A 66,065-nucleotide genomic window follows, 5' to 3' on the forward strand; every position below is an offset into this window, starting at 1 on the left:
ATTCTGTTCCGTCCTTACATTATAAAGTGGAAGAATAGGTACATTCATGAAGAATAATGAAAATCTATTTTCAGTCAGAAAATCCCCCACGGTCTTTCCATAGGCAGATGGATGGCATGATTTTCTTCTGTCCTGACTGTTAAGATGCTCTGTTACTGCATTAGAAAATAGTGCCACTTGCAAGTGTTGGGAAGACATTTGTCAGGCTCCAAAAGCATGAGCTTGGTTTGACTGAGAACGTGTTGCATGTGACAAAAGAAATTACTTCTTTTCCTCTCCACAAACACATGATATTAAAAAATGTAAGTGATTGAGATGCCATATATGTACATGTGTATCACTGCTGAAATTCACCCTAGATACTTAGGAACAATTCTAAGAATGGAGTGTAGAGCACTGATTGCATTGCTTCTTCACACTAGTGTAAACAGCGGAGATGGCAGTGGCATCCTGAATGGCTGTGACACACGGGGCACTATCAGTGGCTGTTGCTTCAATGGTAAAGTGGATTGAGAATGGGTTTTCAGTTCTGTTTTCACCCCTTATGGGAGAGAAAGTTGCCCAAAAAGAACAAAACCATTTGATACACTGATGGCATTCCCCAATAGGCTGTTACCAAGTGCCAAGCTAAAGTAATGAAAGGTTACTGGGCTACCTTGAAATACCACTGTTCAGTTGAACCAAAATGTTTATAGTAAAACCATGACAGCCCTTTAGCATGCACAGGTAATTATATGGTTGGGGCAATTGCCAGAGTAATGAGAAAATAATTCTTGTCATGGGTACACAATCCACAACTGTACAGCACCCAAAGCTGAAGGAAAGGAAGAAGGGTTGGTGAATGAGACTTGTAGCCAAAGGGGACAAGGGTCTTAAAATTAATTTTGATTCTTTTAATTTGGGATTAAACATAACCCTAAAACTATGAAGCAGAAATGTTCTCTCACGAGACAGAGCCTCTGGGCCTCTGGAAAATTAACCAGTGGGGACTTGTCTCTTATCTCAAGAGGTTCTGAACATATCCTCATGGTCGTAGATAGTTTCTTCTCCTGGGTTGAAGCCTTTCCCAAAACATATCTCAGAAAACAACTCAGTAACTAATAAGTGTACTTGGTAGATGGGGAATTCTGAAGGTTACAGACTCGGACAGAGGTGGCCATTTCACTGGAGATGTGGTGAAGGTGGTCTGTAGACTAGGAATTAACTAGCAATTATTGTAACATAAAGACACCTAACCTAGACATATTACCAACAGGAACATAGTTTATCACAGAAGCACATTACTGGAGTTAATGCACTAGGAACCACCTGGGATGGGAGTGTTCCCTCAGGTTTCTTGTGTGTGTGCGCAAGGGAGAGCCACTTAACCAGTTTGCCCAGATAAGATACTTTGCCTGGCTGCACAGCATCCTTTCAGATTCAAAGTTCAGTCTCTAAAAATCATTTGCGCTATTATTGCCAATCCTGTAAGTCTGACAGACCTACAACTTAGGCAACTGAAGATGTTCTATGGAGATTTAATTCAATATTTGAATCCACATCATGCCCAAAAAGAGATCATTAGAATCATTTCAACATTAATTCAGAATAAAACAAGCTTTCATGATACTTTTTTCTTAGATCTGATATTACCATAATGTGTAAAATTTATTCTTTTATTTCTTTAAACACTTAAAATGCTATTACCCTTTGTTTTTCTAATTTCTACCTATTTATATTTTCACTGACATCCTGTCACACTTTTAGCTTCTCTCATTCCTGTTTGCCTGACCTCCAACTCTTTCTTTTATAACAGACAGCCTCTTTTCTACCTTGTTTTCTATCATTTAATGTCTCCCTTTCACCATTTTTCCCACCTGCCTTTCCCTCCCCCTGCTTTACCTTCTGTCTTTCTAATTTCTACCTACTGTATTTACATTCGCACTGACATCCTGCCACACTTTTACCTTCTCTCTGTCCTTGAAGTCTTAGACCAGCAGAGACTGAAGAAGGGCGACTGTGCCTGAAACCTTGCCAAGAACTTTTTTCCAACTACTCAGTTGGTCTAATAAAAGATATCACATCTACTCGAAGAACCTTGCTTGCCATGACATAATTATATTTCTTTTATTGCCTAGAATTACGTATCTATCTTGACATTTTTGTGTACTTAATAAATGTCACATTTTATAAGCATTATTTAACCTTATATTTCATATTAACCTGGCTAAAATGTTTGCAGCTAAGAAACAGACTTCAGAAAGTAGAAACTGAAGGATGAGTAACCTTGCATTTATCGGCGTTGAACACCATCAGATTCTCATCCGCCCACTTGCTGAGCTTGTCCAGGTCAGCCTGGATCACCCGCCTGTCTTCTGGCGTGGATGCTTTGCCCCAAAGTTTGGTGTCATCGGCGAACTTGGCCAGTCCGCTTCTGACTCCAGTGTCCACATCGTTAATGAAGATGTTGAACAGTATGGGTCCAAGGACAGAGCCCTGGGGGACCCCACTGGTCACAGGACACCACGATGAGTGACTTCCATCAATTACTACCCTCTGGGTCCGACCCCGGAGCCAATTTTCCAGCCAGTGGATCGTGGGGGACCCAAGGCGACAATTGGCCAGTTTCTCCAAGAGACGATGATGGGACACCAGATCAAAGGCTTTTTTGAAGTCAAGATATATGACATCAATCTCATCTCCCTTGTCCAGGTGATAGGTCACCTGGTCGTAGAAGGAAATGAGATTGGTCAAGCAAGACCTACCCGCAACAAACCCGTGCTGGCTATCCCTTAAGATGTTGGCGTCGGCCAGTCCATTAAGGATGGCCTCCTTAATAAACTTTTCTAAGATCTTCCCCGGGATAGAAGTCAGGCTGATGGGCCTATAGTTAGCCGGATCCACTTTCCTCCCTTTCTTGAAGATAGGCACCACATTGGCCTTCTTCCAGTCTTCGGGCACTACACCAGAGCGCCAAGAGTTTTCAAAGATCCTCGCTAGAGGCTGGGCTATGATGCTCGCCAGCTCCTTGAGTACCCTGGGGTGAAGATTGTCAGGGCCGGCTGACTTGAAGGTATCCAGCTTCTCAAGATGTTCCTTCACAAAGTCAGCATTAATGGAGGGCAGGGGATCACCCTCACCCGGACTTCCCGGCCCTGTAGCAGGCACGGGCGTCCCATGGGGCTGATGAAAGACCGACGCAAAGTACCTATTTAATAGGTTGGGTTTTTCCTGGGCGTCAGTTGTCAGTTGCCCCATCTGGTTCAGCAGGGGTCCAACGTTGCCCCTGCTTTTCCTCCGGCTCCCCACATATCTGAAAAAAGGACTTTTTATTGTCCTTGATGCTCAAAGCTAGCTGGAGTTCAGTTGCAGCCTTGGCTTTCCTGGTCTGCTCCCTACAGGACCGGACCAGTGCAGAATAATCCTCCTTGGAGGTGACTCCCATCCTCCATCCTTTGTAGGACTTTCTTTTTAGCCTCAGGAGGTCTGCTAGGTCCCTGGAGAGCCAGGGGGGCTGCTGTGCCCTCTTGCTGCCTTTCTTCCGAGATGGAATAGACTTAGTTTGTGCATTGAGGATCGCTCCCTTGAGGAGCAACCACTCTTCTTGAACTCCCCTCTCCCTGCGGTCACAGTCCCTTAGGGCCTCACTGACAAGCCTCCTGAGCTTGTCAAAGTCGGCTTTCCTGAAGTCAAGGACTTGCGTGTTGCTGACCGACTTGCCAGCTTTTTGGCGGATGGTGAAGGTGATCAGCTCGTGGTCGCTGTCACCCAGCTTCCCATCGATCACTAGGTCACCGACTAGGTCCTCCCCAGTAGCCAGCACCAGGTCGAGCAGCGCTTTGCCTCTCGTTGGCCCATAGACTTCTTGAGTCAGGTAGAGGTCATCCACGCACGAGAGGAAGCTCTGCGACCGCTCAGATTTTGCTAAGCGATCCTCCCACGAGATGTCCGGGTAATTGAAGTCACCCATGACAACCATGGTCCTGGAGCAAGCTGCCTCAGCCAGTTCCCGGGCAAACTCCTGGTCTAGCTCTGGACTTTGGGTGGGAGGTCTGTAATAGACTCCCACCATTGTGTCCCCTGTGCCGTGTGCCCCATGGATTTTAACCCAGAGGGTCTCCAGCCGTCCACCCTGGTCGCCAATATCGGCTTGCAGGGACGCGTAGCTTTCCTTAACATAGAGAGCTACACCCCCGCCCCTTTTCTCTACACGATCCCTCCTGTACAGGGTATAGCCATCTATCCCCGTGGTCCAGTCATGGGTGGAGTCCCACCAGGTCTCCGTGATCCCTATGACATCGTAATTGTTTGCACTGAGCAGGAGGATGAGCTCCTCCTGCATATTCCCCAAGCTCCTGGCATTTGTGTACAGGCAGGCAAGTGCCCCCTGGGGGGCTCCTTCCTTGCCCACAGATTTTACCAGGGCTGGGGCTGGGGTGGGCTCCCTTGAGTGCCATGATCCGCTGGCTTTGCAAGGATTGTTCAGCGGGCCAGCAGTGGCGGTCGTCCCCCCGTCCCCCAGCGGGCTTAGTTTAAAGCCCGGTGGAGCAGGTAAGCCAGTCTGGCTGAGAAGAGCCTCCTCCCTAGGGGAGAGAGGTGGAGACCATCTCTTCCCAGCAGCTCGCTGCCTCTCTCGCCAAAGAACGGGCTGTGGTCATGAAAGCCAAAGCCTTCCTGACGACACCAGCGCCGCAGTCTTTGGTTGACCACATAGATCCTCCTGTCCCTTCTCAGCTCATAGCCTGAGACTGGGAGGATCGACGAGAACACCACCTGTGCCCCCAGACCCTTAAGCCCCGCTCCCAAATCCCTGTAGCGCCTCATGACCTGGCAGGGAGTGCTCCGAGCCGTGTCATTGGTGCCCACATGAATAAGGAGTGTGGGATAGCGGTCTGTGGGTTTGAGGAGCTTGGGGATCCTCTCTGCAATGTCCCGGATGCGGGCCCCTGGGAAGCAGCAGACTTGCCGGGCTAAGGGGTCAGGGTGGCAGATTGGCCCCTCCGTCCCCCTCAGGAGGGAGTCTCCCACAACAAACACCTTATGTTTTGTCTTGGGGAGAGCAGGGGCGGGAGCTGCAGTTAGGCCCATGTTGCCTGTGGGGGCCGGCAACTCAGCAGGCTCTGCTGGGGCAGCAAGAGGTGCGTACCTGTTGCTCAGTTGTGGCGGGGGTGGGGCCTTGGTGCGGCGGGCCTTAGGGCCCTTGACCACCTTGGTCCATGCCCCTGGCTGGACACAGCAGGAGGTCCCAGAGTCCTCCTCTGGCCTGGAGGGAGACTGTGATCTACCCTCTGCCTCCCGGGGGAGAAGGGCCTGGCAGTAGGAGTCTATCTCCTGCTTGCAGTTCCTGATGGCATGCAGTCTCTGGCCTGTGGCCTGGAGCTCCTCCAGCTGGCGCACCAGAGACCCCAAAAGGGAGCAGACCCCGCAAGGGGAGGTCGCCATGCTCCCAGGCCCCAGAGCCTGAAAAAGGGACAGGCAGCCCCCGCAGCCGAGAGCCAGGGGCTCCGTCTGCGTGGAGCCCGGGACCAGGGGCTCCGTCTGGGTGGCCGTCTCTGAGGTGCCAGAGGGGGGGGCCGCGGAGCCCGAGGGGACCCTCGGGGTGCGGCACGTGCCCATCCGTGTCATGCCTCTGGTAAGCTGGCTACAGCTGGGACTGTCTACCCTGGGGGGTGTGCAGGCAGGGTCTGGCGCCCTCCCGCACGAACTCCGCGCTAACTCACGCGCCGGCAGGGAAGCGCGCCTGTTTGTGTAGCCTGTTCACGCGGCTCCGGTCGCGTGGCTCCCTGGGGGGCTGGGCGAAGTAGGGGCCTGGGCGGGGCTTGACCCGGCCCGGCTCCACTCAGCCGCCGCCTCCCACACACACAATAAGGGGTTAGCCCCTTCTCTCCACGGGCCCCGCTTACCCCGGCTGCGCTGGGAGTCAGCGGGGGGCTCTGCGGCTGCTGGAGGGTTTCTGGGGGGCTTCGGGGGAGCGGGGGCGTAGCGAGCTTTCACCCGCGCGCCTCTCGCTGCTCCCGCGTCTAACTGGGCTTATTCCCGGTCGGCGGGCCCTTTTAAACTGCGCGCATGCGCAGTGGGCCTGCCATCGAGGAAGCTGCTCTTAAGGCAAATACGGGGGCCCTGCCCGGGATTTGGGGGACCCTGCCTTACTGGAGGGGGGCTGGTGAGTACCCCCCCTTCTCTCTCTCTCTCTCTCTCTCTGGGGGGCTGGGCCAAGTAGGGGCCTGGGCGGGGCTTGACCCGGCCCAGCTCCACTCAGCTGCCGCCTCCCACACACACACTAAGGGGTTAGCCCCTTCTCTCCACGGCCCCGCTTACCCCAGCTGGTTTTTTTACCACCTTGGGAAAAAAAACCCGCAGCATCCTTATAGGCTCGGCAGTGCTATGTTGGTTAGCACTATGGAAGAAAGAGACTTGGGGGTCATCATTGACCACAGGATGAACATGAGCCTGCAATGCGATGCTGCGGCTAGTAAAGAGACCAAAACGCTGGCTTGCATCCATAGATGCTTCTCAAGCAAATCCCGGGACGTCATTCTCCCCCTGTACTCGGCCTTAGTGAGGCTGCAGCTGGAGTACTGCGTCCAGTTTTGGGCTCCACAATTCAAAAAGGATGTGGAGAAGCTTGAGAGAGTCCAGAGAAGAGCCACGCGCATGATCAGGGGTCAGGGAAGCAGACCCTACGATGACAGGCTGAGAGCCCTGGGGCTCTTTAGCCTGGAAAAGCGCAGGCTCAGGGGTGATCTGATGGCCACCTACAAGTTTATCAGGGGTGATCACCAGTATCTGGGGGAACGTTTGTTCACCAGAGCGCCCCAAGGGATGACGAGGACGAATGGTCACAAACTACTACAAGATCGTTTCAGGCTGGACATAAGGAAGAATTTCTTTACTGTCCGAGCCCCCAAGGTCTGGAACAGCCTGCCGCCGGAGGTTGTTCAAGCGCCTTCATTGAACACCTTCAAGATGAAACTGGATGCTTATCTTGCTGGGAACCTATGACCCCAGCTGACGTCCTGCCCTTTGGGCGGGGGGCTGGACTCGATCTTCCGAGATCCCTTCCAGCCCTAATGTCTATGAAATCTATGAAATCTATGAGTACGTCCATGTAGACAGAAAATGTCTGTGTTTTTTGTATGTACAACTCTATATTAATATTGAAATATTCAGGTTATTTCATTTATTCATCTTCTCTGAGTTTTGGAATAAGGGCCAGATTGGAAAAAAAATCTTTATCTGTTCAAATAAATAATGTGTATAAACATGTCTGAATACCTATGTTATATTTCAATATTGATTATATTTTGGTATATCAAAACATAACACAATGCAGCTCTAGCACAAAGAGCTACTCAGAATGAGGAGGAACAGGTTGATTATAGTATTTCCATTCACAACTGGACAAATTAGTTATGTTTTTCTATCTTTCCATCTATTTACCTACTTCCTCACCAATTCGACCTTAATCTGTAACTAGGTTGCACACTAAAACAATAATTTCATGAGTTAATTCTAAAATAAATGTAAGTAAAGCAAAGTCATAAAACAAAGATGTGCATATTGTTTTTGGAGAGGATCAGCCTGTGGAGCAGCTGCTTGAGGGCAGCTTGGATCTCCCTGTTCCTCATGCTTTAGATGACTGGATTAACCAACGGAGGCACCACAGAATACAGAAGAGCTGCCAGGAGATCCAGAGGTGATGGGGAGTCAGAGACGGGCTTCGTGTAGGCAATGCTGGTAGTGGAGAGAAACAGGGAGACCACGATAAGGTGAGGAATGCAGGTGGAGAAGGCTTTCTGCCGGCCCTGCTCCGAGGGAATGCTCCACACTGCGGTGAAGATCTGAACATACGACACAATGATGAAAACAAAACAACCTAAAGCTAGAAACACACTGAAGGCAACAGCTGCCAGCTCCCTGCGGTATGTGCCAGGACTGGAGAGCTTGAGCAGCTGGGGCACTTCACAGAAGAACTGGTTGATGATATTTGAGTGGCAGAAGGGGAGACTAAAGGTGCTCCCAGTGTGCACTGCAGAGTTGATGGCACCAGCAGCCCAAGCACCTGCAGCCATCTGGATGCAAGCTCTCCTGTTCATTATCATCTCATAATGCACTGGTTTGCAGATGGCAATGTACCGGTCATATGCCAAGATAGTTAGGAGTGCAACATCAGCTGAATGAAAAAGGAAGAAGAAAAAGACCTGGAACACACATCCAGCATAGGAAATTGTCCTGGTATTTAAGAGGGAATTGGCCATGGACTTAGGGCCAATGACAGAGATGGAGCCAAGGTCAAGAATGGACAAATCTGCCAAAAGGTAGTACATGGGGCTGTGGAGGTGTTGGTCCGTAGTAACAACAGTGATGACAAGGAGGTTCCCCACCAGAGCTGCCAGGTACGCTACGAGAAAGATGACAAAGTGTAAGATCTGCAGCTCCCGAGTGTCCGAGAAGCCCAGGAGGAGGAACTCGGTTACAGTGGTCCAGTTGGACATCTTCCTTCCCAGGGCACCCTGCAAGTCCTGGGTATAATAGAAGAAGGACAGTGGTAAGGAGGAGAGTAACAAACTCAGTAGCTTTGATATTCCCATCAATAATGTCCCCAGATTTCATGCTAAGAATGTAGAACTTCCATGTATTGCCCTATGGATAATTTGATTTTAATAAATTACTTCTCCCTGACAAGACCTTACATAAAAGAAAATATTTTGATATTCCATTTAAAAAGAGAATAAAACATTAGCCCAGCATAAACTCAGGATTTTTATTTTTTTATTTTTTTTTTTAGTATAAATCTGAAAGTCTATAAATTATCCATCTCACCTAGAAAATGTATGCAGGAAACAAATGCATGTGAATAAATATATTATATAACATTTGATTGCCTTAGAGGTTCTATTCCCACCCCACCCACTACACCACTCCCTGTAAACTGTTTAACTTTATCTGAATTAATAGCGAAAACATTGAAAATGTCTTTATCCACTCTTGTAGCTTTGAATCTATTATACATAAGATGCAGTATGATTTCCGTAGCCAGGTTTTCCAACTTTAATGTTTTTAATTGTCCTCTGCATCTTACTAAGACAGGACACTTCACTGATGCAGAAAACTTACTGGAATTGTTTTTGTGGAAATGTCCTGATCTTCTGTCACATTCAGGCTTCCCCTGCCGAGATCCTTTGCTCATGTCCAGTTGATCTCTCAGCTCTCCTCTGCACCAACCACTAGTCTAGGTCCCCAGAAGCACAGCTAACTCAGAGGTCTTTCTCTGCTCCCTCTGTCACTGAACGACTGGAGTGAATCCGACCAGGTGTCTGAATGTGCAGCTGACTTCAACCCTGCCTTGTAGAAAAGGACTGAAGCAAGATGGCAATTTTGCAGTTGTTTTCTTCCAAAGGTTCATGGGACTCGTTCCCTGGAGTCCTGCACAGCTCAGAAGGAAAAGCCCAGATGTAAACAGTCTGAGCTGTACAGATGTTAGCAGAACAGAAGCACCCACACCCCAGAAGTGAGCAGGTACTGTGGTCTGGGATCATGTTGAGCTGGCACATGATCCCACGTACGCTATCTGCCTGCACTGCCAACCCAAAACCAGCTAGGGCAAGGGAACAAAACACACAAGCACCACAGGGATGCTCATGCATCTCTGCAGAAACCACCCCCTTGCCCTTGCTCCTCCTCAGCCTGGCACTAGCAAGACTGTGCCCAAAGGGAAGTCCACCACTCGCTCAAAAGCCCCCGTCCCCACAAAGCAGAGGCATGCCACCCTGGGACAGTGGGGGAAAGACAGACAGAGGGGGGGGGGGCACAGTCCAAAGGCAAGCGGGCTCACTGAGAGCATTGGGGAGATGCTTGCTGTCAATGGCCAGCTATTCTCCCTAGTTGAGCGGCCAGGGTTCAGGTGGCTCATGGTGCTTGTGGTCCCATCATACCAAGTGCCCGTGTGTACCACCTTCAGTAGGATGGTGTTGCCATCCCTGTGTGAGGCATGCACAGAGTACTTGAGGGAGGACCTGTGTGAGGCATGTCCATAGGTGACCTCACACTTCACCTCAGACATCTGGAGCAGCCGGGGTGGAGATCATGCCTACCTCTCCCTCACGGGGCACTGGTGTGACCAGTCAGGCTGTCGGTGGGTTCTCCTTCAAGCCAAGGTAATGGATGAGTCCCACATGGCAACAGAGACCATGCGGGCCATGAACCACTTCCTGCAGGCATGGCTTGCTGGGAAGGGCGAGCTCATCCACGGGTTCATGGTCACTGACCATGGGGCCAATCTGGTCAAGGGGGTCCATGATGCCAACTTTGTTGGGATCCGCTGTGTGGCACACAAGTTGCACCTTGTTGTCAGGGATGCCTTGGAGGGGGACAGGGCTGCCGGCAATGGCACTGCCACTACCAGCAAGCTCATTTCAAAATGCAGGAAGGTGGCTGGCTACATGCCCTGGGGGATCAAGGGGGGCAAGATGCTGCGGGATAAACATAAAGAGCTGAACATCCCACAGCACAAAATCATGCAGGATGTGGAGACTCAGTGGAACGCCACATACCTGAGGTTTGAGAGGCTGGTGGAGCAACAGACGCCACCCATGAGATGGTTTTCCACTCAGCTGTGTTCAGGGGGCCACTGATCCCAATATCCCTGATCAAGGCCACCTCCCAGATCTTGGTGGTCCTAAAGCCCTTCCCCAAGGTCACCAAGAGCCTCAGCACTGCTGCTGCCCTCTTCAGTCGGGTGATCACCATAGTGAGGGGATTTGAGAGCCAAAAGGAGAGCTTCCAGATCCATGTTCCTGGCTGGGGCAGGCCACTGTCACCAGACATGCAGGCACTGGTAAGGCAGCTGTAGGAAGGCATCAGGAAGTGGCTTGATCCCTTGTGGTCCAGTACAGTCCATGCGCTGGCCGCCATGTATGACCCAAGGGTGAAGGGCACCATACGCAGCAGCCAAGCATTGAATCAGTGGACAGAGGTGCTGGTAAAGAAAGTCAGGGAGGCAGAATGGCGGAGGCAGGGGGACATGGAACAGGGGGATCCACTAACTCATGCTAGCACACCATCCGTGAACCAGTCTTGTCCTCCAGGGGCACGACAAGTCTCTAGGGGCACGACAAGTCTCTCACTGGGGTTGTAGAGAGGCAGCAGCAAGGTGCCAGACTTCCATGCGTAGATCTTGAGTTGGTGCAGAGTCACTTGGAAGAACTGGATGCCTTTAAGTCGGCAGCCCCGGATGGGCTCCATCCGAGGGTGCTGAAGGCACTGGCCGACGTCATTGCAGAGCCACTGGCGGGAATATTCGAATGCTCGTGGCGCACAGGCCAAGTCCCGGAGGACTGGAAAAGGGCTAACGTGGTACTCATTTTCAAAAAGGGGAGGAAGGAGGACCCGGGCAACTATAGGCCGGTCAGTCTCACCTCCATCCTTGGTAAAGTCTTTGAAAAAATTATCAAGGCTCACATTTGTGAGAGCCCGGCAGGACAAATTATGCTGAGGGGAAACCAGCATGGGTTTGTGGCGGGCAGATCGTGCCTGACCAACCTAGTCTCTTTCTATGACCAGGTTACGAAACGCCTGGACACAGGAGGAGGGGTGGATGTCGTATACTTGGACGTCAGGAAGGCCTTTGATACGGTATCCCACCCCATACTGGTGAACAAATTAAGAGGCTGTGATGTGGATGACTACACAGTCCGGTGGGTGTCGAATTGGCTAGAGGGTCGCACCCAAAGAGTCGTGGTAGATGGGTCGGTCTCGACCTGGAAGGGTGTGGGCAGTGGGGTCCCGCAGGTTTCGGTCCTTGGACCGATACTCTTTAATGTCTTCATCAGCGACTTGGGCGTGGGAGTGAAATGTACTCTGTCCAAGTTTGCAGATGACACAAAGCTATGAGGAGAAGTGGACACGCCGGAGGGCAGGGAACAGCTGCAGGCAGACCGGGATAGGCTGGACAAGTGGGCAGAAAACAACAGGATGCAGTTCAACAAGGAGAAATGCAAAGTGCTGCATCTAGGGAGGAAAAATGTCCAGCACACCTACAGCCTAGGGAATGACCTGCTGGGTGGCACAGAGGTGGAAAGGGATCTTGGAGTCCTAGTGGACTCCAAGTTGAACATGAGCCGGCAGTGTGACGAAGCCATCAAAAAAGCCAATGGCACTTTATCGTGCATCAGCAGATGCATGACGAATAGGTCCAGGGAGGTGATACTTCCCCTCTATAGGGCGTTGGTCAGACCGCAGTTGGAGTACTGCGTGCAATTCTGGGCGCCACACTTCAAGAAGGATGCGGATAACCTGGAGAGGGTACAGCGAAGGGCAACTCGTATGGTCAAGGGCCTGCAGACCAAGCCCTACGAGGAGAGACTAGAGAAACTGGACCTTTTCAGCCTCCGCAAGAGAAGGTTGAGAGGCGACCTTGTGGCTGCCTATAAGTTCATCACGGGGGCACAGAAGGGAATTGGTGAGGATTTATTCACCAAGGCGCCCCCGGGGGTTACAAGAAACAATGGCCACAAGCTAGTAGAGAGCAGATTTAGATTGGACATTAGGAAGAACTTGTTCACAGTTCGAGTGGCCAAGGTCTGGAACGGGCTCCCAAGGGAGGTGGTGCTCTCCCCTACCCTGGGGGTCTTCAAGAGGAGGTTAGACGAGTATCTAGCTGGGGTCATCTAGACCCAGCACTCTTTCCTGCTTATGCAGGGGGTCGGACTCGATGATCTATTGAGGTCCCTTCCGACCCTAGCATCTATGAATCTATGAATCTATGAATCCACTACAGGTGCTGCCAATATGGGCTAAGGGCCTGGCTTCTATGGTGGGGTCCAGAGTCACTGGACCCAGCATCAGGCAGGTGGTGCTCACTCCTTGGTGGTGGCATATCTTGCCAAGGATGTGAAGCCATTGCTGTGTGACCCCTTGTCCTACTGGGCAAGCTGCAGCCAGGTGGTGCTGGATCTCCCACAGTTGCCTGGCAACACCTGTTCTGTCCACCGACCAGTGTTCCCAGTCAGAGGGTGAACTTGGAGGTATGGGATGGGGCTATGGGGAAGGAGGAGGCCCCATGTCCTGGGCATGACCACTAAAACTGACCCCTACCAGGGTAGGGAGCCCTGGTGGGTCTCCTGGTGGGATGGCAGCCCCATAAATGCCATGCCCAATGATCCCCTGGTGAAAGGCAGGTAGGAGATGCCATAACCTCCAGCTAACGCACACACATACACAGTCCTGGCTGGGGAACGGCCAGACCTGTCACATCTTTGACAGGCCTGATGCTTGCTAGCGGCAGTGCAGTTGTGAGGCTCCCAGCGTGCTTCGTTTAGCTGCCCAGGATGCCAACTTTCAGGTTGAAAAACCCTTTGTCAGGCTGAGGAAATACCTGCAATTGATGTGTCTCCTGGTCCTTGATGGAGGGAATAGTAAAAAAAGCCAGAGGCCGGCCTGGCATGCAATGCAGGCACGAAAGCCAGACAGTGAAAATGGAAATGGAGGTGTCAGGGGGTGAGGGACAGGCTGGGGTGGAGGGTGTGGGGGTAAGGGGATGTAGCAGCACAGGTAACAGTGCAGAGGTACCTGGGCAGTCAGATGTCCGGCAGGTCGCAGTGTGCCAGAACCCCACTGACTAATCTACATTGAGTCCATGAGTTTCTGTACCTGGGAGACTGATGAAGTGCAGTTCATAGGCCCGGCTGTGAAAAGTGGTTTGTAATTTGTTCCCTCTCACAATCAGGCCTGAGAGACTGGAGGCAGAGTGGGTTTTTGGTGAGGCATGCACCCCTGTAGGTAGCTGGTTCGTGTTGTCTTGCATAGATGCTGGTGTGCAGTTTGTGGGATACTTACTGGAGATAGTTGGCAGGTGTTGTGTTTGGAGCTGTAGGAAGTTGACGTCGGTGCTGGTGATGAGGTTAGGTGCCTGTTTGAATGTGCAAACCACTTCTCAGAGCTGGGTCTATGAACTGCACTTCATGAGTCCCCTAGGTACAGAAACTCATGGATTCAATATACACAGTCGAATTTGGGCACATTGCAACCTGCCGAACACCTGACTGCCCAGGTCCCTCTGCACTGTTTCCTGAGCTGCTACATCCCCTTTTCCCCCCTACCCCCCACCCCAGCCTATCCCTCCCCAACGGACGCCTCCATTTCCATTTTCACTGCCTGGCTTTCTTGTCTGCGTTGTGTGCCAAGCCAGTCTCCACCTCTGTTTTTAATATGTAGGATTCATACAATACTATGAAAAAACCTCATTTTTTTTCTTTTATTTCATGCATAAATTATAAGTAAAGCAAAGTCATGAAAGAAAGATAGACATGTTGTTCTTGGAGAGGATCTGCTTTGCGGCAGTTTCCTCAGGGCAGCTTGGATCTCCTTGTTCCTCATGCTGTAGATGACCGGATTCATCAATGGAGGCACCACTGAATACAGAACAGCTGCCAGGAGATCCAGAGGGGACGGGGAGTCAGAGATGGGTTTAAAGTAGGCAATGATGGCAGTGGAAAGAAACAGGGAGACCACGATAAGGTGAGGAATGCAGGTGGAAAAGGCTTTCTGATGGCCCTGCTCCGAGGGGATGCTCCACACTGCGGTGAAAATCTGAACATACGACACAACGATGAAAACAAAACAGCCTAGACATAAACACACACTGAAGGCAAGAGCTGCCAGCTCCCTGCGGTATGCGTCAGAGCTGGAGAGCTTGAGCAGCTGGGGCACTTCACAGAAGAACTGGTTGATGATATTTGAGTGGCAGAAGCGGAGACTAAAGGTGTTCCCAGTGTGCAGTGCAGAGTTGATGGCACCAGCAGCCCAAGCACCGGCAGCCATCTGGATGCAAGCTCTTCTGTTCATTATTATCCCATAATGCAGTGGCTTGCAGATGGCAACGTATCGATCGTATGCCATAACCGTGAGAAGGGATAAATTTGCTCCCAAGAAGCAGATGAGACAAAACACTTGGACAACACATCCAGAATAGGAGATGGACCTGGTGTTCAATAGGGAATTAGACATGGATTTGGGCACGGTCACTGAGATGGAGCCAAGGTCCACAATGGACAAATTAATCAAGAAAAAGAACATGGGAGAATGAAGTTCATAGTTAAGCATTACAGTTGTGATGATGAGGAGATTCCCCATCAGGGCTGCCAAGTATACTGCTAGAAAGATAACAAAGTGTAAGATCTGGAGCTCCCAAATATCAGAAAAGCCCAGGAGAAGGAACTCAGTCACAACGGTTTGGTTGGACATTTCCCTCTTCAGTGCATTGTGCACGGCCTGTGAAGGAAGGACAAGAAAGTGGCCAGGATCAGAGTTACAAATATAACAGGAGGGAATCTTATCTCAGAAACAGCTCATGAACTAACTGCCAGTACTGTCTGTCTTTAAGTGCTGTAAAATTGTCAGTGGAAAGTGTTATTGCTGGGAATACATTTTTTTGAGTAAAAAGAAATTCCACAAAAGTCCTTATCTGTGAGCATGTGTGTATATATATAAAACCAAACAACCTAAAAGAGACTATTTCAGAACAAAACAATGTTTATAATGATGAATCTAGGTAATGCAGTATCTCAGAGGGTTTGCCTTTTAATTGCTTCATGCTTTCATTCACCTCATTTCAGATCTTACTATGAACCCATCTCCCTTCATCAAGTTGGCAGACCAGATTGTGGCATTTTGTATTTGATTTTTAATAGCAACAAGAGGAAAAGCAAGAAGCTGAGCAAACATCAAGATGAGGCACGCTGAACACAGCACTTGTGACTATGACAAGATGCTGGTCAATAAACTGCTAGCTCACCCCACTTTCCCCTTCCCTGGTATATACAGTATACGCACAGACAGCATCCTAAGTGTCACCTTGTCTGAAATGAATCTATACGATGGTTATAAGCTAATTTATATGGTCCCCATCCTGACCTGGACGGTCATCTCTATGCCATGGTAGGCCAGTACCTTCCTTCTGTTATCTCCACATTGGGTCAGTGATGTGTGTCATTTGGGTACAAGAACTAGAAGCTCTTTTGGGCAAGGGATGCCCCTCACTGTGCATTTGCTCATCACACTTTGTTGGGTCCCCTGACCTTAATTTGAGAGGCACTTGGCTATGTAAAATACATTTTCGGGGGGATCACCTGTGGGACTTACTGATTTCTCCCTCCTCCAGGCATTTTTCTGGAAAACAAGAAAATCTGGATGCAATGACTGAGGTGGGATTGTAATCCTGGTGTTGCTGGGCAAGACTGAATCTCTGCCGTGGGGTTTGAATTTAAGCCTAGAAAAATGGTTCTTATAAATATGGCTTTTGCTAAACACATACTTTTTCATAATGTATGTATTTTCTTCAAAAACATTAATTTATGAAGAACTATCAATATAGGGATGGAGAGATAATTTGGTTTAAAATATGCAGCCTCCAGGAGCTTTTGATTGAAAAGTCTCAAGTTGCCAAAACATTGAAATATGTGGGTTCTTGGTAGCAAGTTCAGATTTCTAAAGGGAGCTGTTTTCTTTTCTTTCTTTTCTTGTTTTTCTTAAACCAGCTAAAGACTTTTGAGCACCTTGCTATTAAAATGCTGAGAGCTTTCCAATTGAATGTCATTTTCAGGTTCTTCAATACCCCACACACCGCCCTTCTTGCCAGCCAACCATATTTAATTGCAATTAAAAACCTAATGCAACATACTTTGGGAAGTTTTTTCTCAGCTTATGATAGATCCTACAGATTCCTTGCTTATTTTCCCTCTACTGATCTATCTAATTTCCACACACATCCCTCTTCTTACCAAACACCCACAGTTAATTTGAGTAATAATCTTACAGCAATATGAAGTTTTTCTCAGCTTGTGATCTGATCCTCCAGTGCCAGGAGTCTTTGCTTATTTTCCTTCTACCGATCTGTCTGATTTCCTTTTTCCCTGCCACTACCAACTCTTCACAAGTCAGAATATCTTAGTAGGAGCTTTCTCTCCACTCCAAGACTGACCTGGCAGAAGTAGATCCAAACCAGTTTCTTTCTGCAGATGATAGTGAGCTTCACTGGTTTGGAAGAACTGATGCTGCAGGACGGTGATTTATTCCCATCTCTCTTGTTAGGGCTTCTGGCACTTATTCCCTAGAGCCCAGCTTACCTCTGAAGCACACAACCATGAACAAGCCTTCCTGGATTCATGCCTTTTTAAAGCCCAACTGTTTTGTTTTGATTCTTTAGTTTAATCATTTTTATCTATTTTTTCCCATTTCTGGGCTAGGCTATGTATCATCTGCGGTAGGTGTGTGCAAAGTGGCTAGTATTCACTTTGGATTCAGCCGATAGTGGTTCATTTCAGTGATTCAAATCACTGTCCCGAATCGATTCAGTCAAATCTGAGTTGGAGATTCAGCTGCTACCAAATTGGCCGAATCTTCAAATTGAACAGGTCGGATCCCCCCTCCCACTTTCCCAGCCCCATCAATGGCTGCCCCACCTGGCCCCAGCATCCCTGCACCTAAAAAAAATAAAATAAAATACAATAAAAAAGAAAAAATGCCCCACACTCAATGGCTCCTGCCAGTCAGGGGGGTAATCCCCACTGCCACCCAATACTCTGCCATGTGTTGGGGTGCTCTGCCATGAGCCCCGAGAGGCTGCGACAGCTGTTGCAGCAGCCGATGAGTGCAGGGCCTTTATTTTTGTTTAAGTATTAGTTAGCCTCAGGGTTACTGTGCCTTAAGAAATGGCCCAGTGGGTGCATCTACACAAGACACTACTGCCCAGTGGTTACTGCATATTTATTTAGTACCTGTATAACTTAAGCATTAAATAAATGTGCAGTAACCAGAGTTACTACACAGTAGCACCAGCAAACCCCTTTTATGTGACACTACTCTGAAGTAGCCTAATACTACTGTAACCTGCGCCAGCGCGCTAGCCCGGGTGATGTGCCAGATTTCAGATCCTCAAGGTGCCGGTAGCCCTGGGATCTCCCTCAGGCAGGTCTGCTGACTGGGGTGTCCCTGGGAGAGGTGTGGCCCTCACCCTCACTGTCCAAGCATTTGCTCCAAGCCCAATGAACAGATGGGTTTCTTTATTTTATACATATATATAAATATATATATATATATATATATATATAGGAAGAGAAAGAGAGTAATAAAATAGAAGGCATATACACATATATATATTATCAATAGAGAAGAATACAACCAATCATTTGAATACAATCTAGCAATGTAACTATAAGTGAATAATTCTCACACAGGGGTTTGTTCCCTTACACCAGACTCCGGCACTAATTACATTTGCCTGGTTGTATCCTTTTGATTAAAAAAAAACACACCGGATTCCTTTTAGAATTAAACCTCCCCTCTCATTGTAATAAATAGCAACACATGAATTTCTAGGATCCACCACTAGATGGTGTGGACACAGCTTCTGTCATTCTTGAGGCTCTGAACCCCCTTCATCAGTGCTGCAGCCACTTCTGGGAGTGCTGTGGCCAGTTCCAGGGCCACCGTGGCTGGTTCCCGGTTGATGCGATCAGCCATGGGGGAACGCCACCCCCAGTCGAAAAGGTTGGCTGCAAAGAACACCCCCCTACACACAGTCACTGACCAGTTGCGGGTGGGGCACATGCCCCCCCTGACTGAGGTGGCACCAGTCACCCATGCCTGCAGGGTTCTGACCTGGCAGCTCCCAAACAGCCTACCAACTCAGGCTGAGCTTTCCCTTTCCCTCTTCTTCTGGGGACACCTGTGTCCGGAAGCTGCACAGCTCCACACCTGGTGAGGAGATTATTTCCTGATGTGCTATACAGGCTCTTCCTTGTCCTGATGCTGGCTCCCGGAGCAAGTCTCCGTTCCCATTCCAGTGGCGGAGTGGGGTTCAGCACCTCTGCCCCCATCTCTCTCAAAGCTGGAATTTGATCCTCCTCTCCAGTCCTAGGATCCTCCTGTGCAGCTTTTACACTTCTGTTTTGTAGTAATCCCACACAATATGGCAAAATAGTGTTGCATGGTAAAAACTATCAGCCCACTAAACTGCACTTGTTCACGTGTACTCACGTGCACCTGCATCAGGAGCAAATCTGGTCCCAGTGGGAGCAGCTGAGTGCGGGGCTGTTCCTGCACACCTGCCCTGCTTTGCCTCCCTGCAGCAGCCAGGGGAAGCTCCAGGCTTCCCCAGTGCCAGCCCTGGGCTGGCAGGGGGCACAGGGGCCAAGCCTGGGTTTCAGAGAGAGGGGGGAAACTGTCCTGAAGTGGGAGGCAGCTCCCAGAGGACTCTGAGCTGAGGCCAAGGCCTTTTCTTCTGAGCAGATCTGAAAGCACCAGAAGTACACACGTCCCTGCTGCAAGGGGATACGAAAATCAGCCTTCCCTTGAATCAGGCTGGGAATGGCTGGGGGCTGCACACCGTGTATTTATAGCCCTTTGAATTGACCAGCACTGCAGTGAGGAGAGGAGGAACCAGGCTCAGACCCACCAGCCAGGTTTGGGATCTCATTCAACAGGATGAGGCTGTGATCCCTCCACGGGTCTGGCCTTTGATTTCTTCAATACGTGTGATCTTTGTTTCCCACCTAGGCATGCTGACGGCATCTTCAACAAAGCCTACAGGAAAGGCCTGTTGCTGCTTCCCCTCATGTCTCCCCTCTCCCTGGTCCTGGCAGTGCTTACTGTCCCTCCCCCCCTCCCCTATACTAAGGCACAAGACATCACCCCAAGCCAGCACCATCGAGCTGGACTGAGATCCTGGTCTCCACACAGGAGCCATGGACAGATCCCCCCACCCACCCCCATCCTCTGTGGCCCCCACTGCCTAGGATGACTGGGAGCAAATTGCTAATCTAACGCCATCTACTCTAATTCTGCACCCAGGAACAAGAAACTCCAGCAAGAACTGTGCTGGAGTTCTTTCGGCTGTGCTAATTTGATGAACAGATGCACCCGGAGAACAGCATTGTTGTATTAGGACCAAATATATCATTGGAGGCAGTGATACTCTCCCTTCCAGTCCTAGGATCCTATGAATATTTTGAAACAGGCAAGTGAGTTTGAGACCTTAAATCGCATTTAAAGTAAGCACTCAACTTTCTTTAGGGGGTTTTCTTTAAAAAAAAAAACTTGTTTAAGCAGTGGTGAACAGATATCTATGGCCCTGATTTTTTTCCCCCGGTGATGGAGTAACTCTCCCTTCTTATAATCAAAACACAGTATGAAGGCTTGGAGTTAATGAGACAGCTGTTTCCAAACCAGCCAAATGTAGTTAGGCACCCAACAATGCCAAAACACTTTTGAATGTCCTAGCTCTTTGAACATCGGACCTCAAGGCTTTGGTGGAAAATGATGTGCTTTAACATACAGATCAATGGGAATCTGTTCTTCAGTGGTATGCCTTCCTCAGCCTTGATTAATTCCTTTTGCCATTTGGAAAAATAACCCCTCTGTCTGCATCAGAAATAAAAATGTCATCATAAGCAAATCTACATGAATGTTCTCCTTGTGTATCCTCTTCCTTGTGGTGCAAAAGAGGCTGGTTTCATGGTTTACTGTGGGCCCAAACTGACTGAGCTGCCTAATGTCTGTAGTTATCATCCTTTCCCTGAAAAAAAAATGATGAAGGAGCACTTGGGCAGATGTGGGCAAGGAAGCATGTTCTCAGACGGAAAGAGGGAGCACTTTGCCATACGGAGGTGTAGATAGGATATTACTGTATTCAAAATTTATTTATGGTAGTTAAGGCATGGGCTATTTCCAGAAAGTTCAATGTGATCAGTAGCAAAGCCAATCAGGAAAATTCCCTTAAAACCTTTTTTTTTTTTTTTGGAAAGCGCCATGTTAGTATAACCGGACAAATTCACAAAAACATAGCCATGTCAACTCGAGTTCCAGCCGTTCACACGTGCATAAACTATTAGGAGGACTAGTACCCATCTGTCTGTCTACCCTCCAAAAGGAAAAAGCAAAAAAAAAGGGATTGTATAATAAGACATACAGTAATCCTACTGTCCCAGTATCCATTCACTTGCCGTTGACTGTTTTTATCCGCTCCATTATTCTCATCATTGTAATAGCATCATGAATATAAACTCATAGAGTTAGAAGGGGCCTCAAGGATCATGCGGTCCACCCCACTGCACAAATGCAAGACTGTTACTCCTAAATCAGCTGTGACCAGTGACTATCCTCTTTTTGAAAACCTGAAATGAAGGAAACTCCACAACGTCCCTGGGCAGTGTATTCCACATCCCCACTGCTCTAGAAACAAGGGTGCTTTTCCCATGAAATCAAATCTAAATCTACTTTGCTGTAATCTAAAGATTGATGTCCTTCCCTATTCAACAAGGGAGAAAAGTTGTTGTTCGCCCTCTTCTTTATGGCAGTTTTTCAGATATTTCAAGACTGCAATGAGCTGCCTCTTAATTACCTTTTCTGCAAGCTAAATATGCTTAGTTCTCTCCATCTCTCCTTAACATGGCTTGCCATCCAACCATTTATCATTTTTGTCACCTATCTCTGAACTTTTCTAACTGCTTCATATTCCTTCTTAAAATGTGAAGCCCAGAAAGTCACACAGTAGTGAAGCCTCACTAGCACCATGTCGAGTGGTACTATCACCTCCCTTGTTTACATGTTTCTTAGCAAGCTTTTGGGTTTAAAAACCCTTCATCAGGCTGGGGAAGCAGCTGCAGTTGGTGTGTGCTCTTCCTGGTTTTTAAACCCAAAGGCTTGCTATGAAAATTGTTCCAACTATTTAAGTTGGTCTAATAAAAGGTATCAGATTCATGCAAAGTACCTTGTCTGCCTGTGTCCTTAGACCAACACAGCTACAACCTACATGATCATTTTACATCTAATACTCCTGTTGTTGCAGCCCAAAATTGCATTAATGTTTCTGTAGTTGCATCAAATTGCTGGTTCATATTGAGACTGTGACCCACCTTTGCAACCATGATACCACCCAGGCATTTATAACACAAGCTGTATTTGTGCTTTTGATTCTTCTCCCCTATGTGCAGCAAGTTGCATTCATTTCCTTGACTTTTGTCTTATTGTTTCAAGCCCAGCTCCCCAATCTATCTGCATCCATCTGAACTGTATCCCTATCCCCTAAAGTACTTGCACTTCATTCCAGTTTCACATCATCTGGAGATTTCCCTGTACATTCTTTCATCCAAAAAATTGATTACACCAATTAGTAAATAAAACTCTTTAATTCTTCATTATCTTGCGATTGATGGGATATATTTTAGATGGTTCAAAGACACTAAAATTGATGCATGAAACATTACTTTCCCACTTCAACAGTGTCAACACAAAATCATAAAAGCCAAGTCTTTGACATTACAAAGTTACAGAATTAACCCACCACCTTCATTTTTAATATGGAGGATTCACACAATCCTATGAAAAAACTCATGTCATGTGTAAATTAGAAAACAAAAATATGAGAGAAGGAAAGTCATGAAAGAAAGATGGACATATTGTTCTTGGAGCGGATCAGCCTGTGGAGCAGTTTCCTAAGGGCAGCTTGTATCTCCCTGTTCCTCATGCTGTAGATGACCGGATTCATCAATGGAGGCACCACAGAATACATAACAGCTGCCAGGAGATCCAGAGGTGACGGGGAGTCAGAGACGGGCTTCGTGTAGGCAATGCTGGTAGTGGAAAGAAACAGGGAGACCACGATAAGGTGAGGAATGCAGGTGGAGAAGGATTTTTGCCGGCCCTGCTCCGAGGGGATGCTCCACACTGCGGTGAAGATCTGAACATACGACACAATGATGAAAACAAAACAGCCTAAAGCAAGAAACACACTGAAGGCAACAGCTGCCAGCTCCCTGCGGTATGTGCCAGGACTGGAGAGCTTGAGCAGCTGGGGCACTTCACAGAAGAACTGGTTGATGATATTTGAGTGGCAGAAGGGGAGACTAAAGGTGTTCCCAGTGTGCAGTGCAGAGTTGATGGCACCAGCAGCCCAAGCACCTGCAGCCATCTGGACGCAAGCTCTCCTGTTCATTACTACCTCATAATGCAGTGGCTTGCAGATGGCAACGTACCGGTCATATGCCATGATGGTGAGGAAGGCAAGATCAGCTGCACAAAAGAGGAAGAAGAGAAAGACCTGGGCCACACATCCAGCATAGGAAATTGTCCTGGTGTTTAAGAGAGAATTGGCCATGGATTTGGGGACAATGACAGAGATGGATCCAAGGTCAAGGATGGACAAATTTGCCAAAAAGTAGTACATGGGGCTGTGGAGGTGGTGGTCCGTAGTTATAACAGTGATGACAAGGAGGTTCCCCACCAGAGCTGCCAGGTACACTGCCAGAAAGATGACAAAGTGCAAGATCTGCAGCTGCCGAGTGTCAGAGAAGCCCAGGAGGAGGAACTCGGTTACAGTGGTCCAGTTGGGCATCTTCCTTCCCAGGGCACCGTGCAAGTCCTGGGTATAATAGAAGAAGGGCAGTGGTAAGGAAGAGAGTAATAAACTCAGTGGCTTTGATATTCCCATCAATAACGTGTCTAAATTTCATACTAAGAATGAAAATATTCCATTTTTTGCCTCATGGAAAATGTGATATTAATAAATTATTTATCCCTGGCAATAATACCCTACATAAAATAAAATATATTGATATTCCATTTAGAAAGTGAAGAAAATGTTATCCCTGCCACAACTCCGGATTTTAATGTTTTTATTTTTTTTATTTAAATCCCAAAGTCTATAATTTATCCATCTCACCTAGAAAATGCATGCTGGAAACAAATACATACGAAATAAAAGATTTATAAAATTTGACTTCCTTAGAGGTCCTATTCCCACCCCACCTTCCACCCCACTCCCAATAAGCTGTATAACTTTATCTGAATTAACAGCAAAAACATTGAATATGTCTTCATTCACTCTTGTAGCTTTGAATCTATTATACATAAGATGCAGTATGATTTGTGTAGCCAGGTTTTCCAACTTTAATGTTTTTAATTGTCCTCTGCATCTTACTAACACAGGACACTTCACTGATGCGGAAAACTTACTGAAATTGTTTTTGTGGAAATGTCCTAACCTTCTGTCACATTCAGGCTTCCCCTGCCGAGATCCTTTGCTCTTGTCCAGTTGATCTCTCAGATCTCCTCTGCACCGACCACTAGTCGAGATCCCCAAAAGCACAGATAGCCCAGAGGTCTTTCCCTGCTCCCTCTGTCACTGAGTGACTGGAGTAAATCCAACCAAGTGTCTGAGTGTGCAGCTGACCTCAACCCTGCCTTGTACAAAAGGAGTGAAGCAAGACAGCAATTTTTTTAGGTTTTTTTCTTCCAAAGGCTCCTGGGACTCGTTGCCTGGAGTCCTGCACAGCTCAGAAGGAAAAGCCCAGATGTAAACAGTCCGAGCTGTACAGATGTTAGCAGAACAGCACAGCTGTGCTCTGGTTTAATCTCCCTCACAACACAAGTCATGGGATCTCTGAGAAGGCCCTGAGCTTTTCTATCTGGCTTTGCTGTGCCAGTTAGCTAGATTGGGCACCTTAGGATGCAGGGAGGCACCAAGTTGCAATTTGGTTAGTTCCTACGTAGTGTTGCATGAGAACATAACATGAGAATAAAAGTCAGGTTTGTAAGGTGCAAAAAATTTTTTTTTCAATATAATGAATATATTCCATAACTCAGACAAACAAGCTCCATTGCAAGGCATCACATTGACAACACATGCTACCCACAAGAGGTCACTGGGGGTGCGTATTGCATGTGGCATTGGCAATGCATAGGGGGTGTACGTGGGAGCATGTGCACCCCCTGAGATTGCTGGTGTCCCCCCTGAAAGAAGCACCACCGGTGCCTGTGGGCAGTTGTCACTTCCCAGTACCCCCTTCCCCACCGCCCTGACTGCCAACACTGCTGACAGTATCTGTGGACAATCGCTGATTGCCTCTGGCCACTGCAACGTGGCTGGTGGTGTCTGTGGGTGGTCGACGACCACCAGTCACCACTTGCCACTGCCCCCGCCCCCGCCGCTGACACTACCACAGCTACCTGCAGGAGCTCCCCATTCGCTGCCACCACAACCACCTGCAGGCAGTTGCTGTTCCCCCCCAGCTTCCAGGGGGCACGTGGCATTCATGGCATGTGACATTTGCACCAGGCTAGGTGTGTCTATACAAGATGCTAGGTTGCTGTAGCGATGAGCTACAGCTATGTCGTTCATCTCTGTGGCAATGTAGCATTGGTGGGCACTAACCATGATGCCACCACTACTGTACAGTAGCAATGACCTCCTGAGCATTACTTCATTGCTACTGTGCAGTAGGGTTTGAACTGTCCCATACACCTTCGGCACGGCACAGTCCTGGCGGGTACTGCGCATTCATTTAGTTCTTGTTAAAGCAAGTACTAAATGACTTCACAGTAAAAGCTGCTCAGTGGGGCGGACGTGTAGCTGACTGTGCACACTGCATCCTGTATGCAGGGTGGGTCAATGAGCCCAATCCAGGCAAACCCCCAGTCTAGTACACAGGACTCGCCTGGCACAGGTGCCACATGAAGCATACATCCCCGTGCAGCCTCAAGCCATGTACAGCCCATGCCAGGCAGGCTCCACAAGGAGCATCAAGGGATCAGAGACTCGTTCATGGACCTGATTTCTCTTGATTTGAACCTGCCAGATGCCAGAGCCTGATATGACAACATGCGTCTCGTTCCTTCAGCATCCATGCTAACTTAGTGTACTGGGAGCTCCCACTTGGGAAAGTGGTTGGTTGGAGTCCAGCAGCTAGAAGATTTATGGTGTTAGGAATTCGCTGTCTTCATGGATATTCCCATGGCCAAAAACAATGATCCCATCATGGGAGGAATTTAAAAATATCAACCTTTCCCTTTCCCCAAATTGGGATTTATTTTTATTTTTTTCAAGAACCAAACAGTCCCAAAATATTTCATTTTGACCTTATCAGTTTTGTATGGAGTTCATCACATCAGTTGACAATCTAGGGCCATGAAGCCATTGTATCCACCCTGTAGAGGAAGGTTTTTTGGTAACAGGGGCCTTCTCTGACCCTGCGCGGTGCTGTACTGCAGCTGGGCAGCAAAAAGAAGCAGCACTGACGAAAAGTGGTAGTAGTCACCAGTTTTGGTATCGGCCTAGTTTTCACATCAGGTGGGCCATTCTGGCTTAAAAGTGGAAAAAGTTGGTGATCTCCTGCCTTATCATATTGATTTGTCCATTACGTAGAGTTACACTGATATCCCATGAGCCCTTCTTGCAACCTTCAAGAAAAAAATGACTTTGTCTTCCCAATGTGGAAGCCATCACTTTCTGATGGCATCCCTGATTGGTAATCTCCTTGATATTACAATTATAATTCTTGACCACCACCCTCACAGCCCCATGCACTTCTTCTTGATAAATTTTCTATCCCAGACCTCAGAATTATCTCTGTCACCATCTCAGTATCCTTAGCTAATTCTCTGCTGAACACCAGATCCATGGTCTATGCTGGATATGTTGTCCAAGTCCTTTTCTTTTTGTTCTTCTTGGAAGCTGACTTCCCTTTCCTCACCATCATGGCATATAATCGGTACACTGTCATCTGCAAAACACTGCACTACGAGACAATCATGGACAGGAGAGCTTGGAGATAAATGGCAGCCAGTGCATGGATCTGTGGTTTTCTATATGCTACCTTTCACACTAGTAACACCTTTAGTGTATCTTTCCAGGAAGCTAATATCATCAACCAGTTCTTCTGTGAAATCCCTCAGCTAATCAAGCACACTTGCTCTGACTTTTTCCTTACACAACTTGAAAAAATTGTTGGTGTTTGCATAACTTTAGACCTGTTTTGTTTTCCTAATTGTATCATACATTCAGATCTTCAACACTGTGCCTATCTGAGCAAGGACAGGACAAAGACTTCTCACCTTTCTTCCGCACCTCATTCTGGTCTCCTTGCTTACTAGCATGAGTAGCTGTCCCTATATGAAATGTATCTCCAGCTCCCCATCAGCTCTTGACCTCATAGAAGCCATTCTCTATTCTGTGCTGGATCCAATAATCAATCCAGTAATGTACAGCTTTGGCCTCCAACCTTTTTAGGTCAGAGATCACTTTTGGACTTGAAGAATAGAAGATCCCCCGCCCCACCCCTGGCCAGCATGCAAGTCTATGGGGAGGGGAGGGTTGGGAGGGTTGTGCAGGGGGAGTGCAGATTGAGGCCCCAGCCCTAGCCCTATCGCCACTCCATCCCTCACTGCATCCCAAGAGTCACCTTGTCTGGAATGACTCTACACCAAGTTCAGCCTGCCACAATAAGCTGATTTATACAGTCCCCACCCCCGGCTGCACGGTGGTCTCTGTGCCACGATAGGCCAATCCCATCTTCCTGTTACCTTCACTTGGTGTCATTGATCTTTGTCATTTGGGTACAAGAATTTTAAACTCTTTGAACAAGGAATGCTTCTCACTATTTATTTGCTCATCTAACTTTGTTGGGTCCCCTGACCCTAATCTGAGAGGCACTCGGATATTTAAAATGCATTTTGGGGGGGTATCAGCAGTGGGGTTTACCGATTTATCCCTCCGCCAGGTGGTTTTTCTGGAAAACAGCAAAATCTGGATGCAATGAATAGGTGGGATTGGCATTCTGGTGTTGCCGGGCGATACTGATGCTCTGTTGCGGGGCTTAGAATTTAAGCCTGGAAAGAGATTTCTTATAAAAATGTCTTCGCTTGAAGACGTAATGTTTCGCAATATGTACATTTCTTCAAAAGCGTACGTTTATGTAGAAGAATTAAAATTAAAATATATTGGTGGGAGGATTGTTTGGTTTAAATCTGCAGTCTCCAGGAGCTTTTGATTGAAAATCTCTAGTTCCAAAGACACTGAAATCTGTGGGGTTTTGGGAGCATGTTCAGTTTTTCTAAAGGGAACTGTTTTCTTTTCTTTCTTTTTGTCCTTTGACCACCTAAGACATTTTGAATACCTTGCTATTCAAATTTTGATAGATTTCCAGGTGTGTGTCTTTTTTAGGTGCTTCAATAAACCACACGTCCCCCTGTTACCAACCAACCACAGATAATTGCAATAACAGACTTAGAGCAATGTTCTTTGTGATGTCTTTCTCAGCTCATGATAGATCGTCCGGTGCCAAGACTCCTTGCTTCTTTTCCTGCTACTGATCTATCTAATTTCCCTTTTCACTGCCACTGCAAAATGTTTCAAAATCAAAATATCTTAGTAGGAGCCTTCTCTCCACTCATGGATGTAGCAGCACAGGTAACAGTGCAGAGGTACCTGGGCAGTCAGATGTCTGGCAGTTTGCAGTGCGTCAGAGCTCCACTGACTAATCTACATTGAGTCCATGAGTTTCTGTACCTGGGAGACTGATGAAGTGCAGTTCATAGGCCTGGCTGTGAAAAGCGGTTTGGAATTTGTTCCCTCTCACAATCAGGCCTGTGAGACTGGAGGCAGAGTGTTTTTCTTGGTGAGGAATGAACCCCCGCAGGTAGCTGAGTATCGTTGTCTTGGATAGATGCTGGTGTGAAGTTTGTGGGCTACGGGAGATAGTTGGCAGGTGTTGTGTTTGGAGCTGTAGGAAGTTGGCTTCGGTGCTGGTGATGAGGTTAGATGCCTTTTTGAATGTGCAAACCACTTCTCAGAGCTGGGTCTATGAACTACACTTCATCAGCCCCCTAGGTACAGAAACGCATGGATTCAATATACACAGTCGAATTTGGACACATTGCAACCTGCCGAACACCTGACTCCCCAGGTACCTCTGCACTTTTTCCTGAGCTGCTACATCCCCTTTTCCTCCCTACCCTCCACCCCAGCCTATCCCTCCCCCACGGACGCCTCCATTTCCATTTTCACTGCCTGGCTTTCTTGTCTGCATTGTGTGCCAGGTCAGTCTCCACCTCTGGTTTTAATATGTAGGATTTATACAATACTATGAAAAAACCTCTTTTTTTTTTCTTTTATTTCATGCATAAATTATAAGTAAAGCAAAGTCATGAAAGAAAGATAGACATGTTGTTCTTGGAGAGGATCTGCCTTTGCAGCGGCTTCCTCAGGGCAGCTTGGATCTCCTTGTTCCTCATGCTGTAGATGATCGGATTCATCAATGGAGGCACCACAGAATACAGAACAGCTGCCAGGAGATCCAAGGGGGACGGGGAGTCAGAGATGGGCTTCGTGTAGGCAATGCCGCCAGTGGAAAGAAACAGGAAGACCACGATAAGGTGAGGAATCCAGGTGGAGAAGGCTTTCTGATGGCCCTGCTCCGAGGGGATTCTCCACACCGCAGTGTAGATCTGAACATATAACACAACGATGAAAACAAAACAGCCTAAACATAAACAGACACCGAAGGCAAGAGCTGCCAGCTCCCTGAGGTATGCGTCAGAGCAGGAGAGCTTGAGCAGCTGGGGTATTTCACAGAAGAACTGGTTGATGATATTTGAGTGGCAGAAGGGGAGACTAAAGGTGTTCCCAGTGTGCACTGCAGAGTACATGGCACCAGCATCCCAAGCACCTGCAGACATCTGGATGCAAGCTCTTCTGTCCATTATTATCCCATAATGCAGTTGCTTGCAGATGGCAATGTACCAGTCATATGCCATGATGGTGAGGAATGAAAAATCAGCTGTACAAAACAGCAAAAAAAGAAAGACCTGGGACACACAACCAGCATAGGAAATTGTCCTGGTGTTTAAGAGAGAATTGGCCATAGATTTGGGGACAATGACAGAGATGGATCCAAGGTCAAGGATAGACAAATTTTGCCAAAAAGTAGTAGACCATGGGATCAGCGGGCCTTAGAGGGCTGGATCGCTGGCACCTCCTCATAAGCAGGATTCGTGTCTTAGCTCCCAATGTTGTGATACACAGCTAGGTTTTTCGTGGAGTACGAGGGTCCTGTAAACCAGAGGTACGTCATGTCCCCCTTCTTTTTGCAAGGCAGCAAGCTCTTTAGTACCGTGGGTGTTGTGAGCTTGCTCTCACTGGGGTTCAAGTCTGTTCCAGCTGCAAGTGGGCAGTGGCTCCTTCCCCTTTCGCTGCTGTCATCTGGGGTTTCGTTACATCCCCCGATTTGAGTGCGGGTGTCTTGAACCTTTTTTGGTCCTTTGAGAGCTTTGAATTCCCTGTCAGGAAACTGCACTTTCTGCCCATTGTCCCCCAGGTGTGGGCCGGTTTGCTTTTTTTTTTGCCTGAGCAACCGTTGTTCAGTCGGCTTTCTGCCACAGAAGACGATGTTTGGGAGGGAGCACCATCCTGTAAGTTTGATTCCAGGTGCCTTGTCTTGTCGTATGTTGTGCCATCGTATGAGTTCAGTCCAGGCTTCTGGCCCACGGCTTTCCATTTCCAACTGACTCAGTCTTTGGAAGCTGAACATGGAGATTTCTGCTCGTCCCTCTGTCAAACACAAGACAGATCAACAGGGGTCATAGGGAAGGACTAAACAGAGAGACGTTACAACTTCTAGTCCCAGTCTCTGGCTCCATGCTTTACACCCACACTGCCTCCCCCTGTTTTTTGTCGGGGGTGGCTGCATATTTTTTTTTTCTTTTTTCCTTTTTGCAGCTGCCATAAGGACAAGCAGGAGGCAAAAAGCCAGCAAAATGGGATGTGAAGGGAAGGGACTCTGGACAGAGTGACCCCCCTGCCTTTAGGTCTTGATCATGTATTGGCCAAATTTTGGGTGCATGAGCCTTTGGGCGAGCTCCTTGTAACCCGGAAATGGGTCTCTGCCTTTGATGGTGTTGCACTTGTGCAGTAGTGAGGTGGCAGGTGGACAACCCTGTAAGCAAGGCGTGTGTCACCACCACCTTGTTCTCAAAGGCCATAGATCTGCTTGGTGGTCTTGCACAGCACAGCCGCTCTGTAAGTGGGGTCCAGGCCAGAAGCAGCTGCCAGTGACGCAGCCTCCTGTAAGTGGGGTGCGTGCTGCCTCCTACCATGGGAGAATGACAGGCAATTTGAACGTGTGTAGCGTGAGAGGTTCTGTAATTGGGACGCTATGTGTGCTGCCGAAGCCAGCCAGTCGGAGAGGTGCCCCTGTTAGATGGTTGGGTGTGGCCTGCTTGCGCTGGCGTGAGAGAGCCGGAGCAGTCTGCAGCACGGTGCCGCAGGGCGGCCTTGCAGACAGGAGCCGAGACTCGTGGGGTGACGGTAAACTCCTTAGACCCCAGAGCTGGATGACCCTCCCATGGCTGGGTTGAAGTCTGTGGCCTCCTCTCCGATCCCTGTGTCCAGGTGCCGGTCCTCCTTCCTGCATCTATGCCTGGCACTCCACATCTGGATGGCTGGGCCGCCCTGTAAGAAGGGTGCAAGTCCCGTGTCCCTGGTGGAGGGCTGGGGTCTGCAGAGCTGTGAACCACCCTGTAAACAGGGTCCAGCTCTCTCACTGTGCCTTTGGTGATAGCTCTGATTTGGCTGGCTGAGGGCCCTTCCTGTAAACAGGTTCTGGGTCTTTCCCTTTTGCCCCTTGTGGGCAGTGTGACTAGTCAGGCAGACCGGGCCCCGAAAGGTGGGTGCCGGTCTCAGCCTTCTTGCCCCCTGGGAGAGGAGGAGGATTTTCCCATGGGAGGCTGGAGGTGAAGCGGTTTGCAGCATGGAGCTCCTTTCCAGCCTGGGAACAGTCTTTTTACCCTTGTGAGAGTGTGGATGGCGACAGAGAGGAGTGCCTGGGCGCGAAAGCGTTTGTTATTTTCTTTTTGTTCTTAAAATTGCTGCAGCGTACTTTGTTTTCTTCCCAGTGCTGGGAAAGGGGTGAGATGCATCCTCGTGGCCTTCTCCTCCCACCTCCTCACCTAGGGGGGTCAGCACTGCTGTAATTTCCAGTGCCTTCTGGCCTGGGGGAGCGTTAGGCCCCCACCCCGCTAATACTTTTGGAAACATGACCTTCCTGTATCTCAGGGTTGTGGCCCCCTTTTGTTGGGTGACTAGCATGTTCTTGTGGTCACTCGGTAGCTCGCATGAAGGGTTCCTGCCGTCCTTTTGAAGAGAAGGCTATGTACTCCATCCCCAAGTCCTTGGCGAGATGAGCACCCTGGCACTTGGCCAGCCGTTTTTCGGCACCCCCACGCCTGGCCTGCAGCCTGTAAGCAGGGTGCAGGTCCCCTTGATTCTCTGCTTCTCATTCCACTTGGAGAGGCCGGCCAGAGACGATACCCACGGATTGCAGGGAAGGTTGCAGGCTTCTGGAAGATACTGAGTGTGTTGGGACTCCAAGGCTTCCTGACCTTCCTGCAACTTGGGTCCAGGTCTCTGCTCCTCTGATCTGCTGCACCTGGCACTATTGAGAAGGCCTCCCCCGGCGCCCTGTAAGCAGGGCTGCGCCCCCACCCCTTCTGGCCGTGGGGGGAAGAGACGTTGTTTAGACCTTTGGGCTCTGTTGGTTCTGTGACGGGATCCTGAAGTTGTGGCCCTCTTATGCTCTGGACACACGGGGCAGCTTTGACCCCGATCAAGACCTCCCGATGCAGCTGTCAGCTGGCATTCGGGGCTTTGCAGGTTGTCTCCGGGCTTCATGCCCCAGCAGCCAGCTGTGTGGAGGGAGCACCGTCCTCTAAGCACGGTTGCTGGTGCTTGTGGTCACCGTTCATGGTGCCGCCCTAGCAGTCTTGTCCAGAGTCCTTCCCCATCGCACTCTGCTCCTGGCTGGATGTCAGAGGCCGAACCTGCAGACGTCTGCTCTTCCCACTTTGCACAGACTGACGATGGAGTGGTACCAGGTCCATTTACAGGTAAGAGAAGAAGATAAGTTGGGGCCTGCAATCTCGTCCTCTGATGTGCTGACTTAGAAAACAGACAGGCATTGGATTTAAGGCTCCAGAAGGAGAAGCAGGGAAATGACAGACGAGCAGGAGTTAGCCACCAAGGAGGGAAGAGACCCACACCAGCCCACCCCGAGGGAAGGTAAAGGAGTTTGGACACGGTGTCTGTCCTCTCTGCAAGTGGCATCCCCAAGTTGTCGACCTTGTGATGAACATGTCGTGGAAGGTTTGGAGCAGTGGGACCCCCTTATACACAGGATTCGTGCCTGAGGTCCTCCTGTTGTCATACACGGGTGAGTGCTAGTGGGGTACTCCTCATTTAGGAAACCGGACGTATGTCACACCCCCCTTGTTTTGAAAGGACACCAAGCTTGAGAGTACAGTAGGCGGCGTGAGCTACGTTATTTTATATGCTATGGGGGGGGTGCAATTCATTGCCAGTCAGCTTGACTTCTGTCTTGTGTACTATTGCAGGTCCCTGAAGGGCGGCTGGACAAGAGCGAACGGAAGCAGGAAAAGAAGCTGGGGAACAAATAGCGTGGGTTGGGGTGGGCGGGAGGGACGGGAATTGTTAATGCATGCTTAGACGAGTCCTGATGGAGATGGTGTGCATCTCTCCACTTTCAAACACCCATTAGGAGCAAGCAGCCCCACGCTTCAAGTTGTGCTGTGCATTCGGTCTTGGGTTGGCCTCGATTGTGCGTGATGAGGTTGAGGCATTGTGCCGGTTGTGCGTACTGATATGCGGCAGTCGAGCGTTTTCCGGGTTGTTTGGCGTTGCTAGTTAAGTAGTTGATCCAATAGATGCGACTGAAGGCAGCGTGTAGGTTTTTCTTGTTGAGCGGGTCTTGGTGGTAGCGTAGAAACACAGGTTTGTGCTCGGTTCTGTTCGTGGCTTGGCTGTAGCTGCTTCGGCTGGAGGTTGCGGGGCCAATTTGAGGCTGTTTGTGGTGCACTTTGTTTGCGTCTGGAAGTGAAGGCTCCATGGGTGTTTGAAAGTGTTAATCTCCAGCTCCAATTGGGACAAAGATCTTGTCCTGTGTCCAAACGATTATAAAGTTAATTGACATCATTGTCTAACCGGTAAGAATAAGTGGGCCTAAGATGTACACAGTTGAATACTCAATGGTATAAAAAACTTTTCACCTTGTGGCTGGTGCTTGTCTACATTGAGAAGATTCAGCCATTATCCTTCCTACTGAGGCTGGCTGAAGGAATAAACTTTTTCATTCTATCTACTGATCCAGTCTGTGGTCTTACTTGTTTAATGCAAATGCTTCCTGTTATGACTTACAAGTGGTAAAAGACTGTGTAACAGATGGTGCCTAGTCATCAGTTCACAATTGCTAATGCCCAGTAGGAAATCATTCCCGATTCTGAGAGGTACTGAAAATAAGGTACAGTGAAGTTGTGATGCTTTGGTATGATCTGTGGAAGTCCAGTCGATCCTTGTCTAAAAAGAGAAACTGGTCCCAATAAAAGTAAAATACTTAACTAACTTCCCAGCTTCTTGGTGTTTTTTAGTTCCAGTGTTTCAGACCGTAGTCTCTGAATGGCTCTGGTACGAGTCTTGCTGCTTCTACTAGCACGGTGGGTGCTCTTTCTGTACCGGGCTGGGTCACGGCAGGGGGAAGATACTCTTGTCCCCTTGCGAGAAGGACAATGCCTGTGTCCATCCCCAGTCGCCTCCAGGTTTTCGCGAGTCCCTGAAGTCCAACTGTGGTTTCCGCCCCTCCCCATGCCTGTTCAATGTAATGTCCATGGGCTTTCAGCCATGTCTCCCGATTTTCATCCCTGAGGGGCCACTGAGTTGGGAGGGAGCCAGACACATTTTCTCACTGCCATTATATTTTTAAAATATATAATTTTTTAATTCATTTTGCATTTATTTTCAGCCATATTATTTTAATTATTGGGGAAATGGTGAGTCAGTGACGGTCAGCACATTTCCCAGCACATTTGGCTGGAGGGAGGGAATGAATATTTTTCCCCGCAGGGGAAGCTGGGGAAAGCCAACCGTGCTCGGGGCAGGGCTGAGCCGGGAGCCGCGGAGGTGGCAGGCCCGGCCTGCGGGACGTGGTGTTTGCAGGGCTGGAGAAGAGGTGCGGGGCGGCGTGAGACGGCACTGCTCCATGGGGGCGGGGGGGCTGGCTGGGGAGATAGGCTTATATTCTGAATGCTGACGGGTTTAGGGGAGTTGGGCGCCTGGCTGCTGATCGGGTAAGATTGGGAAACTTTTCGGCCTTCACTGAGACGCAGCGGGGAAGCCTTAAGGGGAAGCCTTAAGGTCCGAGATAGAGGAGGCCCTGATGTCTGGTCACCTCCAGGTTTGGGCAGCAGCTGAGTCTGGGTTTTCGGGTAACAGTATTGGATTCAGGCTCCCGGCTTGCAACCGAAGCCCCACTTTACCTGCCCAAGGTCCCTTTTTGTTGTGGCTCTGCCCCTGCCTCTCAATCTGCACCCCTCTTCCACGCACCAGGTGCTCCATGTAACAGGTCCCCGCTTCACGCGGGTGCAGTGATGATGACCCCTTGGTTAAGTAAAGCAAGGGAAGTTTGAGAGGAGTCTAAGATGGTCCTAGGGTCCGCATTAATACAGGAACACAACCCTGTATTTAACCAGCTCCCGGGGAGGGCCGGGGCGCAAGGCCTGTGGCGCACCCTTGGTCTCTCCAGCTGTCTCCCTCCTGTGTCACAGAGAGAGAGAGAGAGAGAGAGAGAGAGAGCAATATAGAGATAAAAAACAAACAAACCCTGCACTATTTCTCTCTCTCTCTCTCTCCACCTGATTTGGCTTCACTTGCACCTCTGCCCGAGCCCTAGCACTGAGAGTACTGCAGCGCGGCCAGCTTGCTGTCCCTTTAATTGCTGGGGCCGGAGGCACCGGGTTAAGAGGTGCAGCCGAGAGCCTATTTGCTAGGAGTTGCTAGCCTGGTGGGGAGAGTGCTACTTTAAAGGCTTGGTGTCATGGGTTCAAATCCCACCCTGATATGGATAAGCTGGTCTCTGGGGCTAGTTCTTTACTACTGGGGCCCAGACTCTTTCATTGCTGTGGCCAGAGGCACCGAGTCAAGAGGCGCAGCTGAGGAGTCCCTGAGAAGGAGAGTTTGCTGGCTGTGTGGTTAAGGCATTGGTACCCCAGCTTGGTCTTATGGGTTTGAATCCCACCCTATCACTGTGGGTGAGTACCCTTAGTAAGCTCATCTCTGGGGCCAGTCCTTTGCTCCCAGGACCCCTGACTCTTTCATTGCTGCGGCCAGAGGCGCCGAGTCAAGAGGCGCACCCGACACATGTCCAGAAAGGAGAGCTTGCTGGCCTTGTGGGGAGAGGGCTGGCTTGGAGGCTGGAAGTCATGGGTTTAATTCCCACCCTGGTATGATGAGTAAGTATCCTTTGTAAGTTGGTGTCTGGGGCAAGTTCTTTACTCCCAGAGCCTCTGACTCTTTCATTGCTGGGGCCAGAGGCATCGAGATAAGAGGCGCACCCGAGAAGTCTCTAGAAAGGAGAGCTTGCTGGCTGTGTGGGTGAGGTGCTGCCTTGAGCCACTGCAGGCATGGGTTCTAGTCCTGTGTGTGTCTGGGCCTGGTGAGTGATTCTGAGTGAGCCCAAGACCCATGGCCTGGGTGCCCCCCTAGCTGTGCTGTTTGAGTGCACAGCAGCTGGGGTTGGCTGCTGCTCAGCATGACTTAGGCTGCTGATTACTGTTGTTGCAGGACCTTTTGGAGGTCACGGAGAGGCTGCATGGGTCTGGGGGCATCCAGTTTTGGCACTCCAAATGTACATGTACTGTGGGAGTGTCATTCCAAAAAATGTGCAAAGTTTATTGATTAATTGGAAAAACAAGATTAATAGCTGAGAAAAAGCACAATCTGACGGGATGGGTCTCAACTGCCATGAAGCAAAGTTGGCTAGGCTCACGTTCTCCAAAGCAGGGGGTCCTCCAAACAGTCCTGCTGGCAAACAGCTCACAAAGTGTCATACAGAAGTTTACAAATTTTCCCCTAACCTACAACTGCTATTTCATAGATTTCATAGACATTAGGGCTGGAAGGGACTCGGAAGATCATCGAGTCCAGCCCCCCCGCCCAAAGGGCAGGACGTCAGCTGGGGTCATAGGATCCCAGCAAGATAAGCATCCAGTTTCATCTTGAAGGTGTTCAATGTAGGCACTTGAACAACCTCCGGTGGCAGGCTGTTCCAGACCTTGGGGGCTCGGACAGTAAAGAAATTCTTCCTTATGTCCAGCCTGAAACGATCTTGTAGTAGTTTGTGACCATTCGTCCTCGTCATCCCTTGGGGCGCTCTGGTGAACAAACGTTCCCCCAGATACTGGTGGTCACCCCTGATAAACTTGTAGGTGGCCATCAGATCACCCCGAGCCTGCGCTTTTCCAGGCTAAAGAGCCCCAGGGCTCTCAGCCTCTCATCGTAGGGTCTGCTTCCCTGACCTCTGATCATGCGCGTGGCTCTTCTCTGGACTCTCTCAAGCTTCTCCACATCCTTTTTGAATTGTGGAGCCCAAAACTGGACGCAGTACTCCAGCTGCGGCCTCACTAAGGCCGAGTACAAGGGGAGAATGACGTCCCGGGATTTGCTTGAGAAGCATCTATGGATGCAAGCCAGCGTTTTGGTCGCTTTACTAGCCGCAGCATCACATTACAGGCTCATGTTCATCTTGTGGTCAATGATGACCCCCAAGTCTCTTTCTTCCATAGTGCTAACCAACACAGCACTGCCGAGCCTATAAGGATGCTGCGGGTTTTTTTTCCCAAGGTGGAGAACCTTGCATTTATCGGCGTTGAACACCATCAGATTCTCGTCCGCCCACTTGCTGAGCCTGTCCAGGTCAGCCTGGATCATCCGCCTGTCTTCTGGTGTGGATGCTTTGCCCCAAAGTTTGGTGTCATTGGCGAACTTGGCCAGTCCGCTTCTGACTCCAGTGTCCACATCGTTAATGAAGATGTTGAACAGTATGGGTCCAAGGACAGAGCCCTGGGGGACCCCACTGGTAACAGGACACCACGATGAGTGACTTCCATCAATTACTACCCTCTGGGTCCGACCCCAGAGCCAATTTTCCAGCCAGTGGATCGTGGGGGACCCAAGGCGACAATTGGCCAGTTTCTCCAAGAGACAATCATGGGACACCAGATCGAAGGCTTTTTTGAAGTCAAGATATATGACATCAATCTCATCTCCCTTGTCCAGGTGATAGGTCACCTGGTCGTAGAAGGAAATGAGATTGGTCAAGCAAGACCTACCCGCAACAAACCCGTGCTGGCTATCCCTTAAGATGTTGGCGTCGGACATTCCATTAAGGATGGCCTCCTTAATAAACTTTTCTAAGATCTTCCCCAGGATAGAAGTCAGGCTGATGGGCCTATAGTTAGCCGGATCCACTTTCCTCCCTTTCTTTCTTTCTTTCTTTCTTTCTTGGAGAAGAAACTTTTTCTTCTACTTTTTGTTGTTAGAAACTCTTTTTACACTGGGGAATGTTGATTATTCTATCTGACTTGAAAGGAAAACACAGTTCATATTTTGTAGGATTTGGGATGGAACAGCAATCCCAATTTCCATGTAGTTGTACAGTACCCGATTCGGGTCTCCACCGAGTTTGCTACTTCATCATTTCCAAGAAAGGCCATGCTCCTGGAATTATTGGACTTCATAGGATAGGCTACATGTTGGAAGGGATAATGGCTTGAGGGACTGGCGGCTCGAAAGACATTTTGGCTTGACATAGTTAAATCACCTTCCAAAATCCCCAGGCTCACCTATCTACTGTTTCCAGGTGGTGAAATAGAAGGACAACCTAAATCCAGCATCACTACAGTCATGATTTGTATAGAAGCTCAAGTGAGTAGACACTTAGAAGAAATCATTTCCAACCCTTCAGCATGGTGTGAAAGAAACCATTAGCTCCCTTGCAAAACCTGTACAAGGAAATCATGATTGAGACTCCCAGCACCAGAGTGATCACTGACACCTCCTATCTAAAAACTATCATCACTCCCCTTTAAACATTCTCCTACCCTCCTTCCAGATCCCAGATAGGCGAACCTCAAGAAAATATTGTAACATAGAAAGGAGAAAGATCTCACGATATTATCCAAGAAGGATTTTTTTAGAGATAGAAGTTATTTACAAGGTGTTGCAATAGTGCAGTAACAAATGACACAATCAGCATCAAAGCTGAATTTCAACAGACAGCAAGACAGGAGCTAGGGCTGAGCAACATCTAAGAGACTAACTAGTTCAGGGAGACATAAACTTCAAATTAAATACAAAGATGATTTTAAATAGTGTAGTGGTAAAGCAACAAAATGGGAATTGGTGGAATTAATTTGTATTAATAACACAGTTGGTTGTTTCTATAAAGATGTTCAGTGGAACCACAGTCACTGGAGAATAACTGACATCTTCATCACAATAAATCACTTCCATCTCAGCAGTTTCCACAGAGCTGCTTTGATGTCCTTGTTTCTCATGCTGTAGATGACCGGATTCATCATTGGTGGGATCATGGAATAGAGAACAGACACCATGAGGTCCAGAGCTGATGGGGACCCAGATGTGGGCTTCAAATGGGCAATCAGAGCAGTGCTAACCAGCAAGGTGACAACAATGAGGTGGGGAAGACAGGTGGAAACTGCTTTATGCTGGCCCTGCTCAGAGGGGATTCTCAGTACAATAGTGAATATCTGAATATAAGACACAAATATAAACACAGTGCAACCAAGACCTAAACATGCACCAAAGATAAGAATCTGAATTTCACTAGTAAACACCTCCGAGCCAGAGATCCTAAGGAGCTGGGGGATTTCACAGAAGAACTGGTTGATGATGTTGGAGTGGCAGAAGGGCAGCCTAAAGGTGATACCCGTGTGCAGGGCAGAGTACAGAAGAGCAGCGCTCCAGGCCGTGGCTGCCATTTGCAGACAAGCTCTCATTTTCATCTCTGTCGCATAGTGCAGTGGTTTGCAGATGGCGATGTATCGGTCGTAAGCCATGATGGTGAGGATGCAGAGGTCTGCTTGAATGAAAAAGAGGACGAGAAAAACTTGGGTGACGCATCCAGAATAGGAAATCAGCCTGGTGTTCAGTATGGCATTGGCCATGGATTTGGGGACAATGAGAGAGATGGATCCGATGTCGAGGATGGACAGATTGAGGAGGAAGAAGTACATCGGGGTGTGGAGGTGGGTGTCAACGGCTATGAGCATGATAACAAGGAGATTGCCAACCAGGGCTGCCGGGTATATTATTAGAAATGTGGCCAAGTGCAAGATCTGCAATCCCAGGTCATCCGAGAACCCCAGGAGTAGGAACTCAGTCACAGCGGTGCAATTGGATGTCATCATCCACAGTGCCTTTGGGATGCCTGTGGAGGGAAAAGGAACAACTGTGTCAGGACAAGAGGAAGAAAGACAAAAAAATCCATATTTCTTATCCATAGTTTTCTATGACTTGATTTTTTTAGAGGTCTGCTTTATTTTCAGTTCAAAGGGAGTTATGTGATAAAAATCAGGGTTCCCAAAGTGACAATATTTTTCATGATACTTTAAAAAAAAATCAGATTATAGAGGCATTGCAGCCAAAAAGCAAACAGGTAAAGTATTTTACCAGAGCTTTTGCAGACACCTTGTATGAGCACTAGTGAGTGGCAGTGACATTTCCCATGTCTGTGAAAATGGAGAAGTTGTCAGTGGATTATCCCACTGGCATAAACTGGCCTAGCTCCTTTCTAGTCCAAGGGGCCATGTCAGTTCAAGTGAGGTGCAGGTCCATTGCAAGTCCATGTGATGTGGGAAAAGGGAATAATTACAACCCCAGATCCTATCATTTCATGAATGTCGGTGCCTGAATCTTACCCATGGGCAGCTGAGCATTAAATTATGAAATCAAAAAGGTCATCTCATAGTATTTCCATTTTCCTAAGGACATAGACCATAAGATGCTGGTTGTGTCTAGGCTCTAAGTCATCTGGAAAGATTGCAATCAAATGGCTGGCAGGATGTGCACAAGGCTGTGTGTTCAAACTGGCTTCAAGTCTCAGCAATATATATAAGCATGGGCTGTCAACATCCCTGCATGGTTTCTATATTTTGTAAGTCATGTATTTCAAAGATATTTGACCTTTTCTTTATTAGTTTATTCTGAAAATCTTCAGTGGCCAGCAAACTAGATGACTCTTGGTACTTCAGGGGTTACTGGTAAAGAGGGAGACATGCTAGCAGGGCAGCTCCAAGCCCAGGGCAGGTTGTGATGCACAGGGCATGGCTGCTGCCCTGCTTCCCCGCTCACTTACATTACTGTAGAATAGTTAAACATTTCAGGACAGAAGTCTGCTATTTTTCATGAAAATACTTCTCTGCTTACTTTTTCTAACAACTGTAGAGATGTTATCAAATGGAGAATAAAGTTCTGAAATAATTTTAAATAATTCATTATAATTTCTATAAAAGATCCTCTCTATTAAACTCCAAACATTATGGAATTGAATAAATTACTTACTGTGTTTGTTTTAATGATTTTGTCTTCAGTTTCCCACATTAAATCCTAGGGCAGCATGATTACTGACCATCTAACTCCTGCCTCCAATCTCTTGTACCCCCATCACTGTGCTATCTAGATGCCAGGGATACAGGTTTCTTGGGGTTGAGCACTCCTCGCTGTGCAGGAGAACTGAGAGGAGTTGATCCAAAATGATGAGTTCCTGAAGAAGAGCTGGGCATGCAGCTGCCTTGCAGCTGTACTGCAATGAAGGGACTGAAGTCGCAGTCAGTGAGTTGTCTATGGATATGTTGGGAGGTCTTGTGGGACTGTTTCCCTAGAGCCCTGCACAGCTCAGAAGCAGAGCCCATGGGCAAACATGTGAGATTCAAAGATATTGAAGCCAGAAGGACTGTCCAGAGTCTCTAATTGGACCTACTACTGACCACATGTCAGAGGATCTTGCTGTGGCTTGTAACAGGCTGTGTCTATCAGTGGGCCAATGTGTCTAGGCTTTGCAATGTTGGGTTGGGAATAATTTTTCCCCTCTCCTGTTGCTAACAGTGTCAGGATCCCCCTCTCCTGACAACCCTGCCTTCCTCAGCAGCACTGGGGGTTGGCTGCAGCCCAGGCTAAAGGGTTTTTCCTGTCCGCCCAGGGACCTGCCAATCACCACATTTGGGAGCAGGAAGGAAGTTTACTGTAGAGACAGATGGCTAGAGACTTATGGGGGAAGGAGGGTCCTTTCTCTGTAATGGGGTGGAGTGGGCTGGTGGCTTATTTCTATATCCTGAATGTGAATAAATACACTTGCAGGAACAGGATGCTGACAGTCTTCATCTCCCTTTTTTCCCTGCAGGAAATTTTGATAGTTTTAGTGACTGTAGGCAACATACCTTGTAGTGGTGTGACAGGGTGTCTGAATCGTTTTAGAAACAGTTTAAACAAGGTTTCATAAGGCATAGCTTGTATAGGTAAGATGATGCATTGACTAGGGGGCTGACCTCCAGAGCTGCTTCCAGTCCTACTTTTGTATTAGTCTGTGATTTATCACTCTTGCCTTGTACATGGGACCATCCCCTGGTCAGCTCCCAGGTTTGGACTCTAACTAAGACTCCCCAAGGAAGTGAGATGATGTTCCTCTTTAGAGTCCTGTCTGCTCTTTATTCCTAAGTACTGCAATGGAGGAGAGCACACAAGCCCACGTGGATGCATGGGCAGAAGGAGAGGGACCAATTACATGGTAGCACGTGGTAGATGAGCAGATGAGGCTGACACATACTGACCTTAGCTTGGAGGAAAAGTGCAATGATGTCCACATACATGTTAACATTGGAGATGTGAAGGAATGGGGGCAAGGGCTGACGGGAAGAGGACAAAGCCGAGTAGAGACAGGGAGAAGAGAGAAAATCCAAAACACTGATAAAGCAGGGTCAGATTTGTTATCAGGAGAACGTCTTCACTGATGGACCAATGGGGCAGTGGACTAGACTGATTAGTGATGTTGTACAATCTCCATCATTGGAGGAGTTCAAGGGGATGGATTAGCATTGGACAGGCATGATCTAGGAATAGCTACATCCATGTTCATTTCTGGTTATTTCCAATACCTCTGGTCTTTGCTGTTTGCTGCCCGGGATCAGGAAGGATTTTCTCCCTCCTCCTTTTGCTACATGAGTCATGGGGTGGGGGGTTTCTTCTACCTTAAGAAGCATTGGGTGTTAACTGAAATCAAGGTTGGGGATTTTGACTGATATTCCAAAGCTCCTGCCCAGAATAAACCCCCAAGATCATGAGCCAAAGAGTCTTGCCCCACCACTCTGGGTCAGACAAATCCCTATACCTGCAGTCAAAGAAAGAGTGTCTCCAGTTGGATCATGCCACCCTTGGCTTGGTCTAGCCCAGTCTTAAGACCCTCCAAGGAAGGAGATTGTGCCACCTCTCTGTCTTTCAGCTCAACGCAGACTTTTCCTTGCTTCTGTTTCTAGTATGAAAACCACATTGCCTGAACTAGCTTCAAATTGCCCAACAGTAGGAGTCAGTATGAGTCAGACTAACCAATTTATAACTTTCAAAATTTGCTTTTGGGTGTCAATTCTGGACAGTTACCTAAACTCTCAGAAGTAATTAACTTCAGCTATTATTTTTTTTTCTTTTGGAGGATGCTGTCCTCCGGGGCATTCTGGGAAATTTTGATTATTCTTATTGATTTGAAAGAAAAACACATTTCATACCTTCCCGATCTCCCAAGGAATACAAGTCCCAATTACAATACAGTTTTACAGTAGCAGCTTGGGGTCTCTACTGAGTTTCCTTTCACATCCATTCTAAACAAAGCCACACTATTTGCATTACTGAAGGTCTTTGCATAGGCTGCTTGTTGGGAAGATGAAAGTAGATGCTACTGGTCCTGAAAGGATTTAGGGACTAGCAGCGTGAACATCACTTGGGCTTGATATACTTAAATCAGCTGCCTAAATTCCCAAGTTTACCTATCTAAAGCTTCCCTATAGTGGAATACAAGGACAGCCAAAATCCAGCATCACTACAGTCATGACGTGCACAGGAGCTCTAGTGTGTACAAACTTACAGGAAATCATTTCCATCTAATCAGTGTTGTGGGGAAGAAAACCATTAACACTCTTGCAAAACCCATAGAAGGAAAGCATAACCGAAAAAAACAGCCCCTGAGTAATCACTGACACCCACTATCTAAAAACCATTATCACTCCCTTTTAAACCTTCTCATACCCTCCTTCCAGATCTCAAATAATCAGACCTCAAGAAAACTTTTTAACCCAGACAAGACAAAGATCCAGTGATGTTCTCCACCAAGGCATCTAATAAATATTTAAGGTACATAAAAACCGTTGCAACAGTGCACTAACAAATGAGAATATCAGCATCAAAGATAAAATTCAATAGATACAAAAAGATTACCAAGAACAGAGTGGTATCTTAGAGACTAACTAGTTCAGTGTGATATAGGGTGAAAATTAGATACAGAGGTTATTTAAAATGGTGTAAACCTAATGAAACACAAATGAGTTTAGTTAACTATATCTGTATGAATGACACAGCTGATTGTTTCTATGAAAACCCCACTACTGACACCGGTGGAGTTAATTTGTATTAAAACAGCTCAGTTTCTATAAAAATGTTCAGTCAAACCACAGTCACTGGAAAATAACTGACATCTTTGTCACAATAAACTACTTCCATCTCACCAGTTTCCACAGAGCTGCTTTGATGTCCTTGTTTCTCATGCTGTAGATGACCAGATTCATCACTGGTGGGATCATGGAATAGAGAACAGACACCACGAGGTCCAGAGCTGATGGGGACCCAGATGTGGGCTTCATATAGGCAATCAGAGCAGTGCTACCCAGCAAGACAACAACAATGAGGTGGGGAAGACAGGTGGAAACTGCTTTATGCCAGCCCTGCTCAGAGGGGATTCTCAGTACAGTAGTGAATATCTGAATATAAGACACAAATATAAACACAATGCAAACAAGATCTAAACATGCAGTAAAGATAAGAATCTGAATTTCACTAGTAAACACCTCTGAGAAAGAAATCCTAAGGAGTTGGGGGATTTCACAGAAGAACTGGTTGACGATGTTGGAGTGGCAGAAGGGCAGCCTAAAGGTGTTCCCCGTGTGCAGGGCAGAGAACAGAAGAGTTGTGCTCCAGGCCGCGGCTGCCATTTGCAGACAAGCTCTCCTGGTCATCACTGTCTCATAGTGCAGTGGTTTGCAGATGGCGATGTATCGGTCGTAAGCCATGATGGTGAGGATGGCGAGGTCTGCTGTGATGAAGAAGAGGAAGAACAAAACTTGGGTGACACATCCAGAATAGGAAATCAGCCTGGTGTTCAGTATGGCATTGGCCATGGATTTGGGGACAATGACAGAGATGGATCCGATGTCGAGGATGGACAGATTGAGGAGGAAGAAGTACATCAGGGTGTGGAGGTGGCTGTCAACGGCTATGAGCGTGATAACAAGGAGATTGCCAATCAGGGCTGCTATGTATATTGTTAGAAAAGTGGCCAAGTGCACGATCTGCAATCCCAGGGCATCGGAGAACCCCAGGAGCAGGAACTCAGTCACCGCAGTGCAGTTGGATGTCATCATCCACAGTGCCTTTTGGGATGCCTGTGGAGGGAAAGGAAATGACTCTGGTCAGGAGAAGAGCACGCAAGAGAATAACCCCACCATTTCTGTCTGAAATTGTGCATAAGTTCATTTTTAGAGTACCTCCTTATTTTGAATTGAAAGGCAGTTTTCTGATGACAGATAAGGGTTTCTAAAGTGACTACATTTTTCATGAAACTTTTTTTCTTATTTCAGAATATCGTTACATTACATCCAAAAAGTGGGCCTGATAATTATTGTTCTAGTGCTTTTGAAGAGACCTTGTTATGCCCCCTGACTAAACCTTATGCATTTCCCATGTCTGTGAAAATGCGGAAGTTTTCAGTTAGTTGTCTGCTCTTTCCTTCCTAAGTACTGCAGTGGAGGAGATTACACACGCCCAGTTGAATGCATGTGTGGAAAGAGAGGGACCAATGACATGGTAGCAAGTGGAGACGAGGATATGAGGCTGACACATACTGACCTTAGCTTGGGGGAAAAGTGGGATGATGTTCACATACTCGTTAACATCGGAGACTGAAGGGATGGGGGTAAAGGCAGGAGGGAAGAAGGACAAAAGGGAGTAGAGAAAAGGAGAAAAGAGAAAATCCAAAACACCAATAAAGTTGGTTCAGATTGGGTATTAGGAGAACATCTTCACTGATGGACCAATGGGACAATGGGGTAGACTGATTAGGGCTGTTGTGAAATCACCATCATTGGAGATGTTCAAATCCTATCATTTCATGAATGTCACTGCCTGAATCTGACACACAAGTAGCTGAGCATGAAGTTGTGAAGTCAAAAAGGCCACGTCATTGTATTTCCATTTTACTAGGGACATATAACATAGACACATGAAGTATTATAGGGCATTTATTCACGTGCTCCTAGAGAGAGGGACTGGAGGGCACTCTAATTTGCACATCTCCTGCACTAATCAAAAGCTCCTGGAGCACCACATGTATCAGCATCCCCATGATGAAAAATGGCACCAGGAGACTTTGAACTGAAGCTCATCGAATGGGCACCCTTCCGATGTTTTTCAGCACCAGGACGCTGATCCCTGTGATGCTGGAGTCTGCTGGAGCACGGTAATTACCACGCTTCAGCAGCCTTGATTAAAGTCATCTGCAAAGATTGCACACTTACCTTTGCCATTTGCTTGTCAACTGGCCTCAAATCTCAGGCATATATATAAGCAGGATATCATTTTCTTCAGTTCTGCTCTACATTTTGTAACCCATCTACTTCAGAAATATTGACCCAGTTTTCATTTGTTGAGGCTAAAAATTCACAGTGGCCAAGAAGCTGTATTACTCCTAGTACTTCAGGGGTTATTCAAAAAAGGATGATATGATAGCAGGGCAGCTCCAAGCTCAGGGAAGTTGTGATGCACAGGGCAGCTCTTTCTGCCACGGTGCTGACCTGTGGTCATGGCTATTTTTCCCCCCTCCACAAAGGCAGTGCCTGGGGCTACTGCCCTGGTTGCTCCCTCAGTTATAGTACTGTAGTAAAGGTAATAGTTTCAGGGCAGAAATACTCCATTTTTCATGTGTGTACATATATGTTTAACTTTTCTGACCATCTGTAGAAATTGTATTAAATGGAGAATAAAGCTCCTAAAGAATTTGTAACAATAAATCATAATTCTGTTCCAGATGTTCCTCTCGCTTAACACTCAAACAATATTGATTTGAATATATTACTTACTGTGCTTGTCTTAATGGTTTTGTCTTCAGTTTCCTACATTAGGCTCTCAACCCCTTCCCAAATAGTGAGGAGATCCACTGCCTCCTCCTGGGCCCAGTTGGTGTTGCCCTTGCAAATGGCGCTGGACAATAATGGTGGGACCACTGTTGAAGGAGCAGTGGATGAGTGGATGAATATAGGGGTGTCCAAAGTGGACCTTAACTCGGTGGATGAATGATTGGATGGGTGGGCAGGTCCCCCAATGAGTAGATCTTCCTGATGGGTGAACGGGTCCATGGTTGTTCAGATGGACCTGACTCTGATGCTAACTTTAAGTGGCTGGTGAACATTAAATTGCTGCAAATTCACCATTCAGGACAATTAATAAGTGGGTAAAACTGCCTGGGCCCTGTTACTTTTGGGCAGTTGGGTTCTAACACCAGGCCTGCAGCAGCTGCCCCAAGTTGATGATGGCCTGAGATCGGGGCAGAAGTGGTGCCTAGAGAACCAACTTGGGCACTTGCCCTAGGATGATGCCCTGAGATACACTTTGCAATACCCCAGAAGAAGCTGTTGCTGCCTCTTGCCCTGGATCCATTTTTTGGGCTTTGCCTTGGGACATGGGAAATGGATGGCCGTATGCATGCACTTTGTCCCAGGAAAATACAGTTTCTCTTAGGACAAATACAGTCTCAGTTTGTCGACTTAGACGGTGAGATACAGTAAACAAGTTCTGACTTCAGAGCTTTCAGAGTTCAAAGCAAAGTGGAACTAAAGTATATTTGCTTAGCTACAAATTGGTTGGACGTCCTCACATTCACACAGTATTCGCAGTCACCCCAGAGATTCTTCCCCAGAGGCTCAAGGACATATAGGAAAGAAGCACATGTCAGAGTCATGAAAGGGCCTGTCCTTACTCCATAGGTAAGTGGCAAGTACTTCAGCTTATGAGATATTGGGCTGTTCAGAGAACGTATCTGAGAGAGCTTTCCGTGGGTCCTCCACGTTCATCTTTGTGACCCTGTGTTAAGATACTTGGCTTTTAACTGCCTTGCAATTAAATCTGATTTGAAAAGAGAAATCTGTTAACATCCAGTGATTCCATCTTTCTACTTGTCTATACAACTATCTGTGTAACAAATTTCATTTCTCGCTGTCATCTTCCTTTCTGTTGTCTCTGTTCACCCACCCCCTCTTATCACTTCCTGTCATTCGCTTTTTGTTTTCTTTAGCCCTGTACAGCCCTCCCTGCCTTTCTAGTCATCTATCCCTGGCCATACCTCTCTTGTCTCTGACTTTTTATCTTGATTTTTATCTTGGGGTGTGTGTCAATATTCTTCTCTTTGATTCTTTGTATTTCTAGATGTGCATTTCTTTCTTTCATTCCATCTTTTCATCTATTTCTCTTCATTTCTCTCCTCCTTTTTTCTTCTAACTGGATACATCACTTCTCTCTTGGCTTTCTTTGATAATAACAAACATAAAATATGTATAAAAATTCAAAAGTAAGTTTCTTCGGATTACCTATCATTATCTATATAATTTTCTTTTCCTTTAAATTCTGCCAGGGCTGGATTCTTTAATAACTGGTAGTGATGCATTCCACAGGATAATTACATCATCATCATCATCATCATAAACAACATCATAATCATCATAATCATCATCATAACATAGTTTATATTATTTTTAATTTAAACATTTTATGGGAAAGAGCAGCTATCACTAATTTATCTTCTTTCTACTATTTAATATTGTGGGTTACTTTATTTTGTTTCATTCTGTTCAATCTCTGTTGCCCACTGCATCGTCTTTTTTTGTATCCTATTCCCACAATTTCTTATTTACGAATATTACAGTAGTACTTAGGCACTTCTGTTACAACAGTTTCTAGAAAGCATCATTCTGGTGCATGCCAAATTATTTATCTTTGTTTTGATCCTCAAGTGATGTAAATGGCGCTGCACTTTTATACAGGAAAGGAATATTTGTCCCACTTGTTTCAACATAGCTACATTGATTTGTACCAACTGAGTGTGCAATGTATTAATCTCAAGAGAGCTGAACTGAACTTCTATAATAATTTTTGTCTTTGGGCTAAGTGTCCATTTCTATTCAGTCTAGGCTTGTCAAAAGAACTTAAGAGAACCAGGTATCAAATTCTCAAAATGTCAGAAGCATTCAGGTGCTTAACTCGCTTAGGACTCTTTGAAAGCCTCATACTTAACTTTAGGCTCTCTCTTGCTCTCCACACACATGCATACATTCACCCCTTTCTTTTGACACCCTCTGCCTGCATACGTGTCTGCACGTGTATTTTCATATCCCTCTGGTTTTCAGTCTCTCTCTATTTAATTTTATCACCATCATCATCAAAAAACCCCAACCCATTCAGTTCCTTTAAAACTCTCTCCCTATCATTGTTGCAGTGTTATCTGAGCCGCTGGGGGAACCCGAGTCACATTGAGTCATGTCTAGAGGTTATAAGAGAGGAGAGAATAATAGATGACGGTGTTTCATAAGTTTGTTCCAAAAGGATATATATAATTTTAAAGAGTATGTTATTGAATATATTTCACAACATCTAGCAATGTATTGGATAATATTCAGTTGTATCCCTTACTGTGTCTTGTGACTTGACAGATGAATGTTACAGCCAGTGCAGACAGGGGGAACCAGAGCAGTCCATACATTTTCATCCTCCAAGGATTCCCTGGCAATTGTTATTTTCAGGTCTCCCTCTTCACGCTCTTCCTCTTCATGTACATCCTGACAGTGACAGCAAATGTCTCCATCATACTGTTAGTGAGAACTCACCCACAGCTACACACACCCATGTACTGGTTTCTCTGCAACCTCTCTTTCCTGGAAATATGGTACACAACAGCTTGTGTCCCTAAAGCCCTGGCTGTCCTCTTGGAGGAAAGTCAGGCAATCTCCTTCCTTAGCTGCCTCCTACAGATGTACTTTGTTTTCTCCCTGGGCTGTACAGAATATTTCCTCCTGGCTGTCATGGCCTATGACCAGTATTTGGCCATATGCTACCCACTGCACTATAGCTCCATTATGAATGGCACCTTGTCTGCTCAGCTGGCTCTTGGCTCTGTGGCTTTGTAGCTATTTCTGCCCCAGCATATTTGATCTCCAGGCTGTCCTTCTGTGGATGTAATATCATTAATCATTTCTTTTGTGACATAGCCCCATGGATAGTTCTCTCCTGCACCGACACATTCAGTGGAGCTGGTGGCCTTCATCATTTCATTCATTGTCATCCTGGGCTCATACGCAATAACTCCGGTATCCTACATTTCCATCATCTCCACCATATTGAGCATCCCATCAGCCAAAGGGCTCCAAAAGGCCTTTTCTACTTGTTCTTCTCATCTGATTGTCGTGATTATCTGGTATGGCTCCACCATTTTCCTGCACGTCAAGCCTTCCATAAAGGAGTCACTCGATTTGACCAAAACTGTCCATGTACTAAACACTATTGTCACTCCAGTGCTAAACCCCTTTATCTGTGCTTTGAGGAACAAAGAGGTGAAGGATGCTTTGAGAAAAGTGGTCAGTGCGGCATGACTCATTCTCCAAAAATGTTACTGTCAGTAGATAAACAATATCCTGTTTGATGACATTTTTACTGTCCAAGTGCTGATATCCCTTATTCTCAGAAGTCACTATGACCTCAGCATGTTAGAAAGAGGACGTCATGCCTGGGGAGGTCGGGCCCTGTAGACCTGGGCTACATTTCCAAGCCTATGGCAAAGGAAGTCTGTGACCTGGCCAAGTTGCTCCAGTTCTCTGTGCCTGTTTTGCCATCCACAAGCTAGAGATAATGGTGCCGGCTTCATTTTCTTAAAGCTTTCTGGACTCTACTGAGGAAAAGTGTCTGATTTTGTTATGATCTCCCTTTAGTTCCCCTGAAAATTCAATCCATTGTCGTTATTACTATCTAGGTAGCAAGTGCTCTGGTTACCCACAGCTGTCACGTTCCTATCTATCAAAGAACTGGAAGACAGTGTAACTACTGGCTCATATATTTAAAAGTAATGGAGGCTCCTTTAAACATTCAGTCCAACTACTGAGTAAATATCAAGCATGGTAAAAAATAAATAAATCTGTGATTTGGAAATAATGTTGAGGGCTAAGGACAGAAGTTACACACAGCCCAGTTTAAGTGATCAGAAACTGGTTTAAACCTGTAACAGAACATAAGTGCAGTGCACATAAACCAGTTTCAAAATGGCCAAAACCAGTTTGAGATAAACCTGGTTGAATGCAGTATCAGACTTAACTGATGGAGCTCGAACGGGTTTATGCAATTTCTGTCCCAGAACTCTTCCTGGTTTAAGTTAAACCAGAATCCCCCAACATCCCAGCATGCTCTCTGGGCTGAATTGTGCTCTCTGCTGCAGCCAAGCAGGGCTGGTCCTGCCCCTTTGCTCCCCAGCCAGAGCAGGGGTAGGTAGGGGCGGGGGCCTGGCCAGACGCTGGCCCTGGAAGGGAGCAGAAAAGAGTTTTATTCTACTTCTCCCTCCCCTGTCCCACCAGCAGGACCTGCCAGGCATTTCTCCCTTGCTGCTCCAGTGGGAGGGGCCTGGCCAGCCCCAGCAGTAGCCTGGAGTGACCTGGCCAGGGAGGGGGTTTAATACCTCCGTGGCCCACCAGCATGGACCCAAGCTGGGGTCCACCAGGTGCTCCCCTCTTGCTACTGCAGTGCCAGGCGTGGGGGCATGGCCAGGCCTGTTCCAGACTTGTTCCAAAGAACAAGTGGTATGGCACAATCTGTCCCTTACCGCGACATTGACATCATCCATATACAATACGTCTTTCACTTCTTACTCTCATCCACCTGGCACTGGGACCCTTGGGGTTACTAGGAATAATGGCTGCATACTAAAGGAGAGCAGATTTATATTGGATATCAGGAAGAAATTCTTTAGGGTGAGGGTTGCCAAAATATGGAATGGGCTTGCAAGGGAGGTGGTGCCTTCTCCTACCTTGAAGGTGTTCAAGAAAAGATTAGACAGGCACCTAGCTGGGGTTATTTAACCCCAATGCTCTTTCCTGCCTAGAGAAGGGGGTCAGACTCAATGATCTACAAGGTCCCTTCCGACCCTAGAAATCTATTAAATCTATGGCCCCTCTTAATGACTGTAGCCCACCTCAGTCTCTGCACAAGTATCTCAACAGCACAAATAAAAGGTGCTGGGGGCAGGGGAAACCCCTGCTGTACCCCAGACTAAATACAATAAGACTTGTTCAGGTGGAAATCTAACCAACATGTCCATTTGTACTATCAGTGGTACATGTACCACAGTTTGGAAACTACTGTATTAAGCCATAGATCTGTAGAAGCTTTTAACTTCTTTCTGCCTAGCACTCTGTGCTACCATATACCCCTGTAGCAGTGCATTAGAAAGATTAATTTTTATGCGGATCAGACATATAGGATGCATCGATCAGTCACCTGCCTTATGCTGGTGTAGACAAGAAACCACAAGATGTACAGCCCTACATTTGTTTAACTTGTTTGAATCTTGTGTAGGAATAGTGCAGGGACAATCAGGTTGAAATACATAGCAGTGGTAATTACACTGGTGAAGGTGTTGTGTGTCCATGTCTATTCAGAGGTAACCATTTCCTCAAGGGAAATGGCTTGTAACAGCCGCTGTGAGGCAGTGTGATAACCTTCCTGACTCAAGGCATGGATATAAATTGCAAAAGATGAGCAGCTATCAGTGGGCAGCTGCACACACACAGTAGGGGCTGAGAACCCCTGGCTCACACCCAACACACTCCTAATGGAGCCACATTCTCCTCTATTTTATGTAGGAACTTATACCACAGTTATTATAACGGTGTGTATGCTCATACCACTTTCTAAGCAGTCTTAAGAGTACCTCTGAGAGACAGGACATCCCCAGAGTGGCTTTACTGTCTCATTTCTAGGCTGTCACCTCTCACAAGCAGGCCAGAGGCAGGGGGTAAGAGAGCTGCAGTGGAGGGTCCAACCCACCCCCAAATTCTGCCTAAGAGGAACAGGTGCCTCTGCTCCTTCCTCCCTACTAGAAGACCACCTCTGCACACCACAAGTCCTCCCCAGTGGCAGCTCACTAGACAGGCCACCTCTATCACTGCCTGTTTCTCCAGTGGTTTACAGCAATGGGAGTGGCAGGCCTGGTGCTCTGCTGTCCCTCCCTGTGCCCCACTACAACTTAGGTGATCTGCCTTGAGATCCTGTCTGGGAAGGCACTGTTCACATGCACGGTCGAAGTGTGACACATCCCTGTCTTTGCTGCCTGCCCTGACTGCAGCAGAGATTGTATTAAAAATAGCTTGACATGATTTGGAGGTGATGCCTAGTGACAACAAGACCAGGGTAAGCCAACCTGTCTGGGCTCACCCTGTGCAGTGTACCCATCACCAAGACAACCAGTGGCTTCCAGTGGGCACTGCTGCACGGGGTCTTGGCCATGGGCACCTCTGTGCACCACTTAGGTTGCAGAGTGCCTCTTCAGTGGCCCAGCATGACACAAACTAGTCCACATTTTGTTACAAAGCTAAGTGTTTAGATCCAAATGTGCCCAGACCAGAAAGCAAAAGACAGAAAGAAAAAGGAAGAATGATAGATAAATCTTCTGAAAGAAAACACACCCACCTCTTGTGCAGTTAGAGTTCATTAAGCAGATACTGAAAACCACTTGAATATAGAGAATGCAGAATTTTTTATACAGGTTTCAATGTTTGGTCAAATGATTGTTTTTATTACTGACATAGGCAGACAAGGTTCCTTGGGTGAATTTGATATCTTTTATTAGACCAACCCAAATGGTTGGAGAATAGTTATTAAGCAAGCTTTTGGGTTCAAAAACCCTTCGTCAGGCTAAGGAAGCTTCAGCAATTGGTGTGTGCTCTTCCTTGGCTCCTTGGGAGGGCCATCACTTTTTGTTATTAATATTTTGCAGTGATAGAAAAAAAGGATTTTTTTTTTTTTTTTACTTCTCTCTGTCTATCTGTCTCTCTCTCCGTGTCTCTGCACCCAAGACATATGAACACATTCTTTATGCATAGTGAACTTCATTGGGCAGGGGCTGCAGAGTGGCATTTTCAACGTCAGGAGCATGGCATTCATTTTTTAAATATCGTTGGTTCGTTTTGTTAGTTCTAAAGAATATTTTTCATGATGGTATAGCTAATTGTTTAGAGACAAAGCTAATGGGAAATGAACCTAGCAAGGTTTTGCAATGCAACTGTAACCCTCTTCTATGCATGGCTATGGTAGTGGTTAAAGATCAAGCAAAGACTTCTAGCCCCTCGTGACTAGTCAAGGGAAGTGGCAAGAACATATTGGCCAATAGGTTGCATCTGTTTCTATCTATTTAATCAAAGATCTGGAGTGACAGACCCCTACTTGGAAAGCTTCCTCATCCATTTCATTTGAAACATGTTAACTTTACTTTTTCATTTGGATAAAACTAATAAAATTTTCAGTTAAAAAAAGAGAGTTCCAATAATCATTAACAACAACTCTCTCAGCAGTGCACCTTCTAAAAAGAAATCTCTGTAATTAGCGGTGAAGTACCTGCTGCTCCAGAGAATCGTAGGAGCCCACATCCATCATTATAACGTCATGCGCTTTAACGAGCGCTCCAAGGAATACTGTGCTGGGGTGAGGAGCCAGGGACACTGCAGGGAGATCTGGCAAATCTCTGGGCATTAAGGGCTGTGACAGAAACAAAGCTATCGATTGTTCTTGATGGGTCCCACTGGGAGTTGTTAGAATAAAAAGTAATTTGGGAAATGCAGGTCTGAGGAAGTCTTCTGGGGCTGGTATGAAAAGCAAGTCAGGGAGTATAGATTAAAGTTTGAGAAGGAAGGAAATGAACAGTTTGTAAGTCAAGTTGCCCCCTGATGGCTAAAGGTAATATGGGTCAAGCCGTGATGGCCAGTTCCTGGGAAGGGTGATGCCTTCATTCATTAATTTTGTGAACGAATCTCATTCATACAGTCTGCAAGGAATGTGAGAGGCGGGGCGCAGTGCCACCGACACACAAATGCAGCCCAGATTCCCAGGAGGTTGGCACAGGCGGGCAGGCCCAGGTGTCACATTCGAAAAACACTGCTTGGATTCCAGCCTTCAGTGGCAGATAACCAGTTAGCCTGTAAGGTGCCACCCTGCCGGACATAAATATATGCCCAGGAGCTGCATGCATGACCTGTAGGCCCCCCTGGTACCCAACACTGGGCTCCAAAACAATTGTGCATGCACATAGACACACAGCTCTGCCAATGTGCATTAAACATAACCTACAGAGCCTGCTATAAAGCTCCTAGGCCCTCTCCCCACACAGCTCTGGCAATTTTACTTACCGCTGACCTGAAGCCCCTCTTCCTCCCCAGACCTGGGCTCTCCCATCACCAGCTCTAAAAACATCTCTTATTCCTGACTTTACCACACTTACTCTCCCTAGCCCCAAGCCTTTCCAGCCTTGACAATCCCCTCCAATCCTGCTCTTCCCACTCTGCTACCTTAGGACTGGATTTTCCCCGCCCAGTTTTTTCTGAAATCTGTGCATCCCAAATATCAGAAGCCCGGTCCTTGTTGCAGCTTGGTTAGCAGCCACCAGCAACCACCTGTCCTGGACCCAATTCCCATTTGTGTTAATGTGTTTTAGGAAGGAGTCACATATCTTTGTTATGTTTCCTGCCTTGGACACATGACTGATAATTCACCTGGACCCAGACTGTACTCCTCACTTCCACCCCCCACATGCACTCTTTCTCTCTGCACCACTGTTGTGACCTGCAGACATGCTTGTTATTCCATGCCTCACATTGCAGACAGACACGTTAGCCCCCCTCTTGAACTGCCCCAGCATGGTACTTATTAGGCCAGACCAGAGTTGCAGCAAATACCCATAGAAGAGGGTATTCAGGACTGAGGCTGGGCTAAACTTCCTTCATCCATCATGGTTCAGGATGAATTCCTGTTTCCCACCCCCATATCCATAGTGAGCAGTATCATTCCCTCCAGGAAATGACAGTGCGTGCCCACACGGTGCTACAAATGCAGCATCCGTCCTTCCAGAAGGAGGCAATGCGCACTCGATCACACATTGTGAACAATATAATTGCTTCCAGAGAGAGGCAGTCACCTAAATACACATCCTGAATAGGCTCAGCATCTATATCTTGGTGGTCACGTGACACACCCACACGCAGCTGGACATTTTCCACTAACAGAGGGCAGCAGACACATGCATGCACAGCGCACATACAAGATCCCATTTTTCAGAGTTGTTAGGGACTGGAAGGGAATTTATCGATCATCAAGCCCGGCCCCCGTGCACATTCAGGAAAGACTTCTGGGGTCAGATGACCCTAGCAAGGTGAGCATCTAGACACTTTTTGAAGATCACCAGGATTTTCTCCAGAAGGATGCTGAAGGGATATACAATGCATATTCTTGGGTACCCTGAAACAAATGCACAACTGGCCGTGTTACCCCCAGCAGAATAGAATTGGGCACACATAGGAACATATGTATACACACACAGCATTATATAACCAATATAATTTATTCAGGTGCAAGCAGCACATGTATACACATACATGCATATACACACGGCACATGCACATAGCATGTCTACACAAGGCATTTACTGAGGAGCAGACTAATTAGCTCTGCAGGAAACTGTCAGTGTCTACATGTGTTGTGCTATTAGGTCAAAGTAAACTCCTTAACTCCACTGTAGGATAGTACTGCCAGACATAAGTACTATCCTATGGAGGAGACACTCCACTGCAATACATGTGTAGATGCTGACGGGGCTGGCTGGGGCGTGAGGGTGTTACAGTGCAGGGCTGCCTGTCAAAAAACCTTGTCCTGGAGCACCCTCACGACCTGGCCACAACACATTGAGCTGGGTTGCAGCCCCAGGCTGAACCCCCGAGCCCTTTACCAGCCAGGGCTGCTCTGCCCCAGCTCAACGTGCTGTGCTCCAAGGCACATGTGTAAATGTTGTGCCCAAGTGCAAACTGTGCTACAGTTTATTGTGTCAAATTAAGTTCATGTGTACCTGCGCCCACACAGTATAAAGCTCAGCCTCAGAAGCACAGGGGAGTTTTTTTTCCCTACCACACAACATAACAAGCTGATTTCTCTCCTGCATAAGGAAGACTTGAAACACATCAGTGCACATCTAAACACACATGGTCACATATATGAATACCTAAACTCAGTTTATTTCATCCACCATGGAAACTCTGATACATGGACACACAAATCTTGCTCGTTTGTGAACTGCCGTTACTCCAGCAGTGACATTGTGCACAGCCCTGGCAAATCTTGCAGACCTGCCCAGCTTGGTTCCTGGTAGGCCAGACCTGGCATGGAAGGAGCTTCACTATTGTTCTTGAGTTCCTGCTTCCTCAGACTGGCTGGACAGGCCAGGATTGGGGCAGGACTGGGTCTTCTAGTCTTGGTTACATGCTTGTAAGTCCAGATTAAATAATAGTAATTGTAGTACTCAATGGTAATAGTAATAATAACAGTTGCACACAATGAGGAAACTACCCATAGGCAGTGGAAAAGGGGGGGGGGGGGAGGGGAGGTCTGTAGCACTGCATCACTAGAACAAATTGCAACATTAAAACTGAGATTCGCATGGACTAATAGTTCTCAAACTTTTACTTCTATTCATTCAGATTGGAGTCAGGCACCTCGCTTCAGGTGCCTCTGACCCCCATTGGCACCTTTATCTGCCTACATATCTTTAAAATCTGGTCCGAAGTCACTTTTGATAATTCAACCATAATTAAATCCTATTGTCTTGCCAATGTCACTGGTAGAAAATGTATTGGGGTTTGGTGGATCACAAACTCAGCATGACTCCGAAAAATATGCTGGAGCCACAATGGGCAACTATTATGTGGGGTTTAATTAACAGAGGTATGGATAGATGTTCATGTAGAGATACAAATCCCACTCCAATGTGAAATACTTTAAACGTGAGTGCTTCACTGATGCCCAGTTGTACAGGTTCCTCACAGCCCAAGTGCTGCAAAAGGCACTGGAGCAGGTGCCGTAGTGGACCTGTGTGGTTTAATCAACAAATGGTCCGTGGGTTTTATAGCCAGATCAGGCATCAGGAGGACTTCTCACTACACATTGCCTATTTGCATATCAGAAAAGGTTTGGCGTGTTAAATGGGGAAGAGGCGAGACTGTTTATGGAGCACAGAGGGTATAGGAAAGCATGGCCAAATGCCTTTCAGGGGGAAAAGCATTAGGTGCATCTCCTAATGGGGACAGCTGTGCTCAACAGGTCCCAGCTGAGGAGAGAGTTGCATGCAGACTAATGCCTCTGTCCTTTTTGAGTATAATACTAATGAAAAAGACAAGTAATCTGTCATATAGATGTCTATCTGGGGAGGAAGCAAAACATCTACCAAGATAAATACGTTTTTTGAGAACGTGGATAGAGAACAAACACAGGACTTAAAAGAAGACTTTTGGAGAGAAATTTGAGTAGGAACCCTGGTGTCTAGCACGTGATTTTAGTCCCCAGCAAGTGAAGCTGGTACTGATTTGGGAAGAGCTAGCACCTGCAAACACAGACACAGTCACTGTCTAGGACAAGCTATTTCTGGTTGGATTTTTTGGATATTTGTCTGCAGACTCATAGTTTCAATTTTGTCATTTTTTTGTCTTCTGTTACATGCAATAAAACTTTATACTTTACCAATTGTCTTGTGCTAAGGGTGATTTCAGGGCAACTGAATACCACAGACATTCACTTTCTACAGATGTAGAGAGACCCACATATTCTGCAGACTGGGTGATGACAAGTGAGCTTGCAAACTTTCCTCCACTGGAGCTGCAAAGACTGGGGACAAGACACTGAGATTTCCTAGGGATGAAAGCTCACTCCAGGTGCAAAGTCTTGTACCTATGCAGCAGGACAATGGAGAAAAGCTTAGGGAACGGAGAGCTCATGGAAGCGCCCAAGTTAAAGAACTGCCCCTTCTCTTTGATTTGCTATAGGGCCTGGAAGCCATGTTTCCCATGTCTCAGGCTAATGGGATTCTGCCCATGGTTTCTACCCTCTCCATGCCAAATAACTCTGTGCACAACACACTTGCCACAGGAGTTGCTTGACTCCACAATTAACCATCTTCTAAGTGATTTATTCCCTTTGGAACTGGACTCTTCTTTGGTCCCCAGCATCTTTCTTCAGTTCCTCCACCTCACTCCGGGGGATTTCTGGAGCTAGGTAATCCTCTTGTTATGGCTTGTGGGAGTATCAGAAGCAAGACAAAGGAGTGTCTTTGTGATGGTGATGGCTCTTTGCATGTCATGATAGCACAGAACATTTCTGAGACCAGACAGCCGTCATGGAGAAGCAGTGAGCCCTGAAATCACAGAGCCAGTACTGCTAAAGGGGTTGACTATTATTATTATTATTAATAGTAATAATAATATTTAAAATGGTAGAGGACGCCATTACCTAGTCAATGGAGCTGTGGTTTAGGACTCTAGGTTTCTGAGTTCTCTATGTATCTTCTGTTCTGCCAACAGCCTGCTGCACGCGCTAGGGTAGTAATAAACTATATTAGTGCACAACTAAGTTTCTTCTTGTCGGAATAGTGATAATCTTATTTATCTATTCATAAATGGGCTTTGTAATATATTGATATAAAATTGTGAAATAGGAGCAAAGCATGAATAGCTGAAGAAAAAATGTTCAACGTAATATTAAGGACACATGCATTTAACTCAGTGGGGAAAATGCAGACAAATACACAGGTCTGGGAATCTCTCTTACAATAGTTTCTGCATTTGAATTATTGTATGTTTAATGGATATTAATTTTAAAAACCAGTAATACCACTATTAGCAAAATGGCTCAGATTCAGGCAGGACACACTAATAGCATCCTTTGAATAAGTGCAGACACATATATATGGCAATAAGGAAAAACGTTCTAGTCCAGCACAGACTTGGGAAACAGCACATTTGTTACAATTGTCAAAGCTGACCGGATGATGTAGATGCCACATGCACTTCACTTTAATGGTATGCCTTAGACAGGGTGAACACCTCAGCTTTAATATTGCTAAAGATCAGCCTAAGAAAGACTTAGAAGCCCCCTAGCTATAGGGCCTGAGTGTTTCACAACACTTAGTGCATCTGCCCATCTGTACTCTTGTGAGATATAAAAATAAGGAAGTACTTTTCTATGTTGAAAACTAAAGGCAAACAAGTCCTAGCAACTATGTCATTAGAGTTATTGAGATTCCTAGACTGCAGATAAGTCTTTAGTAGATTTTTTTCAAAAGCTTTTAGTCACATTGAAGAACCTGACCTGTAGTCAGTAAGGACCTATAGCAGTGGGTCCTAGCTGACTTACTAAAGCTAAGCAAGATTTCTGTAGCAAAGCAGAGAATGGATCCTGTGGCACAAACCAGCTTCCTAATAGCTCACTCAGTTTTCTGTACATACATGTCTCTCACTTCAGCCAGCATAGGTGCATTTTCAGCCCCCATCTGTTGGAAACCTCACTAAGTCACCATTCATTGCTCCACATCAAAGTGATTGTGATGCACTGGGTTAGGGCTGGCTTGTCCAACATACGGCCCACAGGCTGTCATGAGGCCTGCCAAGCAGTTTTCTGAGGCCCGAGGTGCTGCGATGGGAAATGAAACTTAACACTTTTACTTTCGTTCCCACCCCATCCCTCCCCTGGCCCTTCAGCAGCTTCCTAATGGCTGGACATTGCCGACGTGGTGCATGTGGTACGAGGAGTAGCCGGCAGTGAAAGCGCAGGTCATCGGTGACTGGAGAGCACATCGTTGGTGCCGGGAGCCAGATCCACAAGCAAAAGGTAAGTGTGGGCACGGGGGTCCTTTGGCTGGGGTCCATTGCCTGGGGTCGGGGACTGCCATTACTGAGGCATTTGAGCATATGATGGCAGCACCTGCATGCATGAGGATGTACCTTACATATGGGGACTTTACCATGCATATGAAGCATTAACTGGCATTAGATGGCATTACTGAGAGGCATTTGAAGCTGCACTTGGCATATGATGGCAGCACCTGCACATGTCAGGTTGTACCTTACATATTATGACTACACCTAATGGGTGGGGGTCCATATTGATACCACAGTATTATTACATAGTCATACAATGGTGATTTTGAACTGGTGAGTTGTTTTTAACTTCACCTGTCTCTCCCAAACTAGTTTTCCTATGACTAAAATTAATTTTGGCTCTATTGGCCACAGGGCCTACCCTACGCTCAAAAGAAGGTGAATCAGAGGAAATAAAACATTGATGCTGAAGGTCGAGTTTTCAAAGGTAGTTGGACCACTGATTTTTTTGCTCTTGAACAAAACAGCAACATCCTGTGTCTGATTTGCCACGAGAAAGTGGCTGTCTGCAAGGAGTACAACGTGAAGCCACATTATTCTACAAAACATGCAAAGCCATGCGACAGCCTGGTGGGTCAGGTTAGAAGTGATCGGGCGAACTCTCTAACACAGAGCGTGAACGGGCAGCCGTCTTTCTTCAGAGCTGCGAGGCAGAAGTCTGAGGCAGCGACCAAGCGCTTCTTGATATCCGAGGCAATAAGCTAAGAGGGGGAAAACATTTTCTGATGGAGAGTGTGTGAAAGATTGCTTGGGCACATTTGCATCTGTGGTATTCCCCAAGAAACAGTCAATGGTGCAGAAAACCAGCCTTTCACATCAGACGGTTGCTAGAAGAGTAGACGACATGGCATCAAACACTGCCGATTCACTGATGAAAAGACTCAGTGTCCGTCAGTTTTACAGCGTGGGGGTTGACGAAAGCACAGATTGGAGCGATACAGCTCAACTGGCAATCTTTGCACGAGGAGGAACCAAACAACCCCATGTTGCTGGGGAACTGCTCGACTTGTGTCCAATGCAAGGCAAAACGACGGGACAGGACAATTTCAATGAAGTGAAACGTGTCTTGTTGGAGTTCAGTCTTCCAGAGGACAAACGCTGTTGTCTAACAACGGATGGCGCCCCTGCGAGGATAGGCAAGCACAATGGATCTGTCCGTTTACTGGTCAAGTCCGTGCCTCGGGATGTCATCACACATCCCTGCATCACTCACCAGGAACAACTGTGTGCAAAGGCCCTGGGGATGAAACGTGTGATGGAAAAGGTTGTTTCTACACTCACTTTCATAAGGTCAAAAGGGCTTAATCATAGACAGTCCCAAGCATTTCTTGTGAGATAGGATCAGACCATGATGACGTCATTTACTTCTGCCAAGTTGGTTGGCTCAGCAGGGCAGCCACACTAGTCACTGCTGGACGAAATCCTCTGACCGGTTGAAATTAAGAGAAATGCATGCAAACTGTTGCTCCTTTTTAATTGTTAGTCTTTTTTTTCCACTCCTTCCTCGTTCCCATTCACTTCAGACATGTTTTTCAAGACTTTTCCCTTCTCACCAACAGCTCCACTTGCATCTTCCTCGCTGTGGAGTGAAAGAAGCCACATGGTGTTTTCTCTGCGTCTGAGCTCCATGACACTCGGCTCCACTCCTCTCCCACCCCAGAGGAGGGGTAGACTTGTCCAAGCCCTCGCTTACCAGGCCCTCTAGTACCAAGTCACCGTTGGGCAGGTCTGTGAAACCGATAACCGGTGACTGCTCTGAAACTGTTCTAACTTCATGATAACATGTTCGATTTAATTGATTTAAATGTACTGCCTGTAATAGCACCTTTAGACACCGAGGGAAGTTCGGAACCTACATATTTCAGCACCATCTGAGCTGTGGTTTCATACTATCATAGAAAAATAAGGCTAAGAAGGACCTCGATAGGTCATCTAGGATCTAAATGTTGTGTTTAGGTGCCTGACCTGATAGGTGCATAAAATGACAATGTATCATCACCTTACTGTCTGAACAGCATAATATAGAAAGAGTCCTACAATGCTTTGTCTCATGATCATATAGGAGTAACACCATCGGCTTCAGAAAAAGGGGACAGTAACCCCATCACAGTCCACATTTTAATGTCCCAAGGAAGAAGTCGTTTTCCTGTGATCTGTATCAGCATTTGGTTTTAGGATGATGGTTGTTTTCTGAGGTGGAAACAAATGTGAAGAGGAGAATTTCAAAAGAAAAGCCTTGCTAAGGGAACATGACAGATTAGCAGTATTTTGAGAATACAAGTGTGAAAGTGCAGCTCTGTCCTCATTTAATGTCCTTCCTACAGGTCTACTTTAAGAATGAATTGGAAGAACTTCACTAACACAGCGAAAGGATTTGTTTTTGTGGGCATCTGTCAGAGCCCTGAACTGCCGTGCTTCCTCTTCCCGGCCTTCCTCATAGTCTACATTGCTACCTGGTTTGGTAACCTCACTATCTTTTCTATAGTCATTTGCACCTGCCACCTCCATATGCCCATGTGCTTCTTGCTCACCAAGTTGGCCTTCCTGGACCTCTTCAAGTCCTCAGTGACTGTCCCCATGATGCTGAGGGACCTCCTGTCCTCATACAAAACCATCTCATTTCACAGGGGCTTAATACAGATATTTTTCTTCCACTTCTCAGGAAGCACCTTAGTCTTCCTCCTCATTGTAATGGCAGATGACTGGTATGTGGCCTTCTATAAACCATTACGGTACTTGACCATCATGAACTGGGGGGTTGCATAGAGCTAGTGACTGGCCATGGGTGGGTGGCTTTGTCCATTCTAGTGTCCAAATTGCACTGATCTTTCAGTTGCCCTTTTGTGGACCCACTCTGCTGGATAATTTCTACTGTGATGTCCCACGGGTCATGAAACTTGCTTGCACAGAAACCCATGTGATAGACTTGCCGATCTTCTCCAACAATAGGTCTGTAATCTCTGGGTCCTTCTCTGCATTACTTATTTCCTATACTATCATCTTGGGCAAGATAAGAAAGCATGTTATGGAAGGGAACCACAAAGCCTTTCCACGTGTACTGCACAGATTACATTGGTGTGCTTGCATTTTGGACCTGGCATGTTGATTTTATGACAGACCCTTCCAGAAATTCATAGCGGATAAGGCAATCTCTGTGCTCTACACGGTGGCCATCCCCACGGTGAACCCGGTGATCTACACACTGAGGAGTGCCAAAATAAAACATGCCATTCAGAGGTTACTGTGGACAGTCCTGTTCTCAGGAAGGAAATCAGAGCCTTCATTTGTTGAATAGTTGCAGTGTTTCACACTTTGCAAAACCTTTCAGGTTAAGATATAATAACAACCACAATGATAATATCAATATCGCTAACAATAATGATAGGAATAACCATAATACATGAGGTCAGCATCTCAAAGCCTTCTTACATGGTTTGTATACATCTAGTATAACGTTCTAGTTTTTTTCCAGTCATCCGAGTGGCTATTTCTTCATCCACTCAGTCACACACCCTCCACCTTTCTCCTGGCCCCACATATTTCTTACAAACCTTCCACTATTATCTGTTCAGAGACCAGCCTCACGAAAGTGCTAGAGAAGCCCCTGGGTGGTTACTGACCCGTGATGTGGTGGGTCAAGTACTTTGCTGGGCTGTCTCTGAGACCTAGGTTCAACCAACTCTGGGCAAGGGGGCCTAAAACTTGCATCTTTCTACTTTGCTGGTGACTACTTAGTGACTGAGGACAAAACATGAGAGACTTTCCTCTCCCATACATCCTTCCTTTGTTTCTGCATACAGGTCCCAATAGTCATGGTTTATGGTTGATGTTTTCAGACTTCTAAGCCCACTATGGATCCATCAGGGGTTCAAGTGCCTGCCCCGGCTTTTTACCCAGCCAATGAATACCCTTCTGTCTGTGCCGTGTCTGCAAATGTAGGCAGTTGGTGATGCAGCTAGGAATGACATTCCTTGCATGTAATTGCACAAGGTAAAAGTCTCCACTGGCTTCATTGGAGGGAAACGTCCCTTCTAGAGAACTGAAGATCTGCCTTTGAGAGTAATTGAGAGCTGCCCTTTGAAATGAGTGGGGGATCTGGGTGCCCCTATAAGCAGACATAGTATACGAGTCCTTCCTGAAATACTCAATATTATATCTATGCCTTGATCTCTCTTTTCTTGCAGCCAAGTCTCTAAAAATCTGTCTCCTTCTCAATAAAGTAGCATAACCTCAAGATCACATTGTATGATTAATGCATCGGTCGTCCCGGCCTTTCCAAGTCTGCTATGTCTGTGACTGTAGAACCAGGTGCCTCCAACAGTGTTAAAAATATTACAACAAGGTCAAATTTCAGCCATATTTGTTTCCTACCCAACAGGAAAATTAGATCTAGTTCTCAAAATCAGATAGACCTCCAAACTTTCCACTTATCTAATTTTTAACTCCAGAAGTAGCATTTGTACTAAGATTAAAGTTTCTCTAAAATCCCTTTGAGGTTTTTTTGGCTGGATCAAAAACTTCGCCACTTCGGAGGTTTGAAATTTTGTCTGAAGCAACTAAATTAGAAACTTTAAGAACGTCTTCCTCCTCCAATTCAAAGAGAAAAGGTTTGCCAAATGGGTTTTGGTGAAGAGCTGCCTGATATTGCCAGATGGGATATATGAAACACAGGGAAATAGTCCCCATCTTAATGGTCCCTCTAGAAGACGCACAGAACTGGGTTTGCTGCAGACACTGGAGGACAAATCTGCCTGTGAGCTAACAGCAGGAGAGAAAAGCAATTAGGACGTCCGGGTTTTGTATGGCAAAACATGCTGATGTGGAATAGCATGCCTTGTCTCTGCTTGGAAGCAATTGTTAGTCAATTGGCCATACATGCAGCCAGTCAATTTTTCAATTGTTTAACATTGAAAATGAATAGAACATGAAACTATATTACATCAGAGTGAGATGTGGGGCACACACCTGAGTTGGAGCACATCTCTTCCTAAGGTTAACAAACAGCCCAGAAATAACAGTGATGGGATCATCTTTAGTGCTTTGAATGAAATCATGTCCAAGCTTTAATTGACATGGCACTTGTG

The 66,065-nt window shown here is 47.0% G+C and overlaps 4 protein-coding genes across 4 annotated transcripts; all 4 read right to left on the reverse strand.

Moving 5' to 3' along the window:
* Positions 1-7,610: 7,610 nt before the first annotated feature.
* Positions 7,611-10,728, reverse strand: LOC132251815 (olfactory receptor 14L1-like). Its single transcript, XM_059731738.1, has 2 exons — positions 10,533-10,728; positions 7,611-8,152 (listed from the first exon to the last, which is right to left on the reverse strand). The coding sequence occupies exons 1-2, from the start codon at positions 10,726-10,728 to the stop codon at positions 7,611-7,613; spliced, it is 738 nt and encodes a 245-aa protein (XP_059587721.1).
* Positions 10,729-14,349: 3,621 nt separating this feature from the next.
* Positions 14,350-15,111, reverse strand: LOC132251816 (olfactory receptor 14A16-like; the record flags this gene model as incomplete). Its single annotated transcript, XM_059731739.1, has 1 exon — positions 14,350-15,111. A coding segment is annotated over exon 1 (762 nt), but the record flags the coding sequence as incomplete, so codon positions are not given.
* Positions 15,112-22,182: 7,071 nt separating this feature from the next.
* On the reverse strand, positions 22,183-23,368 carry LOC132251678 (olfactory receptor 14C36-like). The gene has a single exon (XM_059731627.1). The coding sequence runs from the start codon at positions 23,366-23,368 to the stop codon at positions 22,412-22,414; it is 957 nt and encodes a 318-aa protein (XP_059587610.1). The 3' UTR covers positions 22,183-22,411.
* Positions 23,369-29,067: 5,699 nt separating this feature from the next.
* On the reverse strand, positions 29,068-32,550 carry LOC132251817 (olfactory receptor 14A16-like; the record flags this gene model as incomplete). Its single annotated transcript, XM_059731740.1, has 2 exons — positions 32,544-32,550; positions 29,068-29,759 (listed from the first exon to the last, which is right to left on the reverse strand). Coding segments are annotated over exons 1-2 (699 nt in total), but the record flags the coding sequence as incomplete, so codon positions are not given.
* Positions 32,551-66,065: the final 33,515 nt, after the last annotated feature.

The sequence above is a fragment of the Alligator mississippiensis genome, chromosome 7 (assembly GCF_030867095.1).
Source record: "Alligator mississippiensis isolate rAllMis1 chromosome 7, rAllMis1, whole genome shotgun sequence".
NCBI lineage: Eukaryota > Metazoa > Chordata > Crocodylia > Alligatoridae > Alligator > Alligator mississippiensis.

Bases quoted from the DNA above. Each gene is read 5' to 3' on its own strand.
- LOC132251678 (XM_059731627.1), bottom strand. From the start codon at position 23,368: ATGCCCAACTGGACCACTGTAACCGAGTTCCTCCTCCTGGGCTTCTCT.
- LOC132251815 (XM_059731738.1), bottom strand. From the start codon at position 10,728: ATGGTGATCACCCGACTGAAGAGGGCAGCAGCAGTGCTGAGGCTCTTG. The intron at 8,153-10,532 runs GTATGTGGCGTT...TTTTTCATTCAG, and splicing joins ACCAGCCTCTCAAACCTCAG to CTGATGTTGCACTCCTAACT.